This window comes from Pipra filicauda, unplaced genomic scaffold (genome assembly GCF_003945595.2).
Source record: "Pipra filicauda isolate LSUMZ 115617 unplaced genomic scaffold, ASM394559v2 scaffold204_size1372650_pilon, whole genome shotgun sequence".
NCBI classification, from domain to species: Eukaryota; Metazoa; Chordata; class Aves; order Passeriformes; family Pipridae; genus Pipra; species Pipra filicauda.
In genome coordinates this window covers 318,870-390,623 of record NW_024104315.1, presented here as the reverse complement: position 1 = coordinate 390,623, position 71,754 = coordinate 318,870, and the positions used below count along the sequence as shown (strand labels likewise).

Genomic DNA, 71,754 nt, shown 5'->3' with positions numbered 1-71,754 from the left:
GCTCAAACAGCTGTTCTGGAATATCCAGTGGAATGTTCTCCAGGGCTTCTCCAGGGATTTATCTGTGCTGAGAGCACAGGGAGATGTGGGCAGTGTTTGCGGTGGAGGGAGCACCCCCTTCACCTCTTACTGGTGATTTGATCACATAAACCCTCTCTCCTTCCAGAGTTCGGCTCTTTCTGAATGATGTGATGGTTTTAAACTCAAACTGAGTAGGTTTAAACTGGAGATTAGGGATAAATTGTTCCCTGTGAGGGTGGGGAGGCCCTGGCACAGGTTGCCCAGAGAAGCTGTGGCTGCCCCTGGATCCCTGGAAGTGTCCAAGGCCAGGTTGGACAGGGCTTGGAGCAACCTGGGAGATCATGGCAGGGGGTGGGACTGGACAATCTTTATAGTCTTTAAGTTCCCTCCAACCCCAACCAACATGTTTTTCCATGATTCTGTGATCTTGCCTGGGTTGGGGTTATTTAGGTCCCTCTCTCCCCGTGTCCAGGGCCTTGCCAGGCAACAGAGCTGAGCAGCAGGTTATTCAATAAAGAAGCTTTCAGGATGATATCTGTTTCCATGTTGATCTGACTAAGCTCCCATTCGTTGACCTTCAGGTCTTGGTACAAAGCTCAAGCTGAATTTAGCTCCAAGTGAGAGAGTCCTTCATTGTAAAGAGCTCTGGAAACTGTGAGAAGACTCCTCTGGGGGCTGATTTCTGTCAATTAGTTATCTGAAATATGATGATTTATGAATCCCTGACATTGTGTTGCTGGATGGGTATGTTTAGCAAACTGCAAGTGAAAACAAAGCAGCCTCCTCGGGATCAAATAGATGGAGAAAATAATACTTCAAGATGATCAAAAAGGCAGAGAAAATAATTCTTGCTTCAAGATCTGTATTGTGCATATATAAATGTATATATGTAAATGTATATTGTGCATATATAAATGTATATATATATCTCACAGTGCACACCATGTTTCCCCAAAAACTAGGGAGAAGATTAAATATGGATTTTTAATGGGTGCATATTTACAGTCAGAGCCATTTCTCTCTATCAAATGCCTCAATGTGCAAATATAATCAAAGGGAGATGTAGAATTCTATATTTGAAAAAAAAAAAAAGATTTTTGTAATGCTTTGCATTCCAAAACTTCATGTGTTTTTACTGTAATTCATTTTCTCCCCTCAGTTCTGAGCAGTCAAGCATTCTGGAGTGTTTTGTTTTATAAATTTATAGTGACAACTTTCCGTAAATTGTCTGAAGAAGACAATAAAATTGGGCCCTTTGCATTGCTGTGTGAGTGGATCAATGTTCTATTTTCCAGTGTTATGATAATGAGTTAATTTTAAAGATGTATTGAGTGATTTGGCTTTAATTCTGGTATTAAAATTTACCTCATGTCTGGACAAGAGTGCAGTTTGCTACAGTGCTTGGGATAAAAAGTACAGGAATGGAAATGGGATTTCTGGAGTGGAATTTAGCTCACTTGCTTGTGCCTAAAAATGTTGAGCTGCTTGACTCAGCTCTGATCAGCTGAAAGCAATTGGTGCTGCCAGGACTGATGTCCCCTGAGACAGGGGACACCGAGGGCAGGGAGGGTGCTTGGGCTGGTCTGTAGGACTCACTCCAAAACCTCCTCTGCTCCTTCTCCAGCTCTACTGGAGCTCCTCTGCTTGCTCACCCTTGATATCTGTGAAAGGAAAGAGAAATGATAACTCTGGATGATTTCAGTAAAGGAAATAATTGTTGAGACAGCAAGGAAATGCTGCTGGAGAACCCTGAGGAGCGGCTGCCCCAGCAAGGTGGGGACAGGGTGGGACCTGGGGCTGCTGGAATCACCTCTCCTTCTCCTCTGCTCCCCCACAGAAGGGCTCCTCTGGAGAACAGAAAGCTAAAGCAGATATTTCACTTCAGAAACCTCCTTTGTGGGTCTAAACCACAGGGCAGAGATCCACATTTCCTCAAGGAAGATTGAGGAAAATTCACTACAGTCGCAGAAATATGGCAGGTAAAAGCATTTCCTTGCTGGGGTTTTGTATGTGGATAATTCCTTTTTTTTTCCAAGGCACTTTGGCACAAGAATTGAGGTGAATACAGCATTTTCAGCAGATAAAAGGTGAGTGAGCTCTGTTGCCTCTCCTGTCTGGGCTCACACTGCACGGTGAGGGGGTGAGGCTGAAACTGGGGGAACACTGTCATGAGCTTTCTCACTCAGGCTCTCACTGATTCCTTTCACACAATTTTTCTGTCCTTAAACTGTCTCTCCTCACAGCTTCTCAAGTGGCCTTTTCCTTTTCCTCCCCTCCTTTTGCAAGAACAGTTTTCAACACACCTCCTTGCACAGTTACAGAAGACAAAACAATTACCTGTGTTGCATATTCAGGAGTAGCACATGAATATATATTCCATGACATCAGGAAAGGCCATGGATACACATCCCTGGGTAAACACTGGGGATGGCAAGCCCAGGAATGAAGAGGAGAGACCAGTCAGCCACACCATGTAATGGGAGGATCCATTGCATCCTTCTTTACTTAAGAGAAAAGAATTTCACACGGAGAAGGCAAGTAGGGGAAAAATAATTCAAATTCACCCCTGAAAAGCTTTGAGATGTGCACAGTCCTTTCCTACCATTGTGCAGCCAAACCTAAAGATGTGGAGCTGATGGTGCAGGTCCCCAGAGGGCAGGAGGGGGTGGCAGCAGGTTCCTGCCCTCACTATCCCCGGGAAGTTTTCCCCTCCCTGCCCTCCATACAAGAGCTGTGCAGAATTCCCAATAGTCTGGGCAGTCGTAGCAATGAGAAAACATTTCAGTGTGAGATGTAAGAGGGTATTTTTAAATCTCCCAACAAACAGCCAGAGAGTACATCCAAGCTCTCTCAGCTCCCTTTCCCTGCATATGCCGGAACCAAAGGTCACACAGTAAAAAACATTAAGTTTCCAAACTCAACGCAGCCAAAGCAGGGAATCAGGTGAATTGCATCCTGACATATGTATTTGACCCTTGCACGACTCATTTTTACCTTATTACTCTTGGGAGGGCGAGCTGAAAAGGAATGAAAGCCTGGATTGCAGTTTCCAGGGCACTCGGTGTCCTGCCCGGAGTGCCGGGCCGGGGTAATTTTCTGCTCTAAGAGGGGAAGGGAGGCCAGTGATGGCACTGACTGGTCCCTGTCACTGATAACCAGATGAGAATAATGCACTATAAACATTCATAGTCCTGCTCTGTGAACCAAAAACCCAGCACAGAGGACAGATTGGTTCATTACCCCTATTCTGGATGAGCTGTAGCATTTCCCCGTGGCCTCGGATTCCAATTTACTAAAGAAATAGTGGCATTATCAGAGACATAAAGGCTTCTTTTCCCACATAATCACAGAGAGAAAGGACAAAGGTGGGGTGTGGGAGAGGAGCAAATATATTTCTTTAGGTTTCATATTTATTGTGTGCTGCTGTAGCAGTGATAACTGCAATACCTGCCAGTTCCTGATGCAGACCAAGCCTGGAGATGCTCTAAAATGCTTCCAGGAGGATTAAGGTGGTCCTGGGAACACAAAGTGGAGCCCAGCAATCCTGGATGCAGCTCCAGCTGTGTCTGAGTGTGGATTGGGGAATGAATAAAACCAGTTAAATAAACTAGATGGGATTACTTGATGTTTAAATTACCCACGTTTTTAAATAATGTGTGAATCAGTTCTTATATTCTGTCTTTTAATTCCAAACTAAAATTTGTAGGGAATATTTGCTTTCTTCCCTTCTTTTCCTCTTTTTTCACCCCTATTTTTCTGAGATCCTTTTAAAAGAAAGGATTATATTTGACAGGATGTCTAAGTCCCTTTTCTGCCTTAGGGTCAATAGAGGCAACAATTATACCTGAGGATCTATTTTAAGTTTTGGACAAGCTGTTTTAATGATTATATTCACATGGTTAATACCCAGCTCTTTCAAGATGTTGAGAAAATTAGTTTCTGTTAAAAATCAGATATTAAAAGAAGTTGTCTGATATAATTGGGTAACATTAATGTGGTTTATAATTTCTACTGACATTTTCATGCCATAGTGGGACACTCTGGTGTGGGGATTATGGACACTGAAGAGATTTTTAGTGCTCTGAGGTTGTGGAGGATATTTTACACCACTTCCAGTTGGACTGTTTAAAAGTCAAGATATTGCAATGTCTAATTGGATGCTCTGATTAGCCCAGGATGGAGTTTGATCTCATATTGATATAAATCTGAGAAAGCCCTCCTAATGCCACCAGGAATAAACCCACAGAAGACCAAAGCAGAGCAGAATCAAACCCTTTTTATTCCTATCTGGGGAAATCTGAGTAAACCAGAAGCATATTGTTTTCCCACTGGCTTCAAGGGCAAACAGGATTTTAACAGGAAAGGTATTTCAAGGAAAGGAATCTCTCACAATGATTCATCTCCTTCTCCTCTGCCCAAAGCACCACATGGCAACTCCATGGCTCTGGCTCCTGCCAGGTCCCCCCTTCCCCACCTGAGACACACCTTGGAGATGATTCCAGCTCACACAGGATGATTTCATCCTCAGATTTAGTTTTACAACTGGCCTCCAATACTAATTGCAAAATGTATTTATTATTAACTAGGGATGAATTCTAAATAACTCTGTTGAACATCCCGACGTATAAAATCTGAATTTCTCTCCATTCTTGCAGTCAGCCTTGACTGTTTATATTAATTTATTTAGCATTTTTGCATGTTTTTCGCCCACAAGAGTAGAGGAGATGATCATATCCCACTTTACATATTTAGATGTATATGCATGGATAATTAAAAAGTAAAAACTACTCAGCGAATTACTTATTGAATTATTTATTGTGATTATTGTGATAACATTTTACCGTAACTACTAAACACCAAAATGTTTTCTTTAACCGTAGGGTCTGGATTAGCACTTGCTGGAAGAGAAGGAATAGTTTAAAGCCCATATATAATTCAGGCTTATCTCTGCTCCTCCCAACAGGATCACTGCAGAGAGTAAATGGGAATTTGGTGCCAGTTTTAGGGGCAGCTCAAGCCCAAGGCACCTGTGAGGCCAAAGGTGCCTGGTGGCAGTTTGCAGACAGATGCCATCTCGGTGTGGGGGCTCTTGGATCCAGCCAAAAGCCACGTGGGAGCTGTTAATGGAGCAGCAATTCCTGGAGAAGCACCCTGGGAACAGCTCCGTGGGTCCAGATGGCTCCCGGTGAACACAGGACACGGGCAGAGCCAGCCAAGAGCCCCTGGAAAGGATCCATGTCCCCTTCCCAGGCAGGGTGGCCACACACAAAAGGCCCCTGATCTGCTGGGTGACACTCCGTGCCAGCAGGGAATGACAAATCCGTGCTGGGAACAAGGATGGAAAGCACAGAAACGCCAGTTCTGAAAGCTCTGCTCTTTAGAGGTGCTGCTTCCAACGGGGTTTTAGTCCCTGGAATCTGTGAGCTAAGCAAAATGCTGTCTGGGACTGCTGTGGCAATAGGAATGCTTCCAGATTTGAAGTCTGACACTGCAGCAAGGCTTTTTATTTTTTCCTTTTTCTTTTTCCCCCCCCCCCACAAAATAAGTGAGAAATATTTCAAGAAATCAGAATGTCTTTTGTGGAAAAGCTGTTTGCTAAAGGGCAGTGTGGAAAGGCCTTATTCAGATCACAGAATTATAGAATATCCTGAGTTGGAAGGAACCCTCAAGGATCATCAATCCAAGCCCTGGTCCTGCCCAGGACACCCCAACAATCCCACCCTGTCCCTGAGAGGATCATCCAAACCCTCCTGGAGCTCTGGCAGCCTGACTAAAAGTCAGGTCTGTCAAACTAAAACTCAGTGATATATTTAATAGCCAAGAACTAGAGTAGAAGCAGCCTGTGAGGAAATCTGTGTAAGTCATGACTAACATCCTTCAAAGTGCTGAAATTGCTTTTTTTGGTGTTTTTTGTAACACTTTTTGGCAGAACTTACAGTCATTAATAATAGTAAAAGCCCACAGTCCACCTCACTCCCTCCCAGGCAGCAGATGCAAGCGTGGCCAAGAAGGTAATTAAGCAAATAACAGCAAAAAAAGGAAACCTCAACAAAACCCCAACATTTCTTAATAGCCTCAGATTAAGCAGTAATTTCTGGAATGTCTTAAACCTCCAGGTCATCATGGAGAATTCAAAGTACTCAGCATTCACTTACAAGAATTTAAAAGCTACATATAAAATGTTCAAGGTTGGAAAAGACCTCTAAGACCCTGAGTTCAACCATTCACCCACAGTTACCAGGTTCACCTCTAACCCACCACCCTAAGCACCACAGCTACACTTTTTTTGGACACTTCCAGGGGTTGTGACTCCACCACTGCCCTGGGCAGCCTGTTCCCATTCCTGACCACTCTTTCAGTGCAGAAATTTTTCCTAATATCCAACCTGAACCTCCCCTGGTGCAACTTGAGGCTGTTTCCTGTAGTCCTGTTGTTTGTTACCTGGGAGAAGAAAACAACTCTCATCTGGTTCCAACCTCCCTGTCTGGAAGCTGTGGAAAACAAGAAGAAAACTCTGCTATATCTCAGTTATTCATCTTGCAATAAAGTCATTTTAAATGTAGTTCCACAAAAGGTTTGGAGTGTGGTTTAATTCTGAATTGACATTTACCAAGTTCTTTTTTTTTTTTTTTTTTTTATCAGCAAAACAGGAATGTGCTTTTCTGAGCCCAGAGTCCACCTGGGTTCAAGTCCTATCTGCAGAGCCACAGGAAGCAGAGCACAGACACTGAGGAGGCACAAATTGAGATAATTTCGAATATATTTGCATATGGAGTTGTTCTGTTCTATTTTGCTCTATCAAAAGTCATAAAGGTTTGTGATTGCAGGTGGTATTTGGTATTAGAAATTGTCTGGTGCAAAGCTGCCCCACTTACCTTTGCCTTTTATTTAGTTTTACTGGAGAAATGGATGGAGTTGTAGGTCATGGAATTGTCATAGAATCATGGAATGGTTTGGATTGGAAGGGACCTTAAAGCCCATCCAGTGCCACTCCCCGCCACAAGCAGGGACACCTTCCACTAGCCCAGGCTGCTCCAACCTGGCCTTGGACACTTCCAGGGATGGGGCAGCCACAGCTTCTCTGGGCAACCTGTGCCAGGGCCTCCCCACCCTCCCAGGGAAGAATTCCTCCCTACTATCCAATCTAACCCCACCCTCTGGCAGTTTAAAGCCATTCTTTCTTGTTCTACTGCTACATGGCCTCATAAAATGTCCCCCTCCCATAGATACAGAAGTTTTTCTCCCTCCAGCTGATGTGACCCTGTGGGCTGAAAGATCAAGCAGCCTTTGGGATCCAAGTGGTGCCACCAGTGCTGCCCATGGCCCTGGGTATCTTTTGTCTAAGGAAACCAGATTTATTAATATACCCTGTAGTTAAACACGCTATAATCGAGTTAACTTGAAAGTGCAGCCTGGAGAACTGCTCTGGAGCTGGGAGGAGGACACCACCACCTCTGCAGGGCCACAGAGAGGGGCTGAGACCCCCCAGGCTCGAGCAGGGGGTGAAGTTTCCCTTCTGCCAGTCAGGGCACCCAGGCACAGAGCTGGTGGCTCACCCTGAGGTTTGGGAGACCCAGCTGCAGGTGGGGCTCCTGCCAAAGAGCTCAGGAAAGGTTTCCTTGGGTGCTGAGAGGAGAGGGTGCTCTGGCCTGTGACCAGGCTAGAAAAACACCTTTGATGGGTTTTTATACCTGTTTCTTGAATACTGAGTCAGTTTGAAAGCACAAAGTCTGGTTGTGCCCATAAACATCCACACATTTCCTCACCTGCAGGGAATGACCCCGATGGAGTCCCACCAGTCTTGGAGTTCCTGTGCTGGCACCCCCACCCCACAAACCCAACCCACCATAGAAAAACATCAGTGGAGCAAGACACCACCTAAAATTGGATGAGGGCTTTTGAATTTCACAGGAGGAACCTGGTACCAGAACCTTGGTGTGAAATGGCATTTTATTCCTCAGTGCTCATCGTTCTGCCTCCTCCTCATTAGCATTTCCTCTCCTGCCAGTGGTTCTTACACATGTAGCTGCCTAGTTAGTACACAAAAATACCTGGAATTATTACCAATCTGCAGGAGCTTTTTGTTTGATCTTTAATGTTTTATTTCTTTTCTCCCTGTGCACACTCTGACAAGTTTTTCTAGTTAGCCCAGGAGAGTTTCCTCAGCACACTCATTCTTTTTATGCTTTCATCTTTTCTCTTAATCTGGTTTATCTATATTCCTCTTCCTTTAGCCTTGTTATTTATGTTCCACAGGCTGGATATTTACTTGAGGTACTTGAGGGATAAGTCATTCCTAGCTTTTTTTTTTTTTCTAGAAAACATACTTCTCTTTAATTAAAAAAACCCATCCTGTCAAAGGTTGCAGTACCATAACTCAGAGAAAACAAATTCTTTCCATTTCCTATAAAGCCTACATTTTAATTAGATGATGTTTTCTTTTTATATTGTCAGAGAATAAAGTTTAAGACAATATTCTTCAATACTTTATGCTTTTAATAAATTATTTATACCGAGGTATATCCTAAGCTACACTGGCTGCTTCCTTTTCAAGGGCAAGGACTGTGCAGAAGGAGAACAGTCTCCATAAATATTCTAAAAAAGATATATTTAAAGGAAACAAATGCAAAGGAAGCTCTTACAAACAGAACTTTGGAAAGCAGATTGCAAAAACTGTATGATAATTTTGATCACTATCAGACTTGAAGTGGATATCTGGGTCATGTTTACAACAGCATTTTCTCTCTGTAGACTTAAGAGTTTTAGAGGGGGAAAAAAATGTGAAAAAAATGGATTAAGATAGGAAAACCTGAGAAGTATAAATTTCCCTTGCAGGTTTTCCAAGGAGCTGCAAAAGTCCATGGGCTGGGCTGGGTTAAAGACAGAGAGAAATGTGTGTGTCCAGCCACACATCTCCAAAATTTGCCTGCACTGCTTTGAATATTCTAATTTTCTACTGTTCTGAAAAGGCTGTTTTAAAAAATAAACAGATACCTTGAACTTCCTCACACGACCTGTAAAAGCAGAATTATTGAAGCCCAAAGTTTAGGCTTAGGACCAATGGAAACAATTATAAAACAATTAGAAAAAAGTCATCAGCTGCACCAGTGGTCTGCACATTCATGGATTAACAATTCCCCTTCCTAGTTAGAGATGCAACGTTTTTAAACCAACATTTTGACCCAGTTTTTGCACACTGATGTTGAATTAAAACCCTTGTGTTTGATGTGAAGGAGGTAGCACATCGCTTCCTCTGCAAGAAGTGTTTAATTTGGGGAAAATTCCCTTATTTTCAATGCTGCTGTAAGAATTCAATATGTAATTACATCCCAGAGACATTCTTAATATCTACATTAGCAAGTATCAATTAATGTGTGGTTACAGCCCTTATAAGCCCCAACCTGCCCCGTGCCAGTATGGGCACTGTGCAAGTCTTTTTACAACCCCCTGTTATTTTTGTTTTCTCTCCAACAGACAGTTCTTCAAAGACTATGCAGATTTGTTGACTTTCCAAATCAGTTTAGGAGTGTGCTGGTTCCTGGTTTAAATTTCAGATTCAGTAGTTTTGTCGTCACCACATGCAATTAGAAACAAAATAAATCCTTCAGGCTGTGCTCTGGAGGGGGGGGAGATGACACTGTTGAGGAGCTGATTGCAGAGGATGGCTGTCATTTGCCTTTGGTTTGTACTACAAATTAAAGAATGACTTTAATAAGGAGTCATTCAAGAATATCATTAAAATGAAAGTTTATCCCAGTCTTGCATCATCCTGCAACATTAAGGATGTGCACAGGAAAATGATTGGTTCGTGTTGCTCACTGATTTTCATCAAATCAGTAATTCACATATAAATATAACTGTGTGTGAATCTTTTCAAGGGCAACATCACTTCTGATGGTAAAATGTTGCTTTTATTGATGCACATTTGCTCCCTGACTTCTCTGAGCATCTGGGCACACATCTGAGGCACTCACTTCTGCCTTCAAATAATGACAACAATGAAGTGCCTTGGAAATGCTGTATATTGGCTTTGATTCCTTGGCTTAGAGGAAATATACAGTGGATTTATATTCTACATACCTTAATAAAATTATGTAGAATATTCCTTATATAATATATTCTCGTAGGTATGGACTCCACACCTCCAGAAAGGAACCAGGGGAAATATGTCCTCCCTGGGAGCAGAATCATTCTGTCTGTACTTATATCACTTCTCTAGACATGTATGACATGATGAATGGGAATTTCCTTAGCTAAAGCCAAATATTCTCCAGTGAGGAGATGGTTTGGATACTGCAGCTGTGATATATATACATCCTGTGAGACTGCAATCCCATCTCCAGTTAAAATCAGTCTAAAGCTCTGCAGGACTAATTTTACTCTGAACAAAATTTACTATACCATCATATTCCACTGATTTCTGGACTCATTAAAAAGTAAGACCGACACAACTTTACGTACAGAAAAGTCATGGGGAATAAATCACTGAAGTTTTGCCCACTGCTAAAAGCCAGGGATCCTTTTTATCAGCTCAATCACACGTTCAATTAGAGTTTTATTGCAGTCAGTAACATGATGTACAGACAGATGAGGCCCCATAAAGCAGATGCTTAAGACTCTGGCCACAAATATTAGAAAGAACATGTTTCATTCCTATTTAAGTGGCAGTTCCAGTGTATGGGACTAAGTGGGGGAAGGTACTGAGTGCAGTGTAATAAATAATATGGCAAATGCACTGCAGAGCAAATAAACTGTTATGAGTTACACTTCATTTTAATTAGGCACTCAGTTCATATTCTTCTGCTCTTGGAATAGACCAAACAAATAAAAACGTGGCACAGTTCTGTGCACAGTTCCTGCAGCGCTCAGTACAGTGCAGTTCCCCTGTGCTTTTATGGGAAGTGTAAAAGCAGCCTGAAAAACCATGGGATGTTTATGTTGGTTGTCACTTGGAGGAGAAAATGTAAGTGTTGTTGCTTACTAGAAAGAGCTCTGGGAATAAAGTTGGTCACTAAACCAGGGAACTCAGGAAGCAACAGATTCTATACCATCATATACATCTGCACAGCAGGAGTTGGTAGGACACGGTCTGGTTTGATGCTGTCCTGACCTGCAGGTCATGGAGCCAAGGGCCAAATCAAGAGTGGCAGCCTTTCCAGACCTTCATGTTCCAGAGGGTAAAATCGCCTGCAGATTCCTTGGAAAAACAAATTTTTGCTGCTCTTCCAGATTCCTTCTACTTGGAAATGTCCCTGCCCATGGCGGGGGGTTGGAATGAGATGATCTTTGGGGTCCCTTCCAACCCAAACCATTCCATGGTTCTGTGACAACACCACCATGTCTGACACTCGTGGTGATGCCCAAACAACAGCCTTAAAATTTCATGTGCAGTCAAAACCAGCTTTTTTGGGCCCAAAAGAAAAATCCTTGGAGGCAATTCCACAGGAGGTAAAGAAAAGCAGTAGCTTTGAGTACAGAACTGATTTTTTAAAAACTATGTATCTCTATCATGATTTCAGCAATTCTGCCCCAGCAACTCCACCCAATCCCACCTGCAGCAGCACAGTGGGTGTCACTTGTGGTGGTGGGACCTGTCCTGCAGGCAATGGGTCACTATCACAGCTCATTCTACACTTTATTAGCTCTGCATTCAACAGCCACAGCTTTTGGTGTGATCTGAGCTTGACTGAGAGACTGAGAAAGCCAGAGATGTGAAATAGGCCCCCTCTGCCATTACCAGATAATGTGTTTTCAATGAGGTCCATGCAGCTGTAATCCAATGCTGATATCCAACATTCAGCAGGGTTAAATATCTATGCACACACTGCTTGAAAGCAAAGGATCATGAAGAACATGACAAACCTCAGAACCAGCACTAAGTCCAATGGATGGCCTTGGCAAAGTGGGTGGGCCATGTTTGGAAGCCATGAGTTAATTAATGATCAGAAGGAACAACAGTGCTCATTTTACTTTCATTGAAAAGCTGAGCTATTGGAAAAGATCATATTAAATAAACACCTATACATATCATTGTTACGTATATATGTTTAATGCACACATATATAATATATACTCATGTGTGTATAGATATAGAGATAAATATATCTGCATGTATTTATGCATCTCAGGCAGTTTCATTCCTTCAGGCAACAACTTGCCCCTGACCCTCATGTGGTTGCAATTACCTCAATTACCACGTTATACATTTTCCTTTCATCTCATTGGGAGGAATCCAGAGTTAACACAGGTGATTTTGATTCCCCTTAATTTTGTCAAATCTAACTGAACCTGTGGGCTGAAACTCTGCATTTCTGTGGGCATCTATTTAAGGCAGGTGCAGAAGGAGCTTTGGTTTCCTCAGTGAGAGCAGCAGAGGGCTGTGGCTGACCTGGGAAGCACTTGGAAGGCAAGGTAGGCAAGAATTTTGTGTGAATTTTTGTTATATCCTGCAATTATTGGAGACTGGGAGGTGGAGTCTGTGGCAGGTACAGCCTTGCTGGAGAATGAAAACTTGGGAACAGAGTTTAAAATCCAGGTGTTGTGTGGAAGGGGAAAGAAACAGTGGAGGTGTTGTTGTGTTTTGCTTATTTTCTGCTACAGTTGTGCTTGGGAACAGAGGCTGGACTGGAGAGCTCCACTCTTTCCCTCTTTTCTTTCAAAAAACAAACTACTACGGTACAAACTTTGGTTTATCAAGTACTTCACCTTTCACTGTAGGCCACAGTTTTAAGCTATTAACATCAGGCAAGTTCTTGTGCATTTGCAACCAAGAGCAGACATTTTCCTGTTGTATTCAAGCTTTCAGGATTCCTGGAAACTAAAGAGAAGATTTGATTGGAAGGATTGGTACATATTTCATGCAGGGTGAATGGGTTTTTCTCTATTTGCAGGGTCTGCATTGTATGCAGACAGCATTATGGTATGTAAGTAGGGTTAATAAATATCTTAATCTTCAAATATTCCAGTTCAATTGACCAGTTCATGTGAGATGGGGGTGATGCTGCAATTTTTCTGGTGTTCAGGGCTGGCTTGATTTCCCCGTGGCAGTGCTGAGCTGGTGTAGGAAAATAGAGTTCAAAATTCCCTGAAGTCAATGTGTGCTGTTATTTTTGACCCTAAGAATGGGGTCAAAATAGGATAAATTATAGTTGCAAATAACCTTTTTCTCAGGCTTGATGTACAGAAGAATAAACTCCAAAGGTCAGGAAATGGCTGTTTCTGCTGCTACTGCAAGTTCCACATTTTTATAAAGAGTTTAATAACAAATATACATTTTGGGGGGCATGTTATGTGTTTGTTTCACTTTTGCTGTTTGGTGACTTTGCTAAAATGAGGAAGAGAGGGGCATAAAACTTTTCTCAGCTTATTTGATCAAATACTCCTGTCCCAAATCCCTTTGAACTTCATGTGGTCAACACAGCAGTGTCTTTTTTAATGGAAGTTGCAGGAAAACAATGGTAGTGTAATCCCTAAAAACCATCCAATACTGATATTTGCCTCTTTGCAGATGAGGAGCATTGACACAGAAATGCTGGTGTGGTTGCTCTTCTTGCTTTTGGGGGCTGTCACAGCCCAGGCCACATCCTTCTGTCATATTAAATAGTTTTGGGCTCCCACAGAGGACTTTTGTCACAACATTCTAGAAGAACATCCCAGAAACTTCCCTGACAAGTTTGAAGTTGTCACACTTGAAACACCAGTTTAAATGCTCAAGGCCTGCAGGAGTCCACATGTCTATCAAAGCAGTATTTTCTACTTTTAAATATAGTAATTGCTTCTGGGAAGTTAAGAACGGGACAAAAGGGTAAATCCAGGATGTGCTTGAGCCAAGAGTGTGACTGTGCTGCCCAGGGAATGGGGGGTGTGGGCACTGTGCCCACCTGAGCAGTTCTGAATTGGTTGCAAATTCCAGGTGCTCTCCTCTGCCAATCACCTGCTAAAACTTAATGGTTTAGGCTGTTCCTGACTCACTTGACTTGAGGATAGCTGTTCAAATTCATCCCGAGGCTAATTAGGAAAGGTTAATCACTGACTTCTTACCTTTTACCTCATCTCACTTGCCAACTGCTCACACCTTCACCGGGGGACTCCAGAGAACTCAAAAACTAGCTGCTTTTTTTCTTATGTTCACGAAATCTGCCCAACATAGATTTCCCACCTCTAAACTCTTCTCCTTTGGGATCTATCTCAGTAGTCTCTGGGCTTGGCATTGCCCAGTTTCCATGTGTGCCAAGGAAATCACTGCTGGAAAACTGAAAATGCTGGAGCATAGAAGTGTCACATTGTTCTGACCTTTAACTTCAAAATACCCTCAGCTGGCAGGAAGAGTCAAAACCTACAGCTCCTTTCACTGCCATAATGCACAGATTTCCAAGAATACCAGAAAATAAATATTCTATATGATCCATCCAGGCTTTCTGATGTCTCATGAACAGATAGCAAGTTACAGGAACAGGGAGGATGTGCAGGAATTGGATGTCCAGAGAGAAGTCAGGAATGATTGCTTCTTGCAGGGCACTGAAAAGAACTAATCAGTTGGTCAAAGCAAGGAGCCTCCAGCAAATAAAAGACCCAAGAACTGGAACCAGTGAATTTAGATCAACTCTTGATGGAAAAACAAACCTGCTCCCTCTTGGTCAATCAGTTGTCCAGAACTCCAACTGTTTAACTATCTTGTTGTGAAATGCTTTCAGTCACACTTTACTGTCTCCCTAAAATCTTCTGCTTTCTATACCTGTGATCCCACCAGTTTTCAAGCACATCTTTAGGAAAAGGCTGATTTTTCCAGACTAGGGGCTCAGCAGGATTCTTCAACAGTGAAAAAATGCTGCTGTATTAATTGGTGTTGATTGGTGAAGCTGTTGGAGGAGTGGGAGTGGTTTCAGACTCTTCAGACTGTTAATATAACGTGATAAGGACTAAATCAGAGGAACAAATTTGGTCTTGTAATGGACTTTTGTAATATGTGTTGCTTAACATTTACAAAAAGCTGCTTTTGTCATTTAGTCCACGTAGTTGTTTTCAGCAGATAAAACCACAACAGAGCCCTTTTATCACAGTAGGAAACTTTTCCCTTTCCCCTCAGATTCTGAGCAATAACAATTCTGGGGGGTAATAATTATTCCTGATGCACTGTAGCATGTAAATGAATCTGTTGCTTTGGTGGCATTACTGTGAAAGCAGTGCTGATGGTGTATGCTCAGAATGAGCAAATTAATTAACCAAACTGTGAAATCAAATAAATCTCCCAGCAGTGACCTCGATGTCACCAAATAAAGGAAGACATTAGGTTGATGTGTTGTTGCTTTTGTTGAAGTAAAAGCAGAATTTAAGAGCTAAATGCTGTCATCATTCTGAGTTAAAATAGACTTTCAGGCTGGCGATGCACTGCTGGCAGGGGGAGATGGATGTTTGATGTCCATTTAGCTTTTTGTCTGGATCTGCTGCAATCAGGCCTATAAAGCAAATGCCACAAACCAGTATTTCCTTGGAAAGCTGCATCAGGGATAAAAATGCAGCCCTACAGATCCCCTATTGATACCAGCACTGTGCAACCTCTCTGCCCTACACAGCTCATTTGGCCCCTCAGCTGCTGACCTTGGACATCCCCTTTAGTACCAATGCCTTTATCTCCTCCTCTCTGGGGGGGTGAGAGTTTCCAGAGGCTGTAAGGAGCATTCCTGATTTTGGATAACAACAGTGCTCTGTTCTTTTCCCTCCTTCTACAATAAAATAAACAACAAAGCCTGATATTTGCAGCTTTTTACGTGGCAAAGAAACGAAATGTATGATTGTAGTATCAGGGTTGTACAGCAGCATAAGCTCTGCAGGGTTGCAGTTATCAGTGGTGTTATCAATATATGCTGATGGGACAGGAATTTAAGGATGTTTTGCAGGGAAATTATTACAGGGAGCTCAAAATCCTGAGTGTTTATGCTGCCATCTATCATGGAGGTACTGCAAGAGGAATGAGGATTTTTCATCCAAAGGAAAAACAAATACAGTTTTTACTGCATTTATTTAGAAAAGGTCAGTGTGTAGAAAAGTTCATTAGATTATTGTATTCAAAATTTGGTGTTTAACAGTCAGCAAGTGTGGAAGATTTACTGTTGAGGGAGTGTGTAAGGAGTTAAGGAGCTCTGATGGTGTGTTGACAGGAGGATGAGTCTCTCAATGGGAAACCTGCCTTGGGAAAGGAGGCTCTGTGGGATTCCACTGGTCACCCAGCCAGCAATTCCCATCAGAGCCAATTGCCATGTAATGTTTTCTGTCTGCAAAGTCAACTTCGAGCTGTTGGAGTTTGTTTCCCCAACTGCTTGAAACCCTGCATGTCCTAATGGTGACCAAAATCACTGATGCTGGGAGGTTCACACACTGCAAATTGGAGAACTGGTCATTCTTTCTCCACCCACTCATCTTTGGTTAGGCTGCAGTAATGATTCTCAATCCCCTCAAATCCACTTTTAATATGTCAACTCCCCCCAGATTCAGTGGAGAATTGGGGTTTCAGTAGGAATTCAGCATATAAAATTTGGGACAATCACAACCATATTAAGAATGTTTCATTCAGCTGTGGCTGCGTCGGTTCTGGGGGGATAAAATGACTAAAAATCACTGCACTGTCACTAAGGCAGAATATAAGAGTGTGATGCTGATGGATACAAGATGGACTTGTGCTGCATGGGAATTGTGAGCTTCCTGTCCAGAGGATTCAGTGATAATTCCTTTGATCAGGAACTATCACAAACTCCATTCCCCCCGGGCTGGTATCTGCAGTGCTGATAGTGAATGTATTTGTCAGTTAATTCTGTCTACCCGGCAAAATACAGGGAGTTTTCTGGCTGAGGGGAGATGGGAAGCCTCGATGTGTGGGGATCCCCATGCAAGCTGGAAGGTGATTCCTAAAGGTAGCTGTTGGTAGTTTATATGTATTTGTGAGAAATAAAAATCCAATTTTTTACAGGCATATTGGGAAGTTGTAAGATATCCAAGTTCAAAAATACTGGACTTGAGCATCAGGGTCTTTTTTGGCTGAATAAGAGAGATGCAAGAGTTCTTAAAATCTTTTGGGGCCATTTTTGTACAAAAGGGGTTCTTCTTCCTCTTTAGGCTAAGAACAAAGGAATATCCATCATCCTTGACAGGGGATGCCTTGCAGCCAGTCAGAATAAAAGGAAAGCCCCTTTTTAGAGAAAAAAACTTTTTTAGATAAAAATTAATATATTTAATTTATCTGGAAAAGGGCGGGATTTTGTAATACTATAAAATGAATGAGATGTGAAGCCAAAGGGTCTTTCTCCCCAAAAACTCGGTGGGGGAAGGACCCTGCATGCCAAATAAATTCCTGTTTGTTTCTTTGTTCCCTGAGTTTATGCTGCCTTTCTAAAATTAAAAGAGGGATTTTTCCCACATATTTTTTCATGAGGGAACCTTTTTTTGTGTGTTTTTCATTTTACAACATGCGATTAACTCTGGAAGTGTTCAGGACCAGGTTGGATGGGATTCAGAGCAACCTGGGCTAGGGGAAGGTGTCCCTGCCCATGGCACAGAGTGGCACTGGATGAGATTCAACCCAAACCATTCTATGATTAGCAGTAAGACTTTAAATATTATAAAAACGTGGGGTCTTTCAGAAGTGGAGCTCCAGTTTGCGTGGTTGATGTTCCTGTTGTTTCCCAAATTGCAGGTTGGCACTGGGTGTGACCCAGGGGGGAATTTGTATCAAATAAAAACCAGGAGTGAGCTCAGCAGGAGGCCAGTGCTTCATTCTCTGTGTCCCATTAGGTTTGTAATATGGATACTTCAAGCACTGACTGTTTTTCCATTAAAGGAACAATATTCTTTTTTAAGGAACCTGTTGGTGCTGATTTTCCCTCAGATATTTAATTTGCACCGTAGTTTCCCTAGAAAACAACAAACCAACTTTCTCGTGAAGCTTTATTTAATCCTCCTGAAGAGGCACCTCTGCTGTGGCTGCAGGATGGGGGCAGTTATTGATGGGGTGATAACAGCACAAATATCTCCCATAAAATATCTGCTAAAGGCCATTTGCAGTTGTTTCCTATATTCTTTAATTCCTGTTTCAAACCACTTCCCCGATTTTTTGGTTTCAAATCTACCCACAAGACTCTTCAGAAGACGACAGCCTTGGGATTTCCCCTTCAACAAATCTTGTAAGAGGAATTTATTGAAACTAATAAATGAAATTTCAGTAAAGTACATCTGATGAAACTGCTCTTTTAATTGTGCTGATGTGACTTCATTGAATGATTCCTGACTCACCTCAGCATCACTGAGAGGAAAGCCAAGCTGGAAGGGTCTGTCTGAAATGCAGGCAGCAAGAAAAGAGTGGAATAAACTGGTTGGAAATTTTAAAATTATGATGTGGAAAATACGTGGGGAAATTCCTCAAAAACAATTCAGCCAATTATTTCATTACAGTTGTACCAAAACTGTATCATTTTGAAGTGACTAATATTTTCATTTGAGCATTATTTGGGTAAATCTTAGTCTTTCAGAGATTAATTTATGTAATATTGTACAACTAATACATTATTCAAACCAAAATTTTAATATAAATTAATTGCCATAAATAAAAAAAATATATTAAGGATATATTTTGACATTGCTAAAGTAAATCAGGAAACTATGCATTTCTTCCTTGAAAATCTTTAAAATTCTCCTTTGCCACTGCTGCTAAACTGGGCATTTCAACCCAAATAAAATTCCTCAAAAGCCTGTGGACCAATTGTAATTTTAATATTTCCTATTCAGAACTAAAACATACTTCAAGTACCACTCTCAGATTAGATAAATATACTATTGTTTACAGTTATGATAACCTTTAAGATCCTGCAAATGCCTTTAAAAAAGCTAATTACATGCTTTTATTTGCCGCCAGTAAAAACAGAAGAATAACAACCCAACTCATTTAATCCCTACTGTGATTTCCTCTGGGCTAATTAAAGTGTACTCAACTGATATCTTAACTGCACAGCCATAGGCAATCCAAACATTTAAAGGGACCAGCATCCTGCATTCCTGTCTGGAATGAGCACCAGGATTTGGGGGGTTTGTGGGCACTGGGAATGTCCCAAGGAACTGCCCCGGAGGAAGAGTCTGGGTTGTCCTGCCAGTGCTCACCCTGGGGGCTCACATCACTCATGGGGGTAATACCGAGGGTGCTCCTGGTCTAAATATCTACAGGACTCTTAGTAAGGTCTCCTGCTCCTCCTCCTCTGTGTTCTTGCTCCGAAAACCCTCCCTGAAAGCTCTTCACGGGTGTAAATCCAGTGGATTCCCCGGCACACACTGCTCTGCCTGCACCAACAAGCCTGGATGAGCTTCCCCTTGGGGAGGGGGTGGAAGCTGTAAGGGAAATAGGATGTTGAAGTTGGATAAACTGATAAATTTGCCCAGTGGGGTTGTTCTCCTGCAACATCAGCTCTGGCCACTCTTAACTTTTGGAGAGGATGGACTGGCACAGGTTGCCCAGAGAAGCTGTGGCTGCCCCATCCCTGGAAATGTCCAAGGCCAGGCTGGACAGGGCTTGGAGCAACCTGGGTTGGTGGGTGGCATCCATGCCCATGGCAGGGGGTTGGAACAAGATAATCTTTAAGGTCCTTTCCACCCCAAACCATTCTAGGACTCTTGGCTACCAAGCTCTTCCAAAAAGAACAGGTCTGGTGCTGTCTGTACCTCCCAATATCTGCACTTTAGGTAAGGGAACCTTAAAAATGCTTGTATTCCAAGATGAAAATAGGCTTAAAAAAAATCATGTAGTATTAGCATGAATAATAAGCATTTTGAAGGAAATGAAGGTGCCAAGTCAAAAATCATTCTCTTAGTCAACAATTCCCTGCCTGTGCCTTGGTGCAAACAGATTTTCGTGGCTGGATTGAGGCCTTTGGAATGTCTGGCTAATGCACTGTGGTGCTGAGGAGAGAATGAGCTCTTAAGAAAAGCTGCTTCTTTACAAACAACTGCCATCGACCTTTCTGATGGTGACATTTGCATTTATAAGAGGCATGAATGGACTATTCTTCACCTTTTAAATGCACGCGGTATTTGTCTTTCCCTTTTCTAGATGCTTGGGCTTGTTGATGAGTCTTTAATGCCACAATTCAGTGTGTATTAATTTTTACAGCTGTTAGAGAGATGCTGGAAGGGAAATAGTTTTCAGCCCTTCCTTGTCATATTAGACTATCGTGCTCCAAGGCAATAAATAATAACAGTGATTCATTCAGACCGTGTAAACCTCTCCATTAAAACACTCAGTAGGATAAAGGGACCATCAGAGCTCTCCTGTGGTTTTTGTTTTCTTGAAATGTTAATATTTAGCTCATCCTGTTTTCCATCTCCCCTAAACAGTGGTGTTCTCTCCTACTCTTCCCGAGGCAGAAATGGGGATGTGTGCCACTTTTTTTGGGCATTCAGCCCACAGGGGATGCCTGGAGCCATCAGCAGGAATGGTTTGTTTGATTTTATGACATGAATACTAATTATGCCCTCGCCTCTGAGAAACGAGTCTTTCTCCTTCAACGTGGATTTGTTTTACTGTGATTTTCCTCATGATTTTTGTCCCCTCTAAGAACAGTTTAACATAGTATATGTATTTCCAGAAAATGTTTCTCTACCTTTTTCTTCTTGCTTGGAATCCTATGGATTAGCTATTTTCCATCTATATCTTTAAGATACATTTCATTGTTCTTGTTAGGCCAAGCAAGAATTGAAAAGACTTCTTAAAAACCTTCCTGTTTTGTTTCAGGCTATGACCTGAAATCTTTGGAAAAAGAAAATAACCCCATTTTCTGAGTGAAGCTTTCTATCCTAATGAGATTTAAGTAGTATGTGTAAGATGGGATCCAACATTTAAGTGCTTAGCCTGAAACAGTTCAATTTTATCCCTCACCCAAAGCATGTACAATGGCTTTATTCAAGCATTAAGTGAAAATAATTCCTTCTGTCTTTCCCAGAAAGCCCAATCAGTGGCCAGTGTGTCAGTCAGGGCCATGAGCAGAGGGAAGAGCACCAGGGCTGGGTAGGAAAGTGAAATCTCTCCTGAAGGTCCCTTTCCCTTTTAAAACCCTAATTGTAGAGGGTTATGGTTGTTATTTTTTACCCTGAATATAAGATTTCATATCCACTCTGACAGATGATAGAACTTCATTAAACATCAGTAGTCACAGGTCTCAGAGGTGACTTGTTTTGTCTCCTGTGTTTTTACAAGTTGGTGATTTTTCCAGGATTTCTGCAGTGATTTGCCTCATCCTTGAACTTTCCATGTCCTTGAACTTCCCATGTTTCACTTGTAGGGAGTCAAAGACAAGCTACTAGTAGGGAAAATTCTCCAGCTAATCTCCTTTTCTGTGTGTTGATAGCAAGGGTAGAGTGTCCAAGGTAACCTGGCACTTCCCAAGGGAATTCATCAGGTGTGGAACAAGGAAAAGTACCCCAGCAAAAGATGGTGGGAGGGAAAAATCTGTCCTTGGCTCTCGTGCTCTCTCCATCCTTAAACAAGTGCTGGGAGCACAGGAAGAGCTGGGTTGGAGTGATGCATTTTCAAGGACAAGTACAATATTATTAGAGTAGCAGACCCAGAAGAAGAGAGCTGAGGGTTTGAAATCCCAGAATACAGAATTTGCCAGAAAACTGGGCAAAATACTGATAATAGTGATAAGGGATTATACAGGATCTGCAATGAGGATGGTCATGTTTTGGTAGAGAGGAGTAATTTTGATTGAATGTCAAAAAGTTACAACTAACTTTTGTTCGTCTGTATTTCACTTTGATTTCAATTTCTCCTTGTGAATATATTTCATAGCTTTTATTAAATTGAGGAAATAAACCCAAACAAATGGCAGGTTTTCCCCTAAAAAGGATTGAGTTAAAGCCTAAAGGCTGCACTGTCCTGTGTCTATGCAAGTGAACTTCACATGAAGTTGGACATCTCATGGTTTATGTTCTGTCCATACTTTCAAACACCTTTACTGAAATCATTTAAAAAGAATCAGTCTTGAAGAAAAAAAGTCAGTTTATTCATGATTTCTCTCTCTTTTTTTTTTTTTTTTTTTTTTTTAGGTAAAATATCAGCTATTTTAAGTGATGTTACATTAAGTTTAATTACAGGCTTCATTTTCTTTGCTGACCCACAGATCAGCTGGGAGGGGAAAAAACAAGTTAATTTGTGTAGCCATCATCAGACCTGCTCTTTTTTTTGCTTTCTTTTGGCTGATATAGGGCAAAAATGATGTTCCAGGAGCACGGTCCCAGCATCAAGCTCTGGGATGGTTCTGCTCTTGCAGGTGATGCTTGGCAGGAGCTTTCCCTCCTGTCAAATGGGACAGTTCATCCTTCCGTTTTGCCTCCAGAAATATTTGATTTTAAACAGATTCCTTCTCAAGGAATATGGTGAATTAAGCCAATCTTAGAAGGTGTTTGAAGGTATCAGGAATTATGCTTTTATTGAAACTAAATATGAGTTAGTTGTCCCTGCTGACTCCAAGGTACGAGCTGCTCTAGCATTTCTAGGAGTTTATAATTATTATTATTTCCCTTCCATATGGATCTTAATTGTAAATCTGCCAGTGAATTTACTTCAGCGTTGCACTTTGCCTGCCTGGATGAGTTTGGAATTTATTATTTCAATTTGATTCCCTATACTTTTTGTAGGAAATATTTTGGTGTTCTTTACTGAAAGAGCTCATGGTGAATTTACAGCCCTTTCTTCATCAATAAATTCAGAAAAATCAAATTACTGTTAGGCATAAAACCCCCAAATACTATATTATTAAAGTACATCTTGAGACAAGGCATCATCTTGTTTTATGAGACGTGGTTCAATGCTAGAATGGTGTTAGAGCCTTGTACAGGAGACACTTGGAGTGATTATTTTTTGCTTAAAAAGATTGATAAGAGGGATAAGAAATTGCTGGTGAATATTTTTATTGCAATAATCATTTGATTCTGCTGGTGTTGCTTTCAGTGCTTTCATTTTCTTGTCCTCTTTGCAGTGGCTTTTTTTAATTAGGGTCCAAATTTGAAGGTATTACTCATCAGTAGGAGTAGTCACTGCCTTATATTTATTTTTGGGGGAGCTATTTTTTGCACATAAACACTGACCAGTGTTACAGGAATTGCCCTTCCTGGCAAGGAGGGAGATGGTTTTGCTCTCTACAGACTTCCCATCATAAAAAGAATCCTTGTGCCACTGAGGGCTGGTGAGATTTCCCATTAGGAAAATGGAAAGGATGGAAAATCATCCTACATTTTTGACTACAATATTCCTCCATCACTTGCACAGTCAACAACCATCCTGAATTAGGAGCCTTCCCGGGAAATAAAGACAGAACAGAGCTAAATATTGTTCAAGAATTTACCTGAAATACCAAAATTGAGATATTTTATGTAAGGCTTTATAATCTGTGTATGATAAAATGAACAGCAGCATGAAAATCCAGGGTAGGCTAAAACAAAATCATCCATTGCTTTGATTTGGAACTTGTTGTCTGTCACATCCATCCCAAATCTCACTAAGAGAAACCTGGAGATTAAAATGCAGCTGAGTTCTAGGCACAGACTAAAAATTACACAATATAAAGGTTCTCCAGAGGGTGTTGGAAGGGTTTGCATCCATTCATTAAGCCACGTGTTAATGAGGAGAACTATCATGTTGCATCCATTTACTGAAAGACTCAACAAAATTGTGAAAAATCAAGACCAAAACAAAATAACTACAAATTTGAGGGTGGAAAAAAAAAATAAAAAATTGTCTGGAGGAGAAATGGATGATTCATTAATTTGAGTCTTTCTGAAGTTACATCTATTCAGGAAACTCTGCAAAAGACTCGAGTCCAATATCAATCCTAAGGAGATTAAGTACTTAAGCATTATGCTGTCCTCTAAATTAAGGAAGTTGTATAAGCTTAATTTCCAGAGGATTCGAAATGTGATTAAACAGGATATGCCATGATTAAATATCTCGCTGCCATCCATTTCAGGCTGGATTAACTCCCTCAAAATGAACTCTCCCACAATATTTGGTTCAGATAACTCCCTGGGAGGCTTTTTTGTGTGTGTTATAGAAGCTTGTCTATATTTTGGCAGTTTTGCACAGAAAATAACAAGTGTAAAAGCACAGATATTGCAGAAATCTACTGAAAGCTCAGGGTGCTCCTCAGATTTTTTTATTCCAGCCCAGCCCTCTCTGGCAGCTGAATTAAGTTATGGGGGAATCTGCTGCACAGTCTGAAGCTGAGGATTCTCAGCTGATTGCTGACACTGGGTTGTTCATGATTCATCCAATACCTGTCTGGAAAAAACCTCCCAAAAACTTCCATACAAATTCCCAGCAGTCCCAGCTCTTTCACAAAACTGGTTTATTTTCTTTGTGTCTGACTCTGATGCTCTTTCTGTAAGAATTAAGAGGTAATTTCACCTTGCACTGGGATTTACAACGAGGTCTAGAAGGTTTTTGTAGCTTTGAGTATTTCCCTACACTTTACAAGTGTACTGAACCTTGATTTTCCTTGTGAACTAGTAAATATTGGAAATATTTCACGTGATCCATTGTCATGAGATTGTGAGGTGTAACTGAGGGATTCAGTTTCTAACATTCCTTAAACAGGTGTATTTCATGGAAGTTTTCACTGGCCACAATGAACATTTCAGAATTGTAACAGATTGCAGAGTGGAAAACATCCTCTTTTAATATTTTAGATTTTAACTCTTGTCTGGAAGAGGGACAAGGAGAAGCCCAACCCTTGTGGCACTTGGTTGTGGAACTTCCCACTCCACTCCATCTGAGCATTACATTTCATATATTTGAGTTATTTCTTCAGCTGCCCAATTTTTTTTTCCCTTGGCAGACCTTACTTTTTCTTCCCCTCCCCATTAGATATGGGATTTGCTGGATGTGATCAGACAGGAAAGTCCAGGAACCTCCTGCTGGCAGCAGTTACCAGAAGTATTTCAGGAGGAGAGAGGGAGACCAGGAATAAGCTGCACACAAACTCACAAAACCATATGAAATCTGCACCCAGATGGGGTGGAGATGCTCTGAGCTGCATCAAACAAATGTATAATTTACTCTGCAAAACTACCCCACCACAGAAACTCAGGAAGGCTCCTGCTGTACTTCCACATGGATCAATAAGGGTGTAGGACAGGCCTTTTGTCCACCTCCTCTGCCCCACTGCTCCTGAGAACAGAGACTTGGAGGAACCAGGGAACCATTTACCAATTTCTTTAACCTGCAAATATATTAATGTATGCACCTCTTATCTGCTCATTATCCATTTATTGCGAGGTGAACCACTCAGAGTTCATTAGTCTGAGCTGCCTAAACTATTGCTGAGGTTCTGTTGATGCTTTAATGGCTTTTGTTGAGTTCATCCATTACTCTTGGTGCTTTATAAACATGAGTTCCCTCTGTAATAGCTCCCTCCTGTTCTTTTTCTCCCTGCCCTGATGTCTATCTGGCTGTATTTGGCTGCTCACTTGCTCTGCTCTCAGCCTAATGCCTAAATCATATAGAGGAGGAAGGGTTTTAAGCTGCTAGTTTTGTTCTTCCATTTAAATCCAGTTCAATTCAAATAACCATCAAATCTACCTGACTGCATCTGCTTGTCAAATAGGTGAATGTCTCAAATCCAGAGCCCACGCAGAGGAGATTCATAATCAGTACTTTGGTCAGCACCCTTTAAAAAAAAAAATCCCTTCACACAAGGGTTGTACAGTAGAACTCTGGAAAACATAGAAACAACATAATAATTTCAAAGAATAAGATGCTCTCACACTGTATAATATCCTTCCTTGCCCCAGATCCCTTACAGAAATGCCATCTCAGTGCAGTGAGAGTAAATAATGCTCTGCTCTCCAAGTTTCTTACCCCAAATGCCAGTGATCAGGTCAACATCAGAAAAGTGCCCCAGGCACCTGCTCCCAGTGAATGAAAGGTCTGTCAACAACGAAGTTAGCACTATTCATGATCTGATTTTGGATGAAGCACTAGACCTAGCCCGGAGCACAAGGACCTAGTTTAATGTCACCACTTCAGCTCAGCCCAGTCTTACAAGTTTCTCAGTACAGTAGAAAACGAGCCCTGCAGAAAGGCAGCAGCAGCAGCAATCTGTCAGCTATTTACTGAGCCTTCCCTGAACTCCCTCCCTCACTGCTGTCCCCGACATCTGGCCCTGGAATATGGGCTTGGCTCTGTCACACCTGCTGGACAGGGCAGCCCTTGTGAGCTTCCCTCCTTATTTACCCCATAGAAAGAGATCTTCTCAGCTCACTGGCTTCCTTTGCATATTAATCAGCCACTGATCTTAAAAGAAATACTGATATCAGGCTGGGAAAAAAAAATAAACTGTGTTTATTCCTGTTTGTGTGTAGGAAAAGCTGCTTTTCTTACATGGCATTGCAAACTGGGATGTGCAAAGGACTGGGCTCACCTTATTGCTCCCACCTATTGCAGGAGGTGCAGACAGCACGTCCTCCAATATGGGCATTTCATGGTAATTCAATTGGAGTTAGGAGCTGAAAGTGTTGTTTTTATGTGGAATATGCAGAGTCCTAAATAACCAAAAGAGAGATCAGGCTGATCTGAGTAAACATGATTTTTCAGCCCTTTGCTGAGACAGCTGTCAAATGGCAAAAGGATCTATTGGCAATATGGCCACTGTTGAGTTAGCTACAATATTCCTCTCTCCCTATAATTTTCCTTTTCACCTGCCAAACCTGCCCATTTATATGCTTATATCCTGTTATTATATAAAATCAGGATGACAAATTGTACGTCTGCAGCCCTCTTTGTTCCCATTCTCCAGCCCAGTGAACATTCCTGGTGTACATCAGTTTTATGTGAATGTAGGATGTTTGGGGTTTGTGAAAAATGTTGCTCTGCATGATTCATTTTACTGCAGCTAATGCCAGGGAGAAAAAAAACTCCACACCACCTCTATAGGAAATAATAGCCTGCTTCTTGGACTTTGCCCATATATTTCTTTTGTCTGGTTGTTCTTTTGTTTAAACCACTATCCAGGTGGAATAATCAGGTCTCTACAAGCAGAAAGCTATCAACTCTGCCATTATATATCATGCTTTCTAAGCATCACTCACACATGGCAGGGAAGGGGGGGTTGTGCCTTATTAATTTTCAGGTTCCCAAAGCTGTGCCTTTTCAGGGAGCCTGGTGCCACCTCGGTGTGGGCAGAGGGGACACAGGGTGGGCCCCAACAAGGAGTTCATCCTCCCTCAGTCACGGGGCAGGTGCTGATACCATCAGCATGTGCTCACACACAGGAACACTGTAAAAAGCAGAGATGAAGCCTTGGTTCCACTCACATCAGGCATAAAACTCTCGTTGACTCCGTTGGGGCCAGGATTTTATTCCTGATATGAATTTTCTCTGTCAGACAACTTAAAGATGCTTTTATGAGGGAAAGAATCTCGCCATCTCAAATAGCATGTTTGCAATTCTGGAAATCTCTGACATATGTTTTAGGAGTGTGTCATATTTCCTACCAGGAGACTTTATGATGCCCAGAGCTTTGTGGGGAGATATCTGCACACAGGCTGTGATAAAGCAGCTGAGATGTTCAGGGATGGTGCTGGAGGTCATTTTAAAGTTACAACTTTTTTTCTTTTTTAAGTGACTTCCTAAAGCTCCCTGTGTCGTTTAAGTACAAAAGAATTGTCGGTGGTTTTCTTTGGACCTCTCTTTTATTTAGATTTAGTGCTGTTACATGTGCTGCTGAGAAGCTGGATTGCATTTTCATAGAATCCCAGAATGGTTTGGGTTGGAGGGACCTTAAAGATCATCCAGTGATCTTTAAAGATCATCCCTGCCATGGGCAGGGACACCTTCCACTAGTCCAGTTTGCTCCAACCTGGCCTTGGACACTTCCAGGGATCCAGGGGCAGCCACAGCTTCTCTGGGCAACCTGTGCCAGCCTCTCCCCACCCTCCCAGCCAAGAATTGCTTCTTAATATCCCATCTAAACCTGCTCTTTTTCAGTTTGAAGCCATTCCCCTTTGTCCTATCACTGCAATTCCTGACAATTTTTGTGGATTTCTCTGTTTCACTTTATTACTTCAATAACACAGAGACCCGACCCAAAAGCCTTTCAAAGCAATAGGTGGATTTCCCTTTGGTTTCAGAGGATTCTGAATCATTGATATGAAGAATTAAAATGAAGAATATACTTTTCTTTTTTTTTTTTTTTTTTTTGCAAGTGCCACAAATACTCCTGTGCTTCTACATCTTTGTCTGTAATTGAAAATAACCCACTTTACAGGGCCTCTGTTTCTGTGCTGAATCCATCCTGCCATAGACCAAGCGTGCAGTTATCAGCAGAATGCCATGCAGGATTTTGTGGGAACACAGGACCTATCTTGTGTCACTGTTGTGTGTGAGTTTAACACGAAATATAACCCTATTAAAATTACAATGCATTTATCACCTCGCTCCCGTTCAAAGAACTCACGAGCTGCAAAGGATTTAATTAAAACATGATGATTTAATAGGCAGGCTCCATCTATTGTTTACTGGGGAGGTTGAGATTCTCTTTAAAATTAGGTCCCAAATTTAATTTAGGCTTCCACCAACCTTGTCATAGAAACGAGACTCCTGTAGAAAGGAGTGAGTTGCAGACAGTGAGAGCAGGTTCTTTCCTCTCACACAGCTCCAAGAGAGTTGGGGAAGGTGAAGATGATGCTGTTTGTAATTCTTTTCTGAGAGAATCATGAGGAATAAAGCATATTTACTCCAGGAGGTTCAGTGACCAGAGGTGGGGAGGAAAAATGGCCCAAGGAGAGCAAAGCCCACGTGGGCAGCCCTAGGAAAGGTCCCTGTTCCTCTTCCCCCACCTGATGGAGACCCTGAAGACAGAATTTGTCAGCTTGAATTGCTTTTTGTGTTTCCAAATGATGAGTCGTCCCCTGAGGCAAAGGTCTCCTCGGGGCTAAAGCTGGGTTTAATTTCTTTCCTGAGCTTATGATACCCAGCTTACAAAAGGATACCACAGGAGGTCCTTAAAATGGGTTGTATAAGAACAGTAAAAATAATAAAAATATAACTAGTAAAGAAAAGATGCTGAGGGAAGAGCAAAGAGTTGCTGTCACTTTGTACAGTCCTGAGTGCTCAACAGCACAGAGGACCTATAAAAAAGGGCTTTTCCTCAGCCAACCTGGCCTTCTGCACTCAAATATCCACAAACATATTTTCCCACCTGCTCACCACCTACGGTTGGCACAACCTTGTCCACAATGAGCTTCCAATAATTTCATTTATCAGTCACGTAAAGCAGCCAGGACTGGGAGGTTGGCACAGGGGTTGGGGGCAGCACATTCCTCTCACCTCTTTACCAGGCAAATCTGTCTTTACACAGATGGATCTTGATGTGACTCAAGGAAGGTATTGTACAAGACTTCTATAAACAGAAAAAAATGTACAAATCCTGCCATGAAATGATGATTTAATGTATATATAAGAAAAGGCACCGTGCCAGATTCTCAGTTTCTGTCACAGTTTTAATGAAAAGTGATTCCAGCATTTGAGAAACCTCAAAAGCTGTCTCAGCCAAATGCCATGTTTCTATATATTTTCTGAGCTATAAATCAAAGTTTGAGCAGGATATTACCTACATCACTTGATAAAAGACAGCGTTTAAAAATTTCTTATTATGAAATTCATTCTTATTTATTATAACCGTAGCTATATAATGCAACACTTAAGGGAAACTTCCTTTACATGGGAAAAATATCTTAATTTAGTTTCTCTCCACACACCTATTATATACTTGCTGATAATGTAGTGCAGTCCTGATCCAGGAATCTGCTTGGGTAGTCAGTACATGTGTTTTCTCATCAGAGAGCCCAGCTTTAACATCCATACCTTGACTCTTAGCAGAAAATTGAAGCTGAAATGCCTGCTGTGTGGTGCATATCACCAACCCACATTATTCAAATTCACAGCTCTGAACCACTTGTGCCCACTTGGCTTCTGAAAATTGAGAGTTCTGCCCTTGCCCTCAGGCCAGGGGAGGGTTCAGGTCCAGCACACGTGGGCTCTGTCAGCACCACACATGCTCAGGGTTTAACCCAATGCAATAGAAATCCATGGATTTGGAAAGGAAATGTTTAGGGGTTCATGGGACAGCACAGAACAGGGACGGGGGCACTGCTGGGGGGTCAATTCCCAGGCCATGGGAATTGACCCTTGGGTGGTGTTGTGCCAGTGGCTCAGCATCCCACACCTCCAGTCTGTGCCACTCTGATGCTTCAGGTTATCTTTGGGGTCAAGGACTGTTTCTTCATGTTCAGAAAACACCAGTCCCATTTTTTGTTCCCATGAGCAGGGTGTGGTGTAACCCACAGCCAACAGGGAACTGATGCTGAGCATGGCCTCCTTCAGAGGGAGCCTGGAATGGTGGGAGCTCCACCAGGTACTTCCAACACCCACAGGCTCAAATCACCAAATTTTGTCCCCGGGGGATGTTTTTTTCCGTGGTCTATTGAGTTTATTGCATTTAGCACAACTTGGCCAGGTGCCTGTTGCCTCTCCTTGGTGGGACCCTGCTCTGCTGAGAACTGCAGCCTGTTCCTGCTGAACAGAGCCATGAATTATTTACCCTGCCTTCCTATAGCAACTTATTGACTACAGCATTGTAAAGTACCCTATTAATGTTTTAAGCATCTCACTTTATTTTAATAAAAGTAAATAATTTAGGAAACGTAAAAATGCTTTATGCTTTGACTAATGAGAGTGAAAAGTGTACACTGTGTCTTATTTTAATTGGATGTTTACCCTATCCTGTAGAAATCAGGCATTTATTATTTCATCCTTAATTAACTATGCGTGCAATCCCTGATGGATGCACGTTCAGTTTTTCCACTTGATCTAGTCATTAAGAGCCATAAACATGCAGATTATTTTTACTTGGAAATATGGAATAATTCTGGCTTTCAGATTACTTGGTTGCCCCGTAAAGAGCCAGTTACTACATTGGTGATCATTCTCCAAATTAATGCAATGCAGCACGTTAAATTTGGGATAATATAAATTGATTCAAGTGGTGCAAAACCCAGTCAACCTGAAATGAGTGATGTCTTTGAGCCTCTCTTTTATCTTTGTTAACACAGAAATAGTCTGCAAGATCATTTCTGTTATGTCATAGTCCATTAGAGTAATTTTTAGGCAATATTGCAGTGTTGTGTGTGTGAACTTATGGAATGTTTGCTATGCTTCAACGTTCTCCTGATTACCTTTTGGAGAAAGATGTGGAGTATTCACTTTGTTCTAAACCATGTAATTTTATCACCAATAACATCTACAGAGGTGTAATAAAGGCTCTAGCAAAGCCCCATTTTCTTTATCCCCCACCTCACCAGTGGTGTTTTTTCCTTTAGAGAAATCAGACTTTTATTTGTGAAAAAACATCAGTCTCCCAAAATTTAATCCCTGCCCCATTCTGAGGACAACACAGCCCAGTGGTGCTCCTTGGCTTGCAGCAAAACTCAGTTTTAGCTCAATTTTGTTGTTATTTCTCTTATGCACATTCTTATTTTGTGTCGTAGATCTTAAACCCACTGATTAACAAAGATCCTGAGCTGCAGCAATTTGGGAGTCAGGAGCAGTTCCATGCTGGGAGTTGTTTCAGGCGAGGCCTTTGACAGACAAGTCATGTAATGTGTTCTAATGTTGTACCAGGGAAAAGCAGAGTTTGGTGATGACTACAGGAAAAAGAGAGCTCTAAAGGACCAGGCAGCAGATTCTTCCTTATGTATATTTGATCAACCAGCTGTTGTCTCTGAGCTTCCTTACAATGCTCATATTTTCTTAAGCACTTCAGGCTTCAGTTGGAGCAGAAGCAGATTAGAAAGAGCAAGTTTTTAGGCAAAGGAGATGCTGGGGGAGGAAACATAAAGCAAAGGAAACCTGCAGGCAGCATGGGAAGGTGTCAGTGGTGGAGAACTGCTGAAGGAGCATCAAAAGATCATGAGGATGGCAGACAACTTTCAGAGGAAGTCAGTGGCACCCCATGCACATAATGAGGATGTAGTTGCTGTAGGATTTGCATTTTTCATAGAAACATAGAATTACAGTGTTCTGGGTGGGAAGGGACCTTAAGGACCATGCAGTGCCACCCCCTGCCATGGGCAGGGACACCTTTCACCAGCCCACGTTGCTCCAACCTGGCCTTGGACACTTCCAGGGATCCAGGGGCACCCACAGCTTCTCTGGGCAACCTGTGCCAGGGCCTCCCCACCCTCACAGCCAAGAATTCCTGCCCAATATCCCATCTAACCCTGCCCTCCAGCAGTGGGAAGCCATTCCCCCTTGTCCTGTCCCTCCATCCCTTGTCCCCAGTCCCTCTCCAGCTCTCCTGGAGCCCCTTTAGGCCCTGGAAGGGGCTCTCAGCTCTTCCTGGAGCCTTCTCTTCTCCAGGTGAACCCCCCCAGCTCTCCCAGCCTGGCTCCAGAGCAGGGGGGCTCCTGTCTAAACATCAGCAGTGGGGACAAGATGAGCACTAACAGATCCAACTGCTCTGATTTCCCAACCATTATCCACCATCCCAGCAGATCTCTTGATGCCAGGCCCTGATTACATGGAGGGGAGGTCAATGAAGCACCAAGGCCCTCTCCTGTCACAGGAATTCCACGATGGTGGGTTACAGTAATTGAGACAAATTGGTCTTTCCCAGCCTGTAACATCACAGCAATTTTCTTAAAGCCATCCACTTAAAAACTGCTTTCCCAATTACCACACAGGCTTCATAAAACAATTACGGGAGTGCAAACAAACCCTGTTACACTGATGTGCTAATTACCCTCCAGGCTCCTGAACTTTTGGGTTGCCTTCATGGTGCAGAATTGAGGCTTGGAAATGAGCTCCTTCCTCCATCAGGAAAAGGCCATTTACTGATGTACATTTTACTTGTGTGTAAACTGTAAATGCACAATTTCCTGTCTGTAGCCAATGTAGTTGAGTTTTAGAAGCTTCCCAGATATTTTCAAATATTCTGCTGTTTTGTTTTGGGTTTTTTTTCCAGGGAAAAATACATTTCTTCTTGTGAGTAGTTATGAGATATACTATTAGCCTGGACAGTATTGATGGCAATAAGGACTCCTTGCTGAGCTTTCAGCATGAGTCTGATAGGAAGAAATGCATCCCTGTGATAAAGACTAAAATAAAAAGCTACATGGAGTGTTTAGTTTGGAAAGGGAGCACAGATATTTTGGTGCTATAGTGGTCTGTTTATTCCAGAGGTAAAGCTGGAAAAATCCTGCCCTAAGCACTGATGCTGTGGGATAAACTTGGCTGCTCATTTCATACCTTTAAGCAGGAAAACAAGGTGATTTTTTTTTTTAATACGTGTTTTAAAAGATGTTGAAACAAAAATATTTTCAATTAATAGTTAAATTGGAAGAGGGGAGATTTAGGTTGGATATTGGGAAGGAATTCTCCCCTGTGAGGGTGGGGAGACCTTGGCACAGGGTGCCCAGAGAAGCTGTGGCTGCCCCATCCCTGGGAGTGTCCAAGGCCAGGCTGGACAGGGCTTGGAGCAACCTGGGCTAGTGGAAGGTGTCCCTGCCCGTGGCAGGGGGTGGAATGGGATGGGGCTTTGAGGACCTTTCCAACCCAAACCATTCTATAATTTATGCTTATTTTGTTCACACCACATTTCAGGACTCTTGATTCTTGTTACTCTCCTGGATTCGTTGCTTCCCTGTGTCTGTACATTCTGTGGATAAATTAGCCTAAAAATGCATTAATTGTGCATGAACCTTTCCTGGGGTCCTGGCTTGTCCCACTGTTTTCACATTGTGCAAGAGGCACAAAGACATTTGGTTTTCACTATCGCTCATAAATCATTTTTACTCGCTTGTAAAGCTGCTGCAGAATAAAGAACCCCAGCTCTGTTATGCTATATTAGCCCTTTGCAGGCAGCTCCTTGAACAGGTTTCCATGTTATAGATATCATGGAAAAGGTGCCAAGAGGAAAAATGTTACCTCTTTACAGATGGGAGAAAAAAAAAAAAGTCATGCTGAACTGCAATGAGCTCAACTTTCCTAATCTGTTGCTGTGAGTGCCACCATGGCTTGAGCTGATGTCCACGATGTCCTGCCCATGCAGGGGCTGTCATAGCACACCTTCAGCTCAGAGCAGGTCTCAGGAACTCTAAATGCATTAAACCAGTGTCTGTGCATCCTTTCTGAAGAAGCAAAACCCTCCCAGTGTGTTTTACATGGCGAGCAGAGCTCAGCCAGAGCTCCAGACGAGGGAAACGAGCGCTTTGTTTGTGACAGATTTCTGGTTTTATTCCCGAGGTTCAAAAGTAAATTACAACAAAAACGCAGACAGAAACCTGTAATATTTGCCTCCACATTATTCATCCAGCAATGTGGGAGAGCTGCAGATCAGGGTGTGAAAGACAGCAGTTAAAATATGGGGCTGCTCCAGCCTCTTCTGTGCTGGTGTAAATCAAGAGTAACTTCCACTGAAACCAATGGAGCATAAAATTGGTGTAAGTGGGAATCAGGACTATCTCCTGTTCCTATATGTCGGTGAAACTATTTGTTTAAAGTGTTTATAGACCCTGCAAGCATAAATAGCTTATTTTCTTACACATTAAAAAGATCAAAGGTAGCCAGAGTAATATTCTAGCACGAGCAAAACAAACATGTATATTTATTGCCACATAACTTGCAGGAGTCACACTCTGGTTGAATCTGAATCCAAAAATAGGGATTGATTTTCTTTTTTATTTTCTTTGCTTTAATAAAAGGAATCACAGCACTCTATGAAAACATGCATTCATTTGATTTGATTGACATCTTCAATTTTGGATATATATTCCAACTAATGGAATGAATATTGCAATACACGAATCAATTATATTTGTTCAGTTGTCAGGTTTGTAAAGTGAGAACTGTTTAAATTATATATGATCCAGCTGTCTATATATGATGTTGTCTTTATAGGCAATACTATCATCAATACATCTGTTTTAATGAGAAGCTTATCAGCATCCAGGGCTCATCTCTCAGCCACTGTTATTTAGGGAAGCAATGGAGTTTTATCCATGAACCTTCCCCACTTTAGGACCAGGAGAATGCAGCTGACGAAGAAAGATTTGCTGGTGTAATTAAAATCATTTATCATTACTGAATTCACTAATTTAGAGTCATTACTATTTATATTTTCACTGAGTATTTTGCCTTGGAGTTGAAGCAAAATTCTCAAAATACTCAATCCGGGTTAAGGTCTAAAATTATTTCAGTATGGACTTGGCTTAAAGCACCCAAGCAATCGTTCTGATAATATAAATCAGCAAAGAAATAGGTCTGTGAGGAATCAGGGCAGTGGAAAATATTGCCAAATTCTATTTGCTATGATTTCCCCATTTTTTTGACCTTTCCTATAATTTAGAGATTTGATAATACATTTTTAGAAAGAATTGTCTTGTGAAACAAGAGTTGGCTGCAAAACTCACTAGACAGACATATTTAAAAAATTCCTGTTTCCTTATAAAAAGGGTAAGATACATCAAATGGGATTTTGTAGTAGTATCCAATATTTTTATTAATGATGTGAATGATTGAATAGGAAACTTTCAGACTTGTGAATTTAGAAGAACTTAGAGTACTTTGGAGGATAAAAGTAAATTTCAGAATACCTTGATGAAATGTCCAGACTGGAAAAAAAACCAAAACAATCCAGGGACAAGGGTAATATAAAAATTAGCACAGTAGGATGTGTAGGAAAGAAATACCAGACATGTTGAAATTATTCTCCCCTCACTGAGCATTACTTTGGCCTTAACAAAATTAAGGATGTAGTAGACAAAAGGCAGTCATGTTGTATCCTGAAATTCTATTTAAATACTGGAAAAAGCTCTTTTTCCCATAGAAATAGGTAAAAAAAAAGCAAAGGGGTGGACAGCCCATGTTGGCTCTGGGCTCTCCCCCATGGGAGGTCTGCAAGAACAAAATGAACCATTTAGAAATTGTTTTGATACAGTTATTTTCTACTTGGTAGCGCAGCCTTAATTTTCTGTAATTATATTATGGCCTTGCATCTATTTAACACATTTCCATAATTTTTGTGCAGCTTACATTTAGCCATTTTTTATTATGCAAATAATGAAAATGGCAAAAATATTACTAATCAGCCCAAGAAATTTTTTCCAAGCGGTTGTGTAATTTCTCAGTTTTGTACTTTTAGTTACTTCAGGTTTCCAGAGGACTTAAAGAACTGAATTTGATGGAAATAGGGTGATTTTTTTTTTTGGTGGTTTGTCTGACAAATAAGTTTAGAAACAGCACAAGAAATCTGCAAAGGGTTGGAACTGGATGATCTTTAAGGTCCCTTCCAACCTAAACCATTCTGTGATTCTATAAGTCTTGAGTAGGAAACTTGAATTGCCTGAGTTTGTTGTTTGTTTTTTTTTTTTTCTGTATTTTAAGAAGAAATTTGCACAAAAATTCTGATGAACCCTTTCTGCAGCCTCAGCTGGTACCTGAACAGTTATTTGGAGGTGGAAGTGGTGCTGTCACATGGCTCATCTGGAAGAGTCTTCCCTTTGTCTTTCCAACCTGGAATGTGTCTCCCTTCTGACCAGACCCAGTGCCTGGGTTGTCTTGTCTCTCATTTCCCTGCTGCTGCTTGGAGCAGAGATGCTCAGCTGGCACCTCCAGCTGGGAATATAAGGGGAGTGTTGAATGATCTAATACTATAAAAGCAAATAATTTCCTGCCAGTGTGCTGAATTCGTGCAGGTTGGGGTCAAAACCAGGAAAAACTGGGGGTTTTTGTGCTGCACCATAGTGCTCTGTGGAACAGGGTCTGACAGGAATATTTCCTTTTCTGCTCAACTTTAAGGAATCAGGGTGTCCAAACAGTAGGACTTGGAGAAAATGCAGTAGCATGAATTGCATGGGAGCACCCAGAGCTCCCAGTGCCCAGTTTGTGGGCACAACCACAGCTCTGGATCACAGACCATCCCATTCCTGAAGGGTCTCTCCATTTCCACTGGTTTGGTGATACAGGAGCTAAAAGAGAGCAGGATAGTGAAGCATAGCAGATGATTTGTTGTTGTCTGTGAACACCATCTTGGAAAATCAACAGACAAACCCAAACTGATGTTAATCTGATGAACTAAACTGGAATAAATACATAGATTATAGAATCATAGACAGAATGGTTTGGGTTAGGAAGGACCTTAAAGACCACCTAGTTCCAACCCCTTCCCCATGGGCAGGGACACCTTGATCTCACAGCACTTATTATTACAGCACTTACTATTTATAGATCCCATTTATTGCTGCTAAAAAATAATCAAACCAAAAAATGAAATTAATATTCTCTTAGTCCTCAGGCTGGAGCTCTTCAGTTCCATGTTAGGATTTGTACATACACAACTGCCACTAAATCCATCAGGAACACTAAATCAAGATTGTAATAATGTTCTCTGTGGGTCTGGGAACAACTAGGACAGGGTCATTCCAGGAGTGTAAACCTTCCTACCTCCGGTTACTGATCAACCACTAATTGCCAGCAGTAAGGAGGGATGTTTCTACAGAGCATGTTATCTTATAACCATCTCCTGGAGACCCTGGCAGGGCATTTTTCTGGAGTTTGTTCTGGTCTCCTTCACAGAGAGGATGGGACATTGGGGAGCTGGGCCACTTAGTGATTCCTGTGCTCTGAACCAAACCCAGAGCCATTTTTCCAGCTGGAAAACGGCTGCACTGTGAATGAAGTGATCCCTTGGAGAGGCTCAGACCTGCCCAAAGCACTTCACCTACAAACAGGGCCCCAGCCCTGCCTTCCGTGGGGGCTGCTCAGCTCATTGAACACCTTCATCAACACAACATCACTCACACTCTGTTCTTTTTTCCACTGATAATCAGCCACTTTCCTGGGAGGACAGAGCAGGAAGGTCCATGGGCCTGTGCTTGCTTCAACTCTGCTGGAAGTCTAAGGAAATGCTCTTTTCTGAGGCACAGCCTGGTGTCTGATTTCAGCCTTGTCTGTGGCCATGAATGTTAATTCACACACGTGAGGGAACCCTGGGACTGATTCAAAGCTCTTCCTAGACCTGCAGGTGCCCAGGAGAACTGCAAGAGTGTTTGTGGAGGAGAAAATATGCAGAAATTATGCTGGAAATGCCTTTTTTGTAATATTGACACATTTTCACAGGGGCTTTGGGTGCTCACAAACTGAAGAGGAACATTCATCTCTCTTGAGACTGAGGGCTGTTTTTTTTTTTTTTCACTCATGTGATATTCTTGACAGCATTCTCAGGGTACTAATTTGTTACTTTTAATGATAATTCTCTGTCCACATGAGAACAGACGCACATCACACACAGACACTCACATACACACTGAGCTCGCTGCCATAAAATATTTATGAATCATTATTGGCATTAGGGATATCTGAAGCCCAAATTTGTAGGAGGCAATTTTGTAGAAAATGAAATTATGGAATATTTATTCACCCAGTAAGCTGCCCTGAGTGTGTGTCTCCTGCAGAATTAGGGAGTTATTTATTTATGAGCTGGTCTCCTGCTCTCTCCCTTAAAGAGAAACCACGGAACAGGTTGAACAGAATGTTTGTTTACAAATTGGCCAGAGAGAGCATTGTTCTCAGTATGATTTGCAATGACTAATGAGCAACATAATTTTTAATCAGAGGTTTTTCCAGCCTGACACGCTGACAAGCACATCCTGCCCGTGTTCCATTCGGCACGGCACGCAGGCAGCTGGGGATGCTGAGGGGAGAACAAAAGCAGTGGGAGAAATATCAGTGTGGCAGGAGAGGATAAGACTTTCCCAGCAAGCCAGATGCGGTGGAAACGTTTTTCAGTTTAGGACTTGCTAGGCTGGGTTTTGGCGGCGCAGCAAAGCCGAGTCCTCGGGTTGGGGTGGGGAAGGAAATGAGTTTGTCTGTGCTAATGAATCAAAGGGCAGCAGTCAGCAGGGATAAATAGAGCATGAGATCTGGGGCTCGGGAGTTCTCCAGGATGACTCCGGAGACACCCCGGACCGCGAGGCAGGAAGGGCTCTGGAAGCAAATCGACGTTGACAAAGCTTTTAAAATTTCTCTCCCCGTTCCCCGGCAGTTCAACACGACAGCTGCTCATTCGTTCTGCCACCTTCTGCACAAACAGCCACATGCACAGCCCGGCTGTGACCTCTGCCTCTGCCTCTTGAGCCAAACCATCCCAGGGGAACTCCCCTGCCTGGGCACGGGGTGATTTTTGTGGCCTCCCTAAATTCCATGACCTCGAGGAGCTTTGAGACCTCGCGTTTCCCTCCGCAGAACTTGGAAAGAGCAAACAGAATTTTCTTCATCTCCCAGGTCCAAAAAAAGGACTTTTGAAGGTGAAAAATGGGAGAGGACAGGGCAGAACAAAGGTGTCAAAATGCATCCTCAGCAGTGCTCTGTCTCTCCACTGTCTGTGTGTCTCACCCCTCTTCGCCACCTGGCTGTTCAGGCTCAGAGGTTCCTCTGCACATTCCTGATATGACCCTCAAATTACTCCCTTAATAACAATATACACGTTTATTCCATTATTCCTTGATAAACCCCGGGTTGAGTGATCATAAAGGTGTGTTTCTTTAATACCCAGTTAACACAGCCTTTCCAAACAAGCTATTTTGGCTTGAAAGTGCTTTTTATCCACTTCTCCCTAGTAACAAAGAGCCTCTTTAAAGTGGAGATGACTCTGATAGCGCTGGAGATATTAACACATGTTGTTGCTGCAACCCCTTTAACACTTCCAGGAATTTAATTTTAATTAATTACTTTATACTGAGAATGGGGAAAGTGAGAAATGCATCACCTGCTTTTATGGGGAAGAAAAGCAAAGATCAAGACTTCTTGAAAGACTTAGTGAAAGGGAAAACAAGATTGCTACATTTTCTGCTTCTGATTTAGGGCTGGAAGATACTTTGCATTACATTATCATTTCATTTTACATTTTAATCTGCATATATCCCATGGGCATGTGCCAAGTGCTACCAGAAACATGCTCCTCTGCTGCCACTTTTCTGACCATGTATTACAGGAAAGACTGGATGTAATGTCAGCAAACAAGGAACAGGGAATAATGACACAGGGTTTAGACATGAGCCTTTATAAGACAAAATGTAAGGTGTACCAGCTAAACTACGTGTTTTTAAAGGGGCTGGGTGTCCTCATTTTAGAAGTGCTTGGGCAACTTTAATGGAGAAGGACTGTAATGATTTTTGACACGTGTTAATGGTGTGTGTCACGTTCTTTATATTTTCATAATGACATGTCTAATTTCTGATGGCATGTGTCACATTGCATATGTTTGTTAAATATAGGTCACAAGCTAAAAATATGCACAATATTAGCAAAATATATAAGATAACAATTGCATATATCTCCCTCATCGCAGCAACCTCGACTGATCCTAAATCAGAGATTTTTTTAAAACTCTGTCTTAAAGACTGTGGTGAAAAGTGGAGTTGTTTTGATGAGAAAAAGGGATTCTGTCTCACTGGGGTTATTCCTAGAGATGGTGCCTCTTTCTGTGAGAAATGCTGAGCTGTGAACATGGCAGTGGCTGATTTATATGGTTTGGCAAAGGCTGCAAACAGCAGCTCTGGGGAGGAAGGGTGATGGCAGAGCCACGTTTCAGGCTGTCCCCTAAAAACAGCCGTGACCTTCTGCCCTCCGGGTGTGTGGGTGACATTATCCTGCCTCAGGGAGGAGCTCAAGTGATAAGTGACCAATCTCCAGGTCCCAAAATTCACATAAAAGCCTGTGATAGGAACCAGGACCATCCATGGGCTCACTGTTCTCTTACCAATTAACTCTTGCTTTCTGGACAGTGGTTAAGTCACTAGAAGTGAGTCTTGGTGTCTAGTCCAGACATTTCCAACATCCAGGTTTCATGTTTTGCCTCAATAGCCCAATCTGACAGGATATCTTGTGGATCTTGAGGCTTTTTCCTCTGAAAAAAAATTGACATAAGCAATGTATGGATCTTAGATACTCACCAGAGTAAATTCTGTTATGGGCAGGATGGTGTCTCTTAATAAGATATTGTCTTATATTCTCATTAGATAAAGTTTGTAGTTAGGGGTTTTTTTTGCTAATTAAAGGAAGGAAACAAGGTTGTGATGGTTTCCTAGTGGTCGAATGTTACTCTAGTTCTTCACAACTGTTTTTGTTGTAATTAAGTAAAACTGTTAAGGGCTGCAGTCCCTCCTCCAGCACTTGCCAGGTCAGGCTGTAGGACTGGTGTGAGCTGAGTGGTGCTGTCAGTGTGTGTAGGATGGAAATGGGATGGAATGCCTTGCTTTTGCTGGCTAAGAAGAATTAGACACCCTAATGGACTCACAAGTGTTACCGAGAAATGAATATGAAAAATAGATAAAGTGAACTCTAAAAGCCACATGATGGAGAGATAGAACATATACATGTCCAGTTCAGCCAAGCTTTGAATGAAGGAAAAGTGAGAAGAGACTGAATGGAAACTCACTTCATACCTGTCAGAGCCCACCTAATCCCACTTTAATTAGATGGTCAACAATTTTAAATGAGATGGTGAAATTGTGCCTGAGCTTCCAAAGGGCTTCTACGTTTCCACCTCAATTCCACCAGAAATGATGCATCAGTGGAGAAAAGGAACATCATATCAGGCAAGAAACTTCCTCAACTTGTGATTTTACTTCAGAAGTGTTTGTAAATCCTTTAAATAACCCTCCCCTTCGTATCTGACCTGTTTCTGCCTGTTCATGCACTGCTGCCTCAGCTTTGGCCGACGCCGCCCGTTTTCCTCCTCCTGATAATTTTTATGGGTAGCACAGGGATTAGGATTTGCTCTCCCATCCATCAGCTTCACTGGAGATGCTCCAGCTTTTCCTCCCTCCTCCCTCACCCTCTCCCAGCTCCTCGTGTTTGCCCCAGTTTTGAACTTGCTGTGGAAAAAGCGTTTTTCCAGAAGTGTGTGCCAGCCTTTGAGAGAGGAATTTGATGACCCAGGATTGTTGCAACAAAGGCAATTAGAAGTCTGCTGCATATGCATTAAATAGACTATATAATCCTAAAATGAAGATGTTCCTAAGAGCAACCCATGAGGATGCTGAGCTAGAGGAAGCATGACAACAGATAATTTCAAATCCAGCCAAGCTTGAAAGAGGTGTGTTTTCCTCATTCCCTGAAGTTAAGAAAGAAAGAGCTATAAAATCTCCTCACTTGAACAAACAACTCTCACTTCCACTCTGTCCTATCCTCAGTTTTACACCACTTATGATAGATAATTGTGTTCAACTTTGGGAGATAAAATTATTAACCAGTTAAAAAAACAGAGAGGGGAAATATCTAAAGTATCAGGAACCAGCAACTGTCCCCTTCTTGCAGCAATAACATCACCATAGTAAGAAAAGCAATAAATCCCTGATGAGAAATCAGAGCCACACCTTCTAAATTATTTCACTGATGTCATGAAATTCTATTTTAATTGAAGATATTGACAGCTTTCCCTATTGAAGGCCAGATGATTTCAAGGGGAAAAATACTGAAGACATTGGTTTTCTTGGCTTTTGTACGACTGGGATGTCTGATATGAAGGATGTTTCATGTCTGCTATATAAGGTTACCCCAAAAAATTCCATCATTAGGTTCCAGAAATCTCTTTCTATGAGGATATGAACTCTATAAAATCCTTGATAGCAGTGGCTGGAGAATTTGGTTCAGATAGAAAAAGCACCTCCAAAAGACCACCCACAAGAAAAGGTGATGTCAAGCTAAAGATTTTGTTTCAACGGTGTCAAAATATCAATTTTCCTTATCTTCAACCCAAAGGCTTTGCTGGAGCCCAGCTGGGGCTGATCTTCCTCCTACAAAAGCAGAGTGGGCAAAGGAATCTTTGGGGTCCAAAGGTCTTAACTCACAGTCTGTCTATGGAAGGATTGAATATGAATATCAGCAAAATATATTTTATAAAATGATAAATTCAAGTCATAGAGAAGAATTTCCATCCTGAGAAAAACCTACAGAGTATCCCAGGGAGCTCCAACACTTGCTATTATCAATTCATATGGCTGAGATTCCCTGCTGAATCCTAGAGAATTATATTTAAAACCTGAAAGAAGTTTGAAAGGACAAAGGAAACTGCTTTTTTTCCCCCATCTTTTTCTAGTCTTGTTTGTCCAAAATCCTGATTGTGTGGGACTTTTAACATGAAGGTGGAGTTCTTATTTACCCCTACACTTGTGCTTGCTACAGGCTAACTTCTGAGGGATATTTTCCATAAGAGTCATATCAAAGGCCCATGAAGTTGTTACATATGTCATGTTCTCCACTTCTCCTTCTGTTGAAAAGACCCATTTATTTATCCTGCAGTGAAAAATGGGCTGTGCAGCGTTCAGCAGAGTGAGCACTGCAAACCTGATGTGGCTTGTGAGTAAATGAGGTTTCAATGCCTCTTTTAAATACCTGTGAATGTTACTGATATCCCAATGAGATGAACACATGACAGACAGATGGGTTTGCTGCCACGTTGAATATTCTGAGCTCATTCCAATGCCTGCAATTCTCCTCATGAAGGGAAAACAAGTGGCTGAACATGTAAAGGCAGTGGGGAGGTGATGGATTGAATGTAGGTAGGAAAAGAAATCATGGAGAATTAGACTAATGAAGGGGAGAAATGATCCAGTGATCAGGGCTGAATCCCAGGATATGCTGAGTTAGGAAGGGACCCACAAGGATCATCCAGTCCAACCCTCAGCCCTGCACAGGAACATCCCCAACAGTTACCCCCTGTGCCCCAGAGCATCATCCAAACCCTCCTGGAGCTCTGGCAGCCTTGGGGCTGTGCCCACTGCCCTGGGGAACCTGGTCAGTGCCCAACCAGCCTCTGGGGGAAGAACCTTTCCCTGAGATCCAACCTGACCCTGCCCTGGCACAGCTCCAGCCGTTCCCTGGGTGCTGTCCCTGGTCCCCCCAGAGCAGAGCTCAGTTCCTGCCCCTCCTTTGCCCCTGCCCAGGAAGGTGGAACTGCAGTGAGGTCTCCCCTCAGTCTCCTCTTCTCCAGCTGAACACACCAAGTACCCTCAGTGTCCTCACATACCTTCCCCTGATCCTGACAAAGATCAAGAATTCTGGAATTTGTTTCACATTCCTTGGCAATGTTTTGGCCATTGGACACGTGGATATTTTGCTGAGCTTCCCACAAATTGTATTTTGCTTGTCAAGTAGAAAGATGGAAGAAGAGATTCCCATGTTGTTGTTGTTGCTCTGGGGTTTACTTGTGTAAGGAGAGAGCTGCTAAAGCCAGGATGGGCTTGTTGGGCTGATAAAAGAGGAGCACAGTGGTGGTAAGTCCATGTGGGGAAAAAACAGGGTCTCAGTTGTCCCTGCCTGGTGTCACTTCATGGAGCACCTGGGACATCTCTGCTGTGCTGCCACATTCCTCCTTCAATACCAGCACCCATGGAGGAGCCCAAAGGACACCCCATGACAGCTCAACTCCATGTCCTGAACCCATCATGCAGTTTTTGTGTCAGGTGTTCTTTGCCTGATGCCAATAATGTTGAAACAGAGAACACTGCTTTAAAGCGAAGAAAAAACAACTACAAACCAACCCACAACAGCAAACAAGCTATAAAAGAACCATGCAGACTATAAAAAGCCTGCAAAACCTGAGATTTTCTTTTACTACAGAGCTATCAACACCAAAAAAAAAAAGAAATAAATTATTTTTGAAGTTCAGATATATTGAGCTCCAAAAGCAAATCAAAACTGCTTCCCCTGCTGTTCTTTCCAATATTCACTTCATGTTTTATTTGGAAGTTAGATTCATCTCCACTCTAAAATGTATTCCACTTTTTATCTTAAGTATTGCTGTTTCCAAAGGAACAAAGGATATTTCATATCAGCGTCTTCCGACTGGACTTCCTAATGCATTTGATTTCCAGCTATTAACCAGGGAGCTCTATATTCACAATCACTTTGTGGTTTTTAAGACTCTACAGGTTTAGGAGTGTATGGATATTCTCATAAAGATCAGTACTTTATTTTGTGCTTCCCAGTGTTTGCCAATATCCTCTTGGCTCATGGCTGGACATGACCAGGAGATCAAATATGTTCCTCTTGCGTCTCTATTTGTTCTCAATGAACCCCTCAAAACACGGAGTTTTGATTATTTTAAGGCAGAAATATCTTGCTATTGCTCTTTGCTCGTCAGAAACATTCACATGGAGTTATTAAAGCATTCTCATGAATATAAAATCATGGAATCATTAAGGTTGGAAAAGACCTGTAGGATCTTTGGGTCCATCCCTTAACCCAGCACTGCCATATAATTGCCAGAATTCTCTCAAATCTTTCCAAAAAACTGATTTAGAAGTTAAAAACCCTTCTTGAAGATTCAGACTGTCATGTCTGAAAACTTGTGGAATTTGTGGTGTCGTTGTGAGGATGGTGGTGGAAGTGGGATCCCTCAGGAGGGAAATGCTGGGCTGAAACAAGAGCTGGGTTTTGGGATCAGAATGCCTGGAGCCAGCACATAACCCAGCTCCCCCTGCTCTCTGAAACATCCCCAGTGCTGCTGAAAACTTTAGTTAAGACTAGAATAAGTTGGCAAAGACTGCTTTTCTATCACAGGCTAATTTACATCTCGTTTCTAACCATTTGCAAAGTTTATTATAAACTTTCAAATCGCATTGCAGTGCTTGCTTTCAGCTGCTAAATCACCAGTTTAAGAAAGTTGCATTACTTTTGATTTTTTTTTTTTTTTTAAATGAAACTTAGGATTTCAGGATTGTGTTACTGTGTAAAATTAAAAGAGATTGGATAACAATTTTCACTGAAAAGTATAGGTCTTTTTCTTGCTACATATTTTTATGAGTATTTTGCAGATAATCCATTTAACGTGGATGGGAAACGTGTGATTAACAAAATAGCTTTCAAACACCAACCTAAAGTTTGTTTGTCTGCTTTGAGATATATGCAATTTAAGAGACTTCAGGGAGGACCTTCTTTCTCTCTACAACTACAGGAAGGTGGAGCCGGGTGGGGTTTAGTCTCTGCTCCCTGGGAACAAGGGATAAAACAAGAGGGAGGGTCAGGTTGGACATCAGGAGGAATTTCTTCATGGAAAGGGTGGTCAGGTGCTGCCCAGGGAGGTTTGGAGTGCCCACCCCTGGAGGTGTCCCAGGAAGGCCTGGCCGTGGCACTCAGTGCTCTGGGCTGGGGACAAGGTGGGGATGGGGCACAGGGGGGATCCATGGGCTGGGAGGGCTTTTCCAACCTCAAAAATCATCCTGGGATTCTGTACCATTAAACCCTTTCCCCAGCACAAAGCTCCCTGCAGCAAAGCATTCCATGTACACTTACTTGGCTTTAATCTCACCTGCAAAGCTCTGATTTCAATGGGATTTAAGTGTGTGCTTGAAGTTAAGCCTGGGACTAAATGCTTTCTGGTACTGAGCTACTCACCCACGTGCACGAGCAAGGAGATCTCAAAACAATAAATGTTTTACATTGATCCAGGTAAACTGCAAGAAAATTATATATATTTCATGATATGTTTGAGTCTACAATAAAATACATGACAAAACCAGTAGCAACCTCACAAAGTATGAATATCCTTGGTGTAATTATATTAAAAAAAACCAAAAAACTTTTATTTGCAGCTGCCTGGTCTGAAAAACATTCCTACACCATGTTCTTGCAGACTGGACTCAGCCAGTCTGCAAGTATTATTGCTGTAAATAACCTTCCTCCAAAGCATTGTGCTTTGGCCTTATGATTTATTGCTTGAATTTCTGGCAATAAAAAAAGGAAATATCGTCCTATTAATTGCTTTCTTCCACCTCTAAACTCAAATATCCACAGACTAAAGAAACTTTGTGTCATAGAAGGTTATTTGTCTATTGTCATACTCACGTACCAAACACATTTATTTGTGCTTTGAGGAAGCCTCTGTGTGTCTAATTTTTGGATTAAATGTTTGATTGCTTCCTCAAAAATATCTTTATGATCATTTAGTAGATCTTAGAATCAAGGCAGATCTTAAAATTGGGCAACAAGTACCCTCAGACTCAACTTGGAGTGCACATATTGAAACTGGCACTATTCCAATCAGCTTATTAGTTTTATAGATTTGAATTCTCTTGGCACAATATGAGAAATAACACAAAATCTCACACTAGCAACATTTCTGTCTGGCTATAATCAATCAAATCATCATTTGCATTTAAAACTGGTATAAAATTCTACATTTGCTACATTTACATCCCTGCCTTTTATTCATACCTTGCATGAATTCCCTATGCACAATCATGTGAAGATTAAGTTTAAATCAATGAGAGAAATATGTGAAACATCTGGAAGCATTCAAATTCCCACAAAAATCCTTTCTCTGCACAGCCCATTATGTTGAAACCACGGGAAAAGTAATTTACCTCCACAGCTCCGAAATCTTTCATCAAATGAAAGTGCATTGTCTTGTCTATGGAAATTCTGCAAGTAGTTAATAATTATTTACCATAATTTGCTGTTATTCCCAGTTTCTATAGAAAAAAATAAAGAATATTCTGGGTTAATTACATTATGTCTAATTTTTCTGTAGCTAAATATAGACCAGCCTACAATGAATGCTGAGCTGTGGGAAGTTGAGGTCAAGAAGGGAGAATTATTTCAGCACCTCTGATTTCTGCTGTTGTTGGCAGAGCCCTGGGTGGCTGCACATGTTGTCCTCGCATTTATAGTCAAAAGTTTATTTGTTTTGCTGAAAAAACTTCACACACACACACACCCATTCCCCTGACACCTGCCCTGAGCTGTGGGATTTGGTCCTTTGGGGTTTTGTGGCTCTCAGGGGATTCCCAAGTTCCTGCAGGTGAATGTGCCCTCCCTGCAGATGGTTTCAGTCTCTGTGGCCAAATTTTGAGCTTTTCTTCTCAATTTGTTCATGGTGGTGATTAATGCTGATGGTTTAAACAATATAACTGTGTTTCTGAGGTACAATTTGGAATAGTAGCAGAGAAGGGTGATGGAGCTGGGAAGGGTCTGGAACATCAGGAGGAGCTGGGGGGGCTCAGCCTGGAGAAAAGGAGGCTCGGGGGGACTTTCTCACTCTCTGCAACTCCCTGACAAGGGTGGGGAGCCAGGGAAGATTTAGATTGGATATTCAGGAAAAATTCTTCATATAAAAAGCAGTCAGGCCCTGGCACAGCTGCCCAAGGCAGTGGTGGAGTCCCCATCCCTGGAAGTGCTCAAAAGACATGTGGATGTGGCACTTGGGAACGTGGTTTAGTGGTGAACATGGTCATGGCATGTTGATGGTTGGACCCAACAACCTTAGAGGTCTTTTCCAACCATAATTCCAATGCTTCTGTGGTTCTACGGCACTCGAGGGGCAGCTCAGCAGGTCCAGTTCTGAAAACTGCCATTAGATTCTTTCTCCCCCTTTTGCACTTCCAAGGAGCATCCAGGTTTGGGGCAAAGCCACCTGTTTTGCTTCACTGGAGGGAATCAATGTCGTCCCAAATACTTCACTCCTTGACTCCTTCGTGCTTTATCTCAGCATCCCCTCCCAGGGCAGTGGCAGGGGAAGGACCACCCACCCCAGGAGCTGTGCAAGCCCCAAGCAGCTACAGGAAACTGCATCTTTGACCAAAACCTTCTGTTTAGACATAAACACCCAAGAGAATAGATAGATACTGCCTGGGAGCAAAGCAAAGACTCTCTAGGTGAATAGATCAGCAGCACAGCACTGGATGCCTGATCAGGAGACTGTTTCTGTTTTACTTAAATACAACCTACAAACCCAACTGAACATCTTCAATAAAACACACTAACACACAGCAAAACACTCATTTAAACCTGCATTCCCCAGTGGCTTCTGAGGAAATATTTCCTCCTCTGTTTGGTGCCTTTCCTTTATATTTTTATTCCATGTGGGTTTTTTTCCATGCGTGTGGTTTCTCCAAGCCATCCAGGATGCAGCAATTTGACTCACACACAAAATCCCTTTCCTAACAGTACCATGAACAGCCTGGAAACTGGAGTTTGTGTTTGATTCCTGTTTGAAGCAAGGCCAAAATTTGTTCCCCTCCCAAATTTTCAGGTGGAAAAGAATTCTTGCTTTCACCTGTTCACAGGGAAAAATCCCCCCAAATCCTCCCGCTGGCTCCTGTGCCTGGTTGGGAATGGCTTCCCCTGCACCAGCTGCTCTGCTGAAAACACTCTCAGTGTGCTGCCATAAGATTAGTGGACACTTTCCCCAGCCTGTGAACTCCAGATAAATCCCAGAACAGCAGCAGGAAGAAAGCAACATAAGCTGAAGCAGAAGGTCTCCGTTTATTGGAATGGCGCGTTCCGGGCGCTCCAACGGCTCCAGGGGAACAAACTGCTCTACCTGCCTCTCCAGATATGCAAGATCACAAAAGCAGATGCTGCCCTGACCTCTAGCCAGTGCATTTGTGCTGCTCTGCTGGTTTGGAGTTATTTGTGCCCCAATTATATTGCTACATTTATTATTCCTCTTTAACTCAATTGCTCGCGTGTGGTTTCGAGATGTGTCGCATCTGGGAAAAAAAAAGAGATATGGATTACATATTCTATCATTTGTCAGGGTTTCCAGTTCGTATGTTCCCATTATAGGAAGCTGATATTTTTGGGTTTTGCAACTCCACAGGTCATAGCCTGCTTGGCCACGTCACCCGGCAGAGAGTTTTGGCACAGCCTGGGCGTGTGGCAGAAGCTCCGAAGGTGTGAATTGTGTTTATAGAATCACAGAATGTGCTGACTTGTAAGGGACCCATAAGGATCATCCAGTCCAACTCCTAGCCCTGCACAGGCCCATCCCCAAGAGTCCCACCCTGTGCCCCAGAGGATCATCCAAACCCTCCTGGGGCTCTGGCAGCCTTGGGGCTGTGCCCACTGCCCTGGGGAGCCTGGTCAGTGCCAACCACCCTCTGGGGGAAGAACCTTTTCCCTGCGATCCACCCTGACCCTGCCCTGGCACAGCTCCAGCCGTTCCTCCATGTCCTGTCACTGGACTTTGCACCAGAAAGAAAAGTCCTGGAGCTGGACTTCAGTGATCCTCGTGGGTCCCTTCCAACTCAGGATATTCTTTGCTTTTATGATTCGATGAAAACTAGCCTGGCCTGGCTGAGGATGTTTTTCCCTCAAGGTTTTGAAGGATAATGGGGGGCTCCCTGTATTCTCAAGGTTTTGCATCATTATCCTAAAAGAACAAATACCCCAAACACAGGGAAAAGCTGCAGCACTGGATCTCCCCCAGCACTGGATCTGCTGGTCTGGTGTCAGCCAGACCCTGGGGACGGTCACCCAGCATGGTCCAGACGTGAGATACAAACCAGGCAGCCCCAGGGCACAGACACCACTGTCCCTAAATGTCCTCAGCTGTCCCTGGGTGGTTCACAGCCAGTGACAAGCTAAAGCCCCAAGGGATCCCTCAGCAGAGAAAGCCCCATGCCTCCTGTCTTTGTCCCTTGGAAAGACACATCAACTCACAGGGAGCAAGTGGCCTCTCAGGGACGGTGATGAAGGTCACCATGAGAGCTGGCAAGAGGGTATAGATGGAAAACATCTTCCAGCAGTCTGAATAACTCAAGCAGAACCTAAAAATCCCAGCTTTGAGGGATTTTCCAAACCTGTCTCATTATGAGGTGCCTGCTCCAGGTCTACACCATGGGTAGCGTGGGCTTAGTTTGACAACTTTACTGCTCATCAGATGCTTCTTGAAGGTTAAAAGGGGATTTAACCCCCTCCCTGCCTTTATTTTAGGTTGTTTGGAAGTGCAGAGTTGAGCCTTATGCTTTAAAAAATCTTTCACTGTAAAGAGACAGAAATTCCTAAAGAGGGGAACACATTTTAATTGCTCATTTGTAGAGCTTTACTTACAAAATCTATTTTAAGCTGCAATTTGAGATTTACAGATATTTGTGGACCATGCCTTAAGGAAAAACTCTTCACTAATAGATATGGAAATTAACTGAGGTTTACATTTTCTCCCTAAAACTCTATTTTTTTTTTCCTCACTATTTTTAGCTGAAGATGAAACAGCAGATTGAGAAAAATAGGAGTGCATAAGCAAGGAAGGTTTCTTTGTGAAGGGACTAGTTCCAGTTAGCAGTGGGGGATTTATCAAAGCTTGGGACACTGGGAGGAGGAATCAACAGATAGATATCCTGAGTAGGCAAAAGAAAAATCATTAAATTTACAATATTTGATGAAGTGCACACTGTAAATGAGAAATATCTGGAAAACTCCTCTTTCAGCCTGTCAGGTGAGGCTTTTTCGTGTGCTTCACACACACAGCTGAAGGACAGCACATCATGGGTGCTAATTGGGAGTGGTCAGGCATTGGAACAGGTCCCTCAGGGAAGTGATGGGGTCACCATCCCCAGAAGGGTTCAAAAAATAAGTGGACGTGCCACTTCATGATATGGTTTGGTGGCCATGGGGGGGTTTGGTCAAAGGTTGGACTTGATGGCCTTGGAGGTCTTTTCCAGCCTTAATGACTGTGTGATTCTGTGGCTAAACTCAATTTTTTTAACTTCTCCTGAACCTTTATTAGGGCAATAATTTGCAGTCAGCACTGACACTGGTTTGAGCTCTCCTTTTCTTACTTTCCCTAGTAGGGATCCACAATTCCCATGGTATTCCATCTTTCTGAGCCATCCTGCAGGATGTACACAAGCAGCCATGAACCGAACAAACATGAATATCACAGAGCACCAGATCAAACTCAGTTAAATTCCACTTTTTGCCCTCCCTTTTCATTTTTCTAAGGCTTAACAAATAGCCTCACGTTTTGTTTGCTCTTCCAGGACCTCCTTCCTGCAGGTTCTTCTCTTTCCTATATCATTTAGGGCACGTACAAAACATGCTCAGACGACACACACTATATGTTGCTTTTTGAAACAGCCTGACATTCAAAAACCAGAGCCTACCAAGGCAGGAATTAGATAGGATTTACTGAAACCAAGTCTGCTATTTTGCTGTTGGTTCTTGTTTCTCCTAATAATTAATTGGGATGATTAAAGATTGATCTCCCTGTGTTAATGGACATCACAGAATGGTTTGGGTTGAGGCACTTTAAGGTTCATCTTGTTCCAACCCCCCTGCCATGGGCAGGGACACCTTCCACTCTCCCAGGTTGCTCCAAGCCCTGTCCAATCTGGCCTTGAACATTCCAGGGATGGGGCAGCCACAACTTCTCTGTCCTCACAAAATATATGCCACAAAAAATCCCCTGAGCGTGACTTGAGTTCTCTGAGCTGCTGACTGAAGCAAGAGCCAGAGGAATCCCTGTGGTTAAACAACGACCAGCATCACTGTCATTAATGCTGATAACAACAACATCAGATAATTCTTGGCCTTTTTTTCCACAGGTTCAGCTGATCTTTGAAAACCCACCAAGTTTGAACCTGCTCTCCTGGAAAATAACAGAAATAACAACTCTGCTCAGGTGAACCAGCCTGGGGATTTTTTTTTCATCCAGCAACTGTGAGGAGCTTTTTTATCCCGCTCATCCCTGACAGTGCCAGGGATGAGCCGATGCACGCAAGCCCCTGTGCCAGCCATCTGTTGGGCACAGCCTGTGCCAGCTGCTCGTCGTGGGCTGCAGGTAAGAGCGGGCTCCAGGACAGGCAGGCAACAGGAAGTTTATGGCATTTCAAGAGTTTAGGGAGGGAATCAGGAGGAAAACAGGATTCCAGGCACAGCGACGGGGCCCGGAGCCTTTGCTGACGCACCAGAGGGTTTTTTTAGCCGTGTTGGGTCTGCTGGGAAAATGGCACTGCAGGGCTTCAGGGGGGTGTTTTTGTGCTGGGATGACTCAAACCTTGCTCTCTTCATGCTCTGAATACAAGGCTTTTGCGAGGTATTAAAATGTGCTCGCCGAGACTTTCCTTTCTTGGGAACCCAGTCGATACCCGTGTAATTCAAATGCCTGTCTTGCCGTTTGCATCCACGTTCAGTTGTGTCCTAAGTAGGTCTTTCATAACCCTGGGTGGCTCCCAGGCCTTTGGACCCCTCTCCCAGGTGTCCCTGCAGTGTAAAATAACAGCAGCTCCATCAGCTTTGATTTATTCCACACAGCTTCTCAAGACATCTCAATTTTAGTCTTATTTTTAAGCCATGCCAGGAGTGAAGGGAAGCACAAGGGAGTTGTGGATTCACTGAGCTGCCCATCTGGGATGTGTGGATTTGATTTTCAGGACAAACAGGCACACAGAGCTGGGAAGGAGTGTCCCTTCTTCCTCATCCTGGCTTAATCTCCTCCACAACATTTCTGTACTCCAGGTGTGAGAAGTGCTCCCGCTGCAGCATTCAGCCACATTTCTGAGAAGTTTGGGCCCCAGAGAAAACTTTATCCATGTTTTATCACTTTGTTTCCTTTGATCCTGATACAAGCACAACCCTGAAAATAGATAATGTCTTAACATTGCCAATACCAGGGAAACTTTTCAGCCCAAGCTCCACAGATGAGACACCTGAACTCTGTCCTTGGGCAGAATGGATTTGATTTCAAGGTTTGAAGCCTCTTTCCACATGCCCAGCCCATCAAAGGCACCCACTAAATTACTCCAGTTCAAACCTATATTTTCAGTAGACCTTTACAACACCCCTGTTGTCCTGGGCAAAAATCCAGCACCTCTATCCTGCTGCTGAAATGTGCTCTGTCCATCCCCTAAATACTAAAATTGCATGATTTAAAATATGCCAAATCTGCCACTGTGTGTATGAAAACACACACCCTTTACTAATATAAGAATAGAGATATGTATTTGTTAAATATTTATGTTTACCTCTGTAATTTCCTTCATTAGAAACACTTCATATTTTGGATATTTTAAGGTTTTTTAGCTGTTTGTCATGGCAATTATATTCTGCTTGTAAATACTGTTTCTTAGGAAGATAAATCATGTCTTCTGTGAAGGCATTGGCTACTACATCCAGGAAGATTTCCCATTTTAAAATAATCTGGAGAACAAAATGTTTTAAACAACCAGTTGCAGCCACCTGCAATGGTTTTTACTGGGTTACAGTAATTTCCTTTACTAAAAATTGCTGCTAAAAGGGGCTTCGCTCTTTGTATAAATGATACAGCTCCTGACATGAGAGACCTGTGCACAGTCTAAAATTAAATGCTGTAAAACTGAAGGAATCAAAATAACACATCAATCACATTAAGATGCTAATTAGCAGATCTTGATATTTTCAGCCTTACGCTTTGATGGCTTAAAGATAGTGAAAGGATCAGATAAGAAATGTTATATAATATAGTGCCTGAAATGAAGATTTAAGGGGATTTATACTTTTGTCACATCCAAGAAACTTCAGGAAAGATCCACCCATTACAAACTTTAGAGTAAGTGTGAATCTATTAATTTAAAGGGCACAAATTCAGAAACATCTAAAACTAGCTCCTTAGGCTCAGTATTTGCCAGTCCTTTCCAAAACCCACAGGGTAACTTGGGTCTGTCCTATTCATTTGTGTTATCTGAGCTATTTTTTCCCTTTGGTTTATCAGCTTCCATGGGGTTATTTGAGATATCTGATTTTACAAGGCAAGCAATGTAAGAGATACACATCTTCTGTGGTTTTACCTAGCATATAATTAGACCAGCAAGGGTCTAAGTCTTACAACAAAGCCTTAAAAATGATAACTTGGTACCCAGTATGTGACTGAGAGATTTAAATCTTCTCTTGAGGGAGAGTGGGAACTACCAGTCCAGGTATTTAAAGATGAACAGCACGAAAATACATCAAATTCACTCGGGTAAGGTACAAGGATTGTGCTGTTATTAATTTTGAAACCTGCAAGGGGACTCCTATAAAGATAAATTCAGGACAAAAGAGGCCAGCTATCTAACTTCTACAGGTTAGGAAACCTCTCTTTGGGAGGCAGGGGGAGGATTATAGATGTGTCTGGAAAAAAAACCCACAAAAAACCAAAGAACAGCTGAAGGCTCAGGAGGTTTGCAGACAAAATTTTATTTTTGTTATTTTCATCTTGCAATTTTTTTTTCCCAGTTGCTTTTCCTTATTAGTTTTTAACTGGCAAGCCCAGATTCCTTCCCAGTTGTTCTAAAGATGTCTTGTCCAGGAAAGAGGGGAGGGAAGGCAAATCCTGTAGGAACTCCCAGTCCACAGTGAGTTTTAACTGGCAAGCCCAGATTCCTTCCCAGTTCTTCTAAAGATGTCTTGTCCAGGAAAGAGGGGAGGGAAGGCAAATCCTGTAGGAACTCCCAGTCCACAGTGAGTAGAGAGCGAAGTGGGATGGGTCCTGAGCTCCATGTTGCCAGAATCCACTGGGAAGGAAGTGATGTGTGCCATTAAAAAACTGGATTCCACATGCAGCCCACCTGTGAAGGCAGCAAGAATCCAGTGTGGCAGCTGGGATCCTACCCTGGGCTGTTACATGGCAGGTTCTTGCCCCATTTGTTTGTAGGGTTAAAAATTCCAATTAAACTGCACCAAAAATCTGTAATAACTCCCAAACATATCAATAAATACCCCCTTCTGTTATCCCAGAAGTCAGGGAATTTTCTGAGTTGGGTCTGTTGCCCGTAATACTCCTGTAAAACTGGCTAATGATGGATATTCTGCTGTTGGAAGAGGTCACTCCACAGGAACGAGAAGTTCAGTCATTTCCAACCTCACATTTCCTACTTTTAGGTGCTGTTGCACAAGTTGGACGATTTTTGGTCTCCAATTAAAAGGCAGAACGAGCTCCATCCACATTTTAAGGACGGCCTCAGACCCCCAAAAGCTGCCCAGCAGCTGTCTGGGCAGAGCTGGTGCAGAAATCACACACTAAGGATCTATTCTGCCCTTTCTGCTGGTTCTCGTTGGCACAGAAGGTTTGGTAACTGTGTCATGCCAGGCTTGTCATCACAGCCCTGACAACCTTTTCTTTTCCACATGACTCACTGTGTTTGTCCCAGTCAAGTAATTAATGCAATGTCTGACACGCAGCAGAAGAAATTCAGTTTACTGTGATAAATTAAGTGGTTTTTTTGCTCATTACTGGGAAACATCCTAAAGTCAAACATATACATTCACAGTCTGTGTGCTTTAGCAATGCTTTTATAGCTGACAGAAACACACCAAACTGCTTCTAAGCTCATGTTACTTATGATGGCACAAAGGAGGACGTTCTCCTCCATATCTTTCTATGTAATAATTCAATTATAAATTATAAAATGAACAGCATCAACATGCCTGCTAAATTTATCTATATAGCACTTTTACATATCGCTATGTAAAAGAAAAAAAAATCAACTTTTCTAGCTATCTTAGTTTGAACACACTCTGAAAACATGAGCTTGAGGCTCAGCTTTTATCTGTTCTTCAGAGATCTCTGGCTTGACTCTTGAACTGCTGCTCACTGCCATTCAGTCAAGGGGCACTGTTTCTCCTGACTGCCATGGGAACAGGATTGGGCCATTAATGTGTATTTGACACAGAAAAGCAGACTAATTGAAGTCCAAATGGTTTTAGAGGTCTAGTTAGGTTGATTTTAATGAGGATTTTTAAAGCTGTCATACTTCTCACGAATTTTTTTTTCTCTGGCAGTTTTTTCCTCAGCAGTGATGGGAGTTAGAGAGTATTCAACCAGCCTTTTGTGTTTTCTCAATACCACAGAATCCGTGCAGCTCACAAATTCTAAAAATAAATACAAATGAAAGCCAAACCCTTTCTCTTTCAGTTCTTTAATCACATCCCTCCACGAGTAGGGAGTGCACTTTGCCCAAGTGAATTTTCCTCCACTCTAAACTCCATGAAAAGCAAACATTAATGGAGATGCAATCTCATGGCAGGGGGAGCTCACTTTGAAATTCAAGTGACTATACATGGAATGTTTTTCAGATCTATTTTGCAGTAGCAATGAAGCTCTCAAATGGCATCAATGGTACCTGTTCAATAACTGAAATTGCAGAGGCCAAATTCTCTATTCTGACAATTGCAAAATTAACTCGTGTCACTGTTTCAAGAGGGTGTTTACCCCCAGGAAGGGAGCTGAGCCAGGTATGGGCATCCTGGCCCACCTTTCATTTAGCTGTATGTATTAGTTTGATTAAAGTTAATAAAGCAAGGAGAGATTTAGCAAATGGAACTAATGTTCAGAGATAATTTCGGTCGGAATGAATGAACAAGAGACACGGAGAAGTAATTACAGGAATTTGCTGGAGACCTCTGGGGCAGGATGCACACGACCACAGCACACAATGAGAAACTAAACACAGTAATGGGATACTTCAATTATCCAGGAGTAAATTGGGAACAGCCTGTGGTAATGTTGCAACTCTGTTTATAACGCTGCAGAGCATTTTTAGAGGAGCAGTTGGGGAAAAATATGAGAGCTAAGTGGTGTTAAGGCATCTCACAACTGGAGCAGCTCCTTTGGATGACCAAACAAGGTATCACTCAACTCATCCAGTCATGGATGCACTGAAGAGAACTATGGAGCAGACTCACAGAACCCTTAAGGTCAGAAAAGACCTCCAAGATCATCGAGTCCAACCTTTGGCCCATCACCACCTCGTCACCCAGACCAGAGCACCAAACACCATGTCCAGTCTTCAAGGACGTGCTGCACCTTATATAGTTATACTTCATTTTATTTAATTTTATTTGATTTTCTAGAGCATTTAATTTATTTGATTTTCTTCTAGAGCAACTTTTAGAAAGAAAAACTAATAATAAACTGAAGGGTTTAAAACCACGCAGCAACTTTTTAGCACTTTACTCCTCTCTGGCTGCTCTTGGTTACAGCACTTGTTTGCTCTGATGAACTCTGACTTTGAAAGACTCTGACAGGACTTAGCTGCACTCTTTTAATCTAAGAGTATAACCTGTAATCAATAAGCAAGGCTTTTAAAAATCATCAATAATTTATTCAAAATTATTCCGTTTTTCAGCCTTCCAGGAACCGCTTGCGAGTCAACGCAATTCCAGCATAAATAACACGTTAATTTTCCCCTTCCCTGGTGACAACGTTGTTGCAGCAATAGGAATTAATCCTGGAAAGCTACAATTCATTGTGCCATATAAAATAGGAGAAGCCTGGTAGGCTCTGTGTGGTGTCGTCGCGTTTGTGCCGGTTTGAAGCGAAGCGGTTTCTGGGGCAGATCTAAAGTGCAGCCAGCAGGTCTCAGCACATCCATGTGGATTGCCTGGAGGAAAGCTCTCCCTGCACATTTTGCAGATCCTGAGCTGTGGAAAATGCTGCTCTCATCTGGATTGTGTGAAACTGTGGGCACTGAGCTTTCTGCGTGGTTCCTGTCCAGATGTGCCCCATCCATAATTCAAGGTTGTTTCCTCGACAGCCACGCTCAGTAAACTCATCCTGAAATCAGGGATTCAGCTCAGTCCTTCCTTTATTCCTTCTATCCTTGCTTCCATCCTGATTTCACTCTTTCATTTCACTCTTTTACCTACACTGACAGAACTTCAGAGTATTTTTATACCTTAAAGAAAACCGTGTTTCCACTCTGTGTTTCCAATGTGATATGGTTAATTTTCAAAGCACAATCAAGCTGCACCCATAACAAGGATTCCCTGCAAATTTCCTGTGGGGGGGAAAATTTCTGTAGATCCAGCAGGATTTAGGTGGATTCATTTGTCTGGCTGACATTTCAAATAGATGTATAAGCAGGTATCGTGGGGCTGCTATTGCAACAAGCCTGAAAAAAATCTATTCTGGGCTTAGTAGAAACCTGATAAAAAATAGAAGGGAACAACCTGACAGGATGAACACACACGGAAGGTGACACTCTTAACAGAGCTGAGCATTAAAAGCACAGAATTCCTGAATTTGTTGCTGTGGATGTTGATGTGATAAATGTCATGGTCACTAGGGTAGTGCCCTCAGTAGGAAGCTTCTTACTGCTGCCTCTATTTGCAGCCCTGGAACTGGCCTTGTTTGATGCCATTTTACCTCAAGACTGGATTTCCACCCTACCCTTCAGCTAAGCTTAAAAATATATTGTTGGATCACAGAATTTTGGGGCAGTTACAACTCCTGAGAACACTGCAGGACATCACCCTCCATTTGGTGCTGCTGAGCCTCAGGGAAGAACTGAAATGCCATTTCCTCTGGTGAGAGAGCTGAGACTCCTCTGCCCATCCTGCTGGATTATCTTGGGGGATTGGTGCTTGAGGGTTTATTCTTGTTTTGCTGTTAATGAAGGATTAACATGTATGAAACCTCTAATGCTCCTTGCAGGGCTTGAGCTCGCTGAACACCTGCAAAGCCCGACCTGTGTAAGCAGCTTACACATGGATACTCCCCGTGTAACATTCCACACCACTAAATCACCTGAAGGACACAGATCAGGAGCCTTTAGTGCTCAACACATAAAATACTAGACAAAAATGAGCACATAAAACAATACCTGCAAGTTTTCATTTCCCGGTGGCTGCAATGAGAACACTGCTACGTGTAAAAGGTAATTTTTGGGGGGGTTTAGCTCACTGTTGTCTCCTTGTTTGGTTTCAACCTGCAAGACTTCCCATCAGGTTCTCTCCATTATTCTCTCTCTTGTGTGGCTCACACAATTAAGTGACAAAGCCATGTTTTTGACATCTATCTGATTTCCATGACAACAGATTATGGAACCAGGTGTAGCGAGCATGTGAGACGAAACCTGAGAAAAATGATGAAGCTAAATCAAGATTTAATCAGTATGAAGGACAGCAACAAAGGGTGGGAAGGACAGACATAACAAAGGTATTTCCTTTATGGGAGGAATTTATATTTCTGTTTCCTTTCTGCTATCCAAATATCATAGGATGTAAGAGTGACTCATTAGGGAAAGGTAACATTAGTAGACTTCAAAAAGAAAAGAGCTCTGGTCCAGATTCTGGCCCTCATCTAGCAAATGTGGGTCCTTCCCTGCAGGAAGGAGAGGGTGATGATGATGACACTCCAAGCTGATCAACACCAGAACACCATGCCCACCGTGCCCACATGCCAACCATTAATACCATTCCTTCTTCCTCTTCCTCTTGCAAAAACAGGACCTGTAAGGAAAGATGGAAGGACTGTGAGCTATTTTGTCAGGATTAAGTTTCAAAAGCCTAAAAGGTCACTTCCTGGAAGAGGTTAGGATGCTTTCCCCTCCTGCTGTGCATTGGACAAAGCAGTGGCAAATCCAGGTTGCAGTGAGAGACACTTGAGTTTTTAAGGAAAAAAAAACAAGAAAGTTTTTAAAAAAAACCTTCATTTTTTGGAAAGGTGATTGTTGGAAAAAAAAATGCCAAGGGAACCTGTGGACTCTACATAAAAAAAAGTAAGAAGAGGTCAGAGAAGCATCTGCCCAGCAAGGTCCAGGGAGAGCTGGAGAATGGGAAAGAATCTTCCAGTCTTTCTGTGTCTCTCCAAGCCCAGTTTTCTGCCGTATTCAGACCACAAACACTGAAAACTCCCCAGTTCTTTAGCTTGTGATTTCAGCTTCAGTAGTTTGCTCGTACCACTGGCTTAAGTTCATAAACTATGTCATAACAGGCTAAGCTGGACATCTTGAAGGACTGCCAAAAAAAGAGCAAGCAAAGAAAATAACTGTAATCCACGGTATTTTCAAAAGAAGAGGCATAAATAAGTTTTAAAGCCATGAGTGCATAGAGAAAGAAACCATGGGAAGAGAGCTGAGTGAGTGAGCAAAGAACTGGTATTTAGAGTCTGTGTTAGTATTCCAAGGGCAGACAGTGAATAATAAGGGGGAGACTGATGTCTGATTTTCAAGGGATAACTTACATGCATTTTAGTGAAGTAATTCTGAATATACTTGGATTCCCTTCAGAAATTTTCTCTCTGCAGGTGAGGGGGTCTCTGAGCAGGACTGGAAAGCAGCTCTTGCAGGTGTAATTCACTGGCTTGACTTGCAGTGGGAACTGGGAGAGCAGTCAGGGAGAAATGCATGTGAATTTTGGAACATTTGTCAGTAGTGTTGGAAGTTCAATTTGGCACAGGCAGGGGCATAATAACACTGGAGTTACTTTGGGGCCTCTCCACGTTGCAATATAAATCTTACAGTAGCTCAATTTGTGTTCATTTTATGGGTGAAACATTAATAGATTTTTAATATACTGGCCGTAGATAAAATGTACTTCAGCAACATCCAAAAGAAAAATGGACTTTGCCCAATGCACAGGGAAATGCACTTATGGCATTTTACACCTCTCTGGTAAGTTGTGGGGGAGGTCAGGATGGGTGAAACACAGGTTACACGGCCTTGAAGATTTGTTAGCTGGAGTAAATAATTGTTATGGCACTGGAGAGCACAAAATGCAGGTTTATGGGCAGCAGCTGAACCACTACAGGGCTTCCAGAGCTAGTGAAAACCAGCCTACACTGACTAGAGTAATTCTATATCTAGATTTCAATCAGGTTTAATTCCAAATCCAGGATACTCTTTGCTGTGTTATTGTTATAACTGAGTGGGAAGTTACAGCACCAGCTGAGTGCACTCTTCTTTATTTTTTAACTTTAATATTCACAGTATTGGAGATGGTGAATGACCCACCTGGAACCTCTTTTAAACGTTGTACATTTACAGTCAACTGACTGATGTGGACTTTTCCTCTGTAGGGAGAGGTTTGTTCATCTACTGTGAAAATCTATAATATGAGGAGGGCAAAATTAGGGGTAAAAAGCTGAATATTGAAGCACTGGAGCTGAGCAGTTTCCATGAACAGGGCTGTCAGTCAGCTGAGCTCTAGACATGGTCTGGATAAACAAAAAGGGTTTGCTCTATGTTTCCTCTTCTATCATCGCCACCATTGTGCTTATAAATATTTTACATTTTTTTGTCTGTGAGCTTGGTTTATATATTTGCCCAAGAGTGAGTGCAATCAACTCTTCATCACGAGGATTAATGCTGAAATATTAAAATGCTGAGATTCTCTTCTCTGACCACTGTCAGTGGTCTGCTCCTGCCTGTGCCAGAGGAGGAACAGCCTCTCACAGCAGCAAATCCATCCCGTGGTGTTAACACTAAACTCCAGCCTTATTTTGGGTAGCTGGTGTTTTACATGCAAACTGCCTCACAAATGTTATATGGAGTTATAAAGTTAATATAAAAAGCAGATGGAGAGAAATTAAAAGAGATAGTCAGGGGAGAAGAGATGAGATATAAAAATAGATGGAACTGGTGAAGCATGGAAGTTGCAGAAAAGCTGTTCCAGATGCCAGGAGCTACTCCAGAGAGAAGTCTCATCCCAGCAACGGGGAGTGGTAGGAAAGTACACTGAGCACTTGGAGGGACAAAGAGAAGATTATGCAGAAAGCCCTTAATGTTTGCCTCCAAAAACAACCAAATGCTATTTTGAATTCTCATTTCTTGTGAATTATGTCACAGACAATATTTACCCTCAGTATCAGCAGAATTTCGCACCTTGTTTGTTAATATTCTATCTAGACAATATAGAAAGATCTTTGTCATTTTAAGCCAGTGAGCAAAAACAAGAGTGTTTGTACATGTGTTGAGAGACTCATACTTCACTCTGCATCCAGAGGAACTCTGAAAGTTTGCTTGGTTTATGAAAGGTCTTAGCACACACCCAAATTTATCTCATAATCCATTTATTTGGCCAACTCTGGCATTCAAATAGTGTGGATGCCACAATTCCTGATTTACACTGTGCTGAGCAGCAGCTCCTCCTGTATGAAACCCTCTCACTGCAGAACTTCAGGGTGGAAAAATATGACTCTGTGTTTTCATACAAATATTAATTACCTTATACTTTTTTTTTTCTATTTGATACAATGCTGTCTAAAGCAAAGCCATCTGAAGAGGTAAATCCATAAACCCACAGGGAACAAAGCCTGAAATTATAGATATATGTGTGTGTATGTATATCTATATATATATATGTATAAGCACATTTCCAATCCTCCTCTCTCACATAAGCAGTTAATAGGGGTAGAGCAGGAAAAAGTGTCATTTTGTTATAACCTGGTTGATGTCACTGATGAATACAACTTTATTAGAAGAAGCAGATGTTGTCTTAAACCCTCGAGGTATCTCTGATAAGGAGCTTTGCCTTTCCGAATTTGCAGACAAATATTATCTGATATTTCAATCTCACTATCACTCCACCAAACAGCCTCTCTCCCTCTCAGACATTAAGTCATTAGTCTTTGCGGTGTTGCTCGTGCTCTCAGGACTGTCCTTGTCACCACATGAGCCAAGCCAACCTTATCTGCTCCACAAACACTTTTACATGGATAATCTGTGTTTTGTCTCTCATTCAAGTGTTTGCAACCTTCGAGACAACACACAGGGGTTGCTGGCAAGAGAGAATCCCAGAATTGTTTGGGTTGGGAAGGACCTTAAACATTTTCCAGTTCAAACCCCCTGCCTGGGCAGGGACACCTTCCACCAGCCCAGGTTGCTCCAACCTGGCCTTGGACACTCCCAGGGATCCAGGGGCAGCCACAGCTTCTCTGGGTAACCTGTGCCAGGGCCTCCCCACCCTCATAGGGAAGGATTTCTTCCCAATATCCCATCTAAACTTACTCTTTTCCAGCTTAAGGCCATTCCCCTTGTCCTGTCCCTCCACGCCTTTGAAAAGCGGAGAGAACGACTTTGTGAAAAGTCTCCCTCCAGCCTTCCAGTAATCCCCTTTTATGTACTGGAAGGCAGAAATCCTGACTGGAATGGTTCATTTCTAGGCTGGAATGTGTTCCACTCCTTGGGAGCCAAATGGTTTCCCAGAAGATTTAGGCTGGAGAGGCTCTCTGGAGCAGCCTCCCCATCGATACCACGCTCAGACGAAGTAAGAACATAGCAATTAGATGACATTTGTGGCCATTACCATCAAAGAACAGTATATTAATGATGTTATACAGAACCATTTCCCAGTATTTCCTCAGAAACTCTTGTTGGGTCTGCCCATAAATGTCTCATAAAAGCTATAAATATTCAAGAAAGGAAGGCAGTTACATATAAAGACCTCTAATAGGCACTATGAATGAATTCTGAACCATATAATAGCCAGGCACCTGTGAAAAATGGGGAGAGGATGAGATCTATACATTATATATGAGGCACTTTGCTACAGCTGTGAAGGTTTCAAGTTATTCAGCGAAGCTGCAAAATTAAAATAAGAGAATATAACACAAATGTCATTTGAATTATGTCTTGTGTGGTGTTGCTTCTTACTCAGCCATCATTATAATAATTAGTTTTGCACAAAATAGGATTTATAAAAGCTCATAAATTCAAGTTATATGCAAATTCACATTTCTGGGAGTTATTTAACTTTCTACAAGCTGCTGAAATGTTTTTGTGACCAAAGTAAATGAATAATTCCAAACAAGTGCAACAGACAGAGCTGGACACTGATGTCAGACAGTGACAGAGATGTCACTGAGAAATATTTTGGTTTTGTTGTGTATATCTTGAATATACAGCCAATAAATCAGGGCAAAATTAATACTTTAAAATTGTACTGAACTTTTAGGTTTTCTCTCTTCTTTCTCCCTTTGGTCTTTTTCTTTTAATCAGCAGGAGAAGCAAAACTTGCTGCAGGTCCTTGGCTTACAGTGACACCTATAAAAATTTGTCATGAGCACTGAGGAAAGCAATCTGGAGCTGCAAAGCACATCAGAAGGGTCTGGATTTGGGTGGAGCCATCTGACATTTCCTCAGGTTCACAGGAGGCTGGTCCAGATGGCCTGAACCCACAAGAGCCTTTCTGAGGGTCATGGACCAAGATCTGGCACCTTCCCTCCTGACTGTTCTCAGCACAAGAGAGGGAGCCCCTGGCACCCCTGTGCTCCAGGAATGGTGTTAAACAAGCAAAGGGATGCTCAGAGATCATCCATCCATGCCTAGCTCAGGAGTGAAGGCACCTGAACCATCCCACCACCACACAGGAGGCAGGTCTGGAATCTCTGTGCTTTATTCTGCAAAATATGCCCGGAAAGCAAAAAAAAAAAAAAAAAAAGGACTGCATTTCTCTCTTTTATCTCACAGTTCTGCCTTAGCTAGGCTGAGAAAATGACTGGTGGCTGGGAAAAGCAGCTATGAGAAAGTCTGTTCTCAACTCCACAACAGGAGTCCACTGCTGAGAACAAAATTCCAAAATAAAATCAGAGAAGCAGCGGAAGATTTCGTGTCTCTCTGATCATTTCTGCTAAAGCCTGACATGGCAGCTCTTTAAGGTGCTTCTGTCACTCCTGTTCCTTGGTAGGCTTGAGGAACTTGAGGTGTCTTTGTCTTTGTACCAAAAGGGAGGTTCTTTCCCTGCACAGCAGCTTTAGAGCTGTGTGATACACAACTCCCCCTTCCCTCTGTGTGACAGGTGCCTGTCTTTTCAGAGACACCATCCCTGTGATTCCTGTTGAAGAAATCCTTGTGCAAAACTCTCACTCCACCTGAGCATTGATTGAGTGGAAGAAAAGCTCCATCTCTGCCCGAGCACCTTCAGCATCAACGAGAAGTCCCAGCACTTACCACAGAGCCTTCCACTTCCTGAAAACAGCTGGAATGGTCTTATTGCCTTGTGTTTTCAGCCTTTTTCAGCCTGGTGGTTTGTGATTTTCCAGGGATGAGATGGATATCACATTTATATGCTTTGGAGGTTTAAGAAAACCGTGTAGCAGCACTGGGAAACATGTGCCACAACTAGAGGTCACAGGCATCAGTGTGTGCCTGAATCCTACCTAATGAGGGACTTTTCTTGCAAAATAAATAATTAATGAGTGCATTTACTGAAGACAAATGCCGTTCTAATCTTCAGGCACTGAAGCTGAAAAACCTACCGAAGAGGGAATGAGCACAGCATTGTTAAAAATGTCCTTTAAAATACGTGTATCGTAGGGAGTAACAGCTGTATGCAAACAGTCCTTGACTTTTGGGTTGTTAAGACGCTTTCCAAACTATCACCTTTTGGGAATGAAGCATTTTCCTTCATTAATGCAGCACTCTCTGGGTCTGCACGCTCACAAGTTACCTGCAAAAACTGCCTCTGACCAGGAAAAAAGTTTTCATTTTCAGTGCACCTGAATAATTTCCCCAGTTTGGCTTTTCCAGGTGCCTCAGCGACTCAGAGTGGCCCCTTAGGTGTTCTTGTTCTCTTCTTTCTTGATAGATTATTCATCTGTCTTCCTCCAAATCTAAGCAGAAAGACAAGCTGCAGTAAAACCTGTTGCCACCAGACTCTCCTTCAACCACGGAAGCACAGAATTCCCCCCAGGGACAATCCCCTCTGGAGAATGGAATAAAAAAAAAAAACAACACAAAATATGAATATTTATCCCTACGGCTCTGCAGCAGGAAGAATTTCCATCCCTTTTTCTGTGTCTTTAACTGCAGCAAAAAGGGGCCAAAAATTTCTTTCTCATGATAATGGGAAGAAAATACAAGCACTAAAGTACTTGTGGAAGTCCTTGGGATTCATCCTAAGGTGCAGAAACACTGGGAAAACTCACTGTGGGTTTCTTGGGGTGACAACTGGTGTTAGACCCCCCGCCTGGGACATCACCAGCACTCCAAGGAGCAGGATAAAGCCTTGGCTTGGTGCAAATCAGCCTAAATACATCAAATTTGGTTCCCTGAGGCTGAGGATCCAGCTCTGTGTGTTAAAGACTGGCCGTGGGAAGGTTTGCCAAGGCTCTGGAGACACATGGCCACGGTTTGGAGCAAAGGAGGAATAGGAAGAGAACTGAGTTAATTTTAAAATTTATGGGAGTCCTTTATCATTCAAACTCCAATGGAAATGATCACCTGAAAGATGATAACCCTCAGACAGAAGCCCAGGCATGGACTGGCTCTTAATCGCTCTCAAAATCGATATAAAATACAGAAGAGGAGCTCCAACATTAAAAATAAAAAGCTTCATAAGAGACTCATCCTTAAGAATTTTTTGGCTTCGAAGTGAGGGAGACATTTCACATGTCAAAAACACTCCAGTGGCAGCAATCTTTAAGGAAGGGATTATTCCATGCATGTGGTTGTGCATCACCTACTGAAGGGAAGACCAAAGCTATAATTAGCCCTCTCTCCGTGCCATCATGTTAAGTATCTTTGGATAATTGTTGCAACCCACATGGTTGTCCATATGTTTTGCTGTGAAGGATGATTAATTCTCCTCTTCTTCAATACAATATGTGCTTTATGCAGGGGAATATATCTTTAGGAGCAGGAAAATTCCTGTGTAACAGGAAAATAAAGCTCCTAATCCTGCCCTTCCCCCGGGGCAAGTTCAGCCCAGTCAATGCCATGGAGGTTTTAGTTTCCTTGAGTTGTTTATAGTGACAGGAGGACCCCAAAATCTACCATCCGTCCAGGCAGCAGAACCAGTGCTTTTAGGAGTTTTCCATAGGCATTGTTTTTAATGCCTGGTTTTTTTCCCTCCTGCATTAATGCATTTTTGAAGAGGGGACAACATCCCCTAATTGTTGTGTGCACTCCTCAGGGGCTGCACTCCCTGCCTGGCAAAGAACTGGCACAACTCAGCCAAAAATCTCTGAGAATTAGGAATTGTGGATGTGGGGGGAAAAGACTACCAGTTTTCTTTAAGGAGGTGGACACAGCATTTTGTAATTTATTTTATTAAGCCGTCAAAAGTTGTATTTGCTTCTCAATAATGCACAAAACATTTGGTTAAACCCTCAGCCTCTTGATTTCAGGTGTCAATTCTGCCAATTCCCTGACCAACCTACATCCCCACCTGCCCCAATGTTTTACCAGCAGGGAAAACAGCTAAAAATTGCAGTTATTAGTCACTATTCTCCCCTTCTTCTGAGTCATTAACATCAATTACTAACCACTGCATTGTCAATTAAGACTATCACTTGCTGCTATTCACTGCTAATGTGCTAATTGTCATCAATTTACTGCCTCAATTATGTGGTCATATACTCGCCTCGAGGTACACCGATGTGATATAAGGATCTGGAGGAGAAACATGCTTTCTCAGGGATTTTAATGCAAGAAAAGAAACCTGGAGTGAGCCTGAACATGCTGGATGTAGTTGCAGTTTCCTAGTGAAAAATTATTCTAACAGACAGATGATGGTAAGGAGGAAAAAAAAGGCATTTAAACTGAGTATTTCACAGGGTTCTTTTTTATTCTTGACCCTCCCACTGAAAAAATGATGCTGTTTCACCTGGAATAGATCCATGGATCTTGTTCACTCTGTAATCATGTATATATTTTTGCCTAATTATATCTGATTGCTTGCTGCATGTTGTACTTTCTAATGAGCACTGAATTATTAATCTGCTGCCTAGTCTTTCCCAGCATACAAAAGGGAGAGATGTCTGGTGTCATTGAAGCACAGTCTATTGTGTTCCCTTCAAGCAGCAGCAAACTTTAGGATTCAGCAGTGTGCCAGATTCTTACTACAGACACAAGCAAGTTCTCTTTGACAGGTTTTAAATAATATGTTTTTGGTGTGCTTTATCTGACACTAAGCTGCCCTGAAAATAGGAGAGTAAGTCTGCCAGCGAGAACAAAATCAGACAAACTCATAAAAAAAAATATATATCTCTCTCCTGCCTCTATTTTTCAGTCCTTAGGCAAATAACCTTGTAGGCTACATGGAATAATGGAACAGTTTGGTTTCTCTTCTGTGGTTGCTCAGCAATGCAAGGAAACAAAGCAGAGATGCTTATCCAGAGCAAGGGGCCAGAGAAAATAATGTGGCCTTTTCCCAGCAAAGGAACAAGGATTTTTCACCTGCTGTTGTGATGGACACTTGATTTCCATGGGCCATATTTATTTAAGAGTGGGAATTGGAGGGGGGAATCCTAATCCAAATAATTTCAGTGCCCCTGGCACAGGTTGCCCAGAGAAGCTGTGGCTGCCCCATCCCTGGGAGTGTCCAAGGCCAGGTTGGATGGGGCTTGGAGCAACCTGGGCCAGTGGAAGGTGTCCCTGCCCAAGGCAGGGGGTGGGACTGGGAGGGCTTTAAGTTCCCTTCCAACCCAACCCATTCCTTGATGATTCCATGAGATGATCCTCATAAACCTTCTCTTTGGCAGGTGAAGGCTGTGCTGCTGATCCCTCCCAGCCCCCAGCAGTGATAGAGGGAACCCCCCCTGTGTGCAGGTAGGTCCAGAGGAGGGCTCTGGGAGGGAGGGATGGAGAGGGGACACACCAAATGCACACTTTGAGCTGAAACACTTTTTAAACTGTTTTCCACGGAGGTCAGTGTCTTTAAACTGAGGTTGGTGCTTATCTTGGGCAGGCTTTGCAAAGACTGATGGCAGGTTGTTGTTAAGCAGGTTCTCATTAGCTGTGGAAAACCTCTTTATCTCCCTCATTACCATCCGTTGCTGGGATGGACCTGCCATTGCTGGCTGGATTTCAGCTCAGCTCTGGTGCATCTCTCTGGCTCTTGGATCGTGTCAGGCTGGGCAGGGTGGTGTGTGCATATCCAACCTCCATCTCAGCTGGTGTTTTAGTATAAAAGATACGTGTGTGAGCTTTGGGTTTGGATTTTTTAAGCTTTTATTGGCTCTCTAAACCTCTTTTCTCAACACACTGCTGGTGCAGACAATATAAATGGCTGCTTTGGAACTTGGCATCATTGCTTTCTGTTGACTTGTCCCATTCTTATGCTAAAGCTGCTTTTCATCTGTAAAGGTGTTCCAGGTTCAGTGCATTAATTTAGGTGGTGACAAAAAGGAATGAAACCAGTATAATAAATTGCTATTTCTGTTAGTTTGAGAGGTTTTTAGATCAGCTTGAGGAAAGTTTGAGGAAAAGAGTGAGCAGTTTCAAATATTTGATAACTCTTGGGTTAAACATTGCTTGGGCTCCATCACTACTGAAACAAAGGCTTTGTTACAACTGAGGGGCATAAATTTTGGGTTATTTTTCCCCATATCCAGGGGTATTTTGGTTTGGTTTTGTTTGGGGTTTTTTTGCTTATTTGTTCTCATATCTCTGTTCTTGGATCAAATCTTCTGGAAAAGAACAACCCAGTAGAGGCTGCAGGTTCTGTATATTTTAATTGCTGTTTGTTGTTGAGCTGATTTTAATATAACAATTCCTATTTTTTCCCCAATATGCTTTCTATGTAAAGAGGGTTGAAATGTGATTCAGGAGTTCAGTCAGCCGGGAGGAGGAGGAGGAGGAGGAGGAGGGAAGCAGTGAATAATAAGGTGGGAATGAGTCTCATGGTGGAGCCACTGGGTAGGAGGGAGCAGTTCCATGAAGGGCAGCAATCCCTAATTCCACTCCTCCTTTTCTGCCCATACACACCCACCCCTCTGCCCATGCAGCCCAATCAGACAGTGCTGAGAAAGCTGTTAATTCCAGACTTGGAATGTTCTTGTATCCACGTGGTGTGGTCGTGATGCAAGCTGGGACATCAAAGCAGGCTCTGACCCCCTCTGAAAATGTAATATCCAGACACAGCTCAGCAAGCCAAAGCAGCTCAGCTTTGCAAAGCCAAAGGAAACTTTCTGGATCTTTAAAAAGAATGTAAAGACACATTTTGTTGAGGTATAAATATTTCCCAGACTCCCTAAAACTTCATTTCTGTGGTTTCCACTCTCGTTTTCTGGCCCTACTGGGTTCACAACCATAGATTTGTGGAATGGTTTGGGTTGGAAGGGACCTAAAGATCATCTTGTTCCACTCTTTGCCATGGGCAGGGACACTTTCCACTATCCCAGGTTGCTCCAAGCCCCGTCCAGCCTGGCCTTGGACACTCCCAGGGATGGGGCAGCCACAGCTTCTCTGGGCAACCTGTGCCAGGGCCTCCCCACCCTCACAGGGAAGAATTCCTTCCGGATACTTGCCAAGCCTTGGTGCCTGAATGGAGGGAATTGCAGCCCAGGGGAGGGGTTTGGGTGTGTTTCCATGTGACAAGTCTGAAGACTAATGGATTTCTCCTGATCTCGCTCTCCCTGCTGAACAGTCCTGCTCCAGGTGTAAAACCCCACAGATCTTTGCCTTTCCATCCTGTTTGCTGCAGGTCCCCACCTGAATTCCAATTAACATGTTGATTTATTTTAACTGTTACTGTAAAAGTAGTGATCCTCCTTTATTAATGGCAGGGAAGGGGAGAAATAAACAGCCCGTAAATCACATTTACATCAGATGCTCAGATGGAAACTGTTGGGTAGATCTCTAAGGACAAAGACAGAAGAGAGGGAACGTTGGGTATTGTGGTTGGGAAGTTACTTGAGATTGTTGGTTACTCCAGAAACATGAAGAATAAGAAATTGCCCAAGTGCAAGTTGGGTTTTGGGTTTGGTTTGGGGTTTTTTTTGAGGGGGAGAGCTTTTCTTCACCAAACAACCTGTTTTAGACCTAGAAATTGTTTCGAAAACTTGGCTATCTTTTTTTTTTTCTTCTTGAAAACTTCCATCCAGTTTTATTATTTGGGTAGGTAATACCACAAATACAGATGGCATTTACCCTTGCCTTGTTTCCTGCCAATCTGTTCTCTTTTCTGGGTTAATACCTTCTCCCACTCTGCTCTTCTATTTCAATATAGGGTTTAAAAATAAAATGGCAGATTTCTCTTTGCTTTTCCTCTCTCTTTCTTCACATTTATATTTTGACTTTGTTACCTTTGGCTCACCTCATCTGCCTACATGGAAAGCTTTTTTTGTTTGTTTGTCAGATTTTTCTCTCTAACTTTTCCTGGAACTCAGAGAAAGCTGTGGTTAAAGACCAACTTTCCTGCCTTTCAACCCAATTCACTTTTTCTGAACAAATTTTATTCTTCATAAT

The 71,754-nt window shown here is 42.3% G+C and overlaps 1 long non-coding RNA gene across 1 annotated transcript; it reads left to right on the top strand.

Moving 5' to 3' along the window:
* The first annotated feature begins 11,382 nt into the window (after positions 1-11,382).
* LOC113999999 lies at positions 11,383-56,708 on the top strand. Its single transcript, XR_003545078.2, has 4 exons — positions 11,383-11,469; positions 12,352-12,432; positions 52,435-52,670; positions 56,627-56,708. It is a non-coding gene; the product is annotated as an uncharacterized LOC113999999 (long non-coding RNA).
* Positions 56,709-71,754: the final 15,046 nt, after the last annotated feature.